The 72,089-nt window shown below is 42.8% G+C and overlaps 3 protein-coding genes and 4 long non-coding RNA genes across 11 annotated transcripts; 6 read left to right on the forward strand and 1 right to left on the reverse strand.

The window, feature by feature from the left end:
- Positions 1–9,647: 9,647 nt before the first annotated feature.
- Positions 9,648–11,076, forward strand: LOC127354385 (uncharacterized). Its single transcript, XR_007881535.1, has 3 exons — positions 9,648–9,817; positions 10,427–10,483; positions 10,582–11,076. It is a non-coding gene; the product is annotated as an uncharacterized LOC127354385 (long non-coding RNA).
- Positions 11,077–12,191: 1,115 nt separating this feature from the next.
- Positions 12,192–15,515, forward strand: LOC127354976 (GATA zinc finger domain-containing protein 14-like). The gene is made up of 3 exons (XM_051385386.1): positions 12,192–12,232; positions 13,990–14,436; positions 14,509–15,515. Exons 1-3 carry the CDS (start codon positions 12,192–12,194, stop codon positions 14,741–14,743), a joined length of 723 nt encoding a protein of 240 aa, XP_051241346.1. The 3' UTR covers positions 14,744–15,515.
- A 3,151-nt stretch (positions 15,516–18,666) lies between these two features.
- Positions 18,667–36,531, forward strand: LOC127354977 (putative uncharacterized protein DDB_G0282133). Its single transcript, XM_051385388.1, has 7 exons — positions 18,667–18,671; positions 18,778–18,834; positions 18,915–20,890; positions 29,904–32,819; positions 33,504–34,286; positions 34,380–35,297; positions 35,391–36,531. Exons 1-7 carry the CDS (start codon positions 18,667–18,669, stop codon positions 36,377–36,379), a joined length of 7,644 nt encoding a protein of 2,547 aa, XP_051241348.1. The 3' UTR covers positions 36,380–36,531.
- Positions 26,279–27,603, forward strand: LOC127354386 (uncharacterized). Its single transcript, XR_007881536.1, has 3 exons — positions 26,279–26,691; positions 27,306–27,362; positions 27,461–27,603. It is a non-coding gene; the product is annotated as an uncharacterized LOC127354386 (long non-coding RNA).
- A 2,967-nt stretch (positions 36,532–39,498) lies between the features above and the next one.
- LOC127354982 (GATA zinc finger domain-containing protein 14-like) lies at positions 39,499–43,017 on the forward strand. Its single transcript, XM_051385393.1, has 3 exons — positions 39,499–39,557; positions 40,318–41,253; positions 42,981–43,017. The coding sequence occupies exons 2-3, from the start codon at positions 40,592–40,594 to the stop codon at positions 43,015–43,017; spliced, it is 699 nt and encodes a 232-aa protein (XP_051241353.1). The 5' UTR covers positions 39,499–39,557; positions 40,318–40,591.
- A 15,567-nt stretch (positions 43,018–58,584) lies between these two features.
- On the reverse strand, positions 58,585–63,922 carry LOC127355383 (uncharacterized). 5 transcript variants are annotated; one of them, XR_007881741.1, is made up of 8 exons: positions 63,363–63,922; positions 62,572–62,735; positions 62,452–62,492; positions 62,289–62,379; positions 62,154–62,195; positions 61,915–62,083; positions 60,124–61,834; positions 58,585–59,876 (listed from the first exon to the last, which is right to left on the reverse strand). It is a non-coding gene; the product is annotated as an uncharacterized LOC127355383 (long non-coding RNA). The 5 variants fall into 5 exon arrangements; XR_007881738.1 differs by having other exon boundaries at positions 58,585–61,834; positions 63,363–63,894; XR_007881742.1 differs by lacking the exon at positions 62,572–62,735 and having other exon boundaries at positions 58,585–61,834; positions 63,321–63,893.
- A 7,476-nt stretch (positions 63,923–71,398) lies between these two features.
- Positions 71,399–71,923, forward strand: LOC127355382 (uncharacterized). The gene is made up of 3 exons (XR_007881737.1): positions 71,399–71,500; positions 71,655–71,751; positions 71,875–71,923. It is a non-coding gene; the product is annotated as an uncharacterized LOC127355382 (long non-coding RNA).
- The last annotated feature ends 166 nt before the right edge of the window (positions 71,924–72,089 follow it).

The raw sequence follows: 72,089 nt of genomic DNA on the forward strand, positions 1-72,089 counted from the left end.
TCATGTTCCTGGATGATTTTTATCATTAACCTGGATTTACTCCAGGGCTGTATCCCAGTCCCAATTCTGCCCTTGTCAGATGAGGGTCAGTGCAGTATAGGAAGATGGTGGAATTTTCCTTCTTGCACTAGATTCACAAATTTGAAGTGTTTTCACACTGGTGTAATCCCTAATGTAAGAGAATCAATATTGTTTCGCTCTGTGGCAGAGGGGTCAAAATAGGTGGTTTTTCACTTTCATAATGGGGGACTATGGAGAAAAAGTAGACTGTTTGGACCATTTGTTTTACTCTCAGCACTGGAATCACTTTGCCAAGGTGATAAAGAGGGCAAATGGACCTAAATGGACCCTAGAAATGTGGCTACACAAGCAGATACCGGACTCCAGCATCATCATTCCCGTGTTGTCGCCATCACTTTCTATGTTCCTCACAGTGGTCTTCATCATCACCATCACTGTTTACATTTATGATCCAATCCAATCCAATCCAACTTTATTTGTTAAGCACTTTAAAACAACCAAAGTTGACCAAAGTGCTGTACAGGAGAATAAATAAGATATCATAAATAAAAGACATAACAGCTCACATGAGGCGCAAAATTACATATAAAATAAAACAATAAAATGAAAAGACATAAAACATGAGTAAAAATAATAGCCAACGGGCGATGGAGGACCCACTAACCCCCACATACAGTGCATTACAGTAATCCAGCCGAGTAGTAACAAAGGCGTGGATTACTGTCTCAAAGTGCTGCCTTGATAGAATTGGCTTTATTTTGGCCACCTGCCTCAAATGGAAAAAGCTTGATTTGACAACAGCCTTGATCTGACTGTCAAACTTAAGCTCAGGGTCCACTGTAACCCCTAGGTTTGTGATGCTAGGATTAATATACTGGGCCAAGGAACCCAGATCTACGGGGGGGTCCCAGTGGTGCCACCTAAAACCATCACTTCAAGACTTCTTGTCTTCTTAATGCAAATGTTCTGTCCATTTTAGCCCTAATTGTATCTCTGTTGTTGCACTTCTTGACATCTGAAAGGAGTTCAACCCTCATCTTCTCCATGGACTGGGCACATTCTCCAAAATAAAATCTGTAATGAATTATAACTATGGTAACTATAAGAGCAAATACAACGTCCTGGTCTCACCACAAAAACTTGAGCCCACGATCCATCAGCTGACTCCAGGTGACATGCGGACTTGAGAAAAAAATAATCTACGCATTACAAAACTGTATTTCAATCAACATACATTAGATGTACACTCACCGGCAATTTTATTTAGGTACACTGCATAAACTAGCATAAACCATTGTAAAATATCAAATAATTAATGTGATAATTGCCTTCTCTGATGAGAACAGAGACTAACCATGTTCCATGTTCATACACTGGGCTGACTGTGCAAAGCCAACAGCTTGTATCCCAAAAAAAGATAAGTTTCCATTATGTACGTTAAGCAGTGGCAGGCCATCGCTACGTGATTATTGCTACCACTGCTTCAGACAGAGCAGACACCAGTTAATGTGTCCTTTTTTGTTTGAATTTCCTCTCCTTCTGCTCATGGTCTTTCCTCTCCTTCTGCTCATGGTCTCATTACACAGTGTTTTGGGGGGGGGTCGCTAGCTTAATGCCGTTGATGACATTAGCAGAGGCTGCTCGATGGCCAAATCTCACTAATGCTACGGTCACAGTGCAGTTAACACACAATGTAACAGGTTGGCAAACTAATTCAAACAAAAACAGACTAAGGAGCACCGCAAAGTTAAGTTGAATGTAACATGAACGGCTCCCACTCAAAAAACGAATTCAAATGAAACATGGTGATAAAATAGCGCGAGCAAATAAGCTCACGGCACTTATTTAACGTTAACGTTACGTAGTGACTCTCAAGACATTAAACTACATTTGGCTGAAATTTTGACAATATTTAATTAGAAAATCCAGACTTACCGACGAATAGTGGCGTGGTGTACCGTACCGCGAGCCCTAGGATGTGACGGTTGACTTCTTCTATCAACAATGTAAAGCGCACAAGACGGGATTGCGTGCGATATCACGATAATTAACATTGCTACTTTATTGACACACTTCATCCCAACACGATCTGAACAAATTCATGTACCCTCTCTGCATATTATGTAGTTTCTACACTATATAGTTACGTTTAACTTTAAAACACAAGACAATTGTGTTAAATACACCCAAGATGCTTACACAAAATCCAAGAGTTGGCCAGTCTCCTTTTTCAGTGCACTTAATTCACTGAAGTAATAACTTCACTTAACTTAATAACTATTTATTTGATATAACATATGATCTTCTTGAGGGTGTGGCTCAGTACAAGATCAAATTGCTTTTTGGATATCTCACGAAACATTTGCTTATCTAGGATTTATAATAGATAATATATTTATGATTATGGATTTTTAGAACGAAAAAAAAAAACGAAAAACGTTCTAGTAATGGCATTGGTTTGAATTCTATACAAACTTTGTGCCTTGTGAAAAACATCCCACTGTTGTTTGGTGACATCATTCCTCCAGGAAACAGAACTGGAATTTGTTAATGCTGTTACTTAAAATAATTAACATATTTTTTTCACCTTCTGTCACTCAAGGTATGACAATATATTTAAAGCATTTGATTGTTGACCATCACAAACTATTCAAGCACTTGTATCCACATAGGAGCTTGATACTTAAGCATCATTTTATGATCCACTACCTATCTCTTATAAGGTAAAATTGGCCCATATTACATATGACAAACTTTTTGAAGGGCAGGGGCGGAAAGAAAAAAAAGAGCACATATAGCGCGTCCTCACCACTGTACACTGTTAGCCCGGATTTCATATCTAATCAAACAATCAAGTACAATGTAATCAATCAATTTAAGTTTGATTGCATTACTATCAAATGTAAGTACATTCTACTAATTAGAAGTAGAATATATTTATATTTGATAGCAATATAATGTGTGAATAACTTTTAAGTTTAATGGGCTGGAATTCATAAGTTTTGGTCACCATGCCTCTTTATTTCCCGTCACAACAGAATTTGAATCTTGATGATTAGTGCTGCATTCATTTGTATTGGAAGTTTTGGCATTCCTGAGTTGGGAAGTAATTTTTCCGACTTTGTGGGAAATAATGTGGGAACAACATGGATGCTACAAAACAGATGTGTTGTATTTTAATATTTTTCAGAGTGTTAAAAAGACACAGCATACCAGTGGAGATTCACGTTATCAAACGTGCTGAGACGGTTTGAAGCTTTATTTTGTCCCAGACTTGTTGCTGCAGTAACCTACATTCCCTAAAACCACAAAAATAGTAACTTGTTATCAGGGTTTGTGCTATAGTCACTCGACATGGACAGCAATTAACTTAAATATTGTATTACATGTTACATCTAAGCAATATGTATAGGTTATATTAATTTGAAGTTTAAAATAATTTTTCCGATTTTTCTGGCAGCACTTGAATGCAGCATTTCCGTTACTTCTCCCGCATTTGTGTTCACCTGTTGCATCCTGGTTAGCCTATGGAGTCCATGTGTACTGCGACAGGACGACTTTGATTTCAAGTTAAATCAACTTGGAGGTTAGTGCATTGGGCTTTAATTTTTAAGTGGAATAAATGAGCAAATACATTTATATTACAAATCATTCTAAGTTAAATCAACTGGAGGTTAGTGCATTGAACTTAAAATAACAATTTCAATACTCGTGTTTTTAAGTTAAATTCACTCAAGTTTTTCATCAAACATTACTTGATTTTTTTAAGGCAACCGGTTTCCTCAATTTTTTTCAACTTATCCGGGTTTACAGTATAGAGGGCACTTTAGACATGTTTTATATGTTATACAAATGGCACATTATATAGCCTTAAAACAGACTAACTAGACAGACTACTCAGGTTAGTTTGCTGTTAGGCTCAGCATCCACGAGAACTGTGTGGATTTCAACGTTGGACTGTGAAGAACACACAGTGACATGGATGTATGCAGGAAATAAATCCCTAGGGAGTCTGGGGGTCTCCCCCCAGAACATTTTCAGTTAAGTAGATGCCATTTCCTGTATTCTAGTGCATTTTAACACCATATTAGCACCAGATAATCCAAACTGCTTCTGTGAGATATAGTTCTGGCTCAATATAGATCAACAAAGGGCCCAACATAAATAGCCTTCTCAATAGCATTAGCCTACTAACAAGACTTTCTGTCCTTAACTTGCAAGCTGAAGTTTAAAAGGCATTTTCAAGAAAGCATTTATAAAAATGATCCCAGATGCTTACCCCGGCGGGGAGTCAACTTAAACCTGGCGGAAACCCTGATATGCAATGCTAACCCAACTTTTAACTTTACTTGTTAGCTTTGAAAAGCTATTCCCAAAAGACGTGGTGACATAGCTCCTCCTTAAAAATGCAATAGGCATCTCTACCTAATAATAGAAGTTAGAAGAGGGCAGTTGAGTGTTTTTTCCACCCAAGAGGGCAATTTAGTGTATTTTGCCAACCAGGAGGGCACTTTAGCATGCGTTTTTGCCTCCCAATAGGACACTTTAGCACGCGTTTTGGCTCACAAGAGGGCACTTGAGGGCAGTTTAGCACACGTTTTTGCTCCCAAGAGGACACTTTAGCACGTGTTTTGGCTCCCAGGAGGGCACTTTAGCATGCATTTTGGCTCCCAAGAGGGCACTTTAGCACACGTTTTGGCCGTTTTAACACGCGTTTTTCAACACATCACTGATATGAGGTATATACTGTATATTCTTTCCTTTAATACAATTTTAACATCTTTTTAGTGTAGATTTGACCCTTTAGGGAGTTACATTACCCAAATAGTAAAACCTTTAACTCAGAGCAGTGTTATTTGTCTTATCTCTTAGTGTTACTGTAACTCTGTTTCGGGAGTTAAAGAAGGAACTCTGGCATAGTGTTAAATGTTTAACATTTGTAAGTGTTAATTTAACTCTGGAGAGTGCTCTGGGTTTTGCGCTGCCATCAACGTGGTGTGGCCAACTCAGCATAGAGGTGCTCCTCGCACATCCCCCCCCTACGCTCAGTCCCCACATTTAGAGCAGACTAGTTGTAACAAAGGTAAAAATGCAAATGTAGCAAAGTAAAAAGTAGATTACTGCCTCAAAAAATATACTTGAGTAAAGTACAGTTTACTTTTAGTACTCAACCTGGACTAAAATGATTAAATAAAATCTGTACAGTATTGGAATATATAAACACTATAAATAATTGTCAAAGGAACATTAATAACAAGCAGTATGGCAGCAATACATATAAACTAACCTAAACAAGAAGAAGGGAATGACTGTATGCAGGACTTTAATGGTACTGGGAAATAGTGGCAGAGTAAGACCTCTTACTTTCTCCTTCTTACAGACCAGCTACCTATCTGACAACAATCTGCCATCAACTTAAGTATGTTGCTCTCTCTCTTTGAGCCTTCCATTACAGCGGACGATGACGTGAACGAACTCACAGACGAGCAGATACAGGTTAACTGCACCAGTTAACCAACAAGCAGCAGAAAGTTCCCAAGTTGTGAGGGTGTATAAGCAGCTGTTGTGTGCTGCGTGGGCACACTGATGCTGATCAGGTTTACTCTGTTGCTATTGAAATTAAATGTTTCAATACTCTGTAGTATAATTGTAGTTTGGTCGATGCTATAAAAGTACTGAAGTTCGGTACCCATCTCTACATGAAGAGTACTAATTTCTTGAAAAAAAAAACTACTATTTTACCCCTCTGCGTTAATTGAAATCCATTACTAACCACTGCTGCAAATCATACAGTGTTTAAATACAAGCAGAACTTGAAAGACTTGACTAAACAATCCCATCTGAACTATTTACTTTTTTTTTTTTACTTCCCTTACAACCCATCAGAGAAGTCCCAAATGTGCTATAAGTGAAATTAGCAGAGCTGCTGAGCTCAGATGTCAACAGATCCATCTTCATGAGCACTAAGCAAATTGGTCAAAGTGTCAGGCTACTTTCTTATTAATTAGTCAATAGGGGTAGCTGTTTTATGTGGAATCAAAAATGTTGATTTTGTCATGTGTAGCCACCTCTTGATTCTACAGCAGATTTTGTGTTTCCACCTCTAACAGAAAAAACATCCATTGGATTTTCCTTAACACAGAGACTATGGTTGTTTGTCATTAGTGCGTTAATACTGAATATGTATCATATAAACAATACATAATGGTATATATCATCATATATGACATATCATGTAAAAATAATAATAATATATGATGATGACTTTCTGTGCGCTGTTGCCCTTTTTATTCTTTTACCTCTGCCCCTGGTGCTGTGCCCATAAATGCTCAGCCCACATGGGTGGACCTGTATAAGACACCAAATAATACAGCTGGAGTAGTGAAACTGACAACACAAGAACAGTTGCAAGTAATGCACTTCTTGTATTAGATTGCAACCAAATAACTTTGTTTTCTGTCCCAGAATCAGAACCAATTTTGTTGGCCAAGTTTAAGCATAAAGACATTTTAACTCCATGTTTTAATGCAAATTTGTTTATATAACACATTTCATCTCCAAAGGCAACCCAAAGTGCTTTATACAGTATGCAGGCAAAAACACATGACAACTTTTTTCAATATGGATGCTGCACATCATCACATCAGTTAGATTCTCTACAGTTTAATCCTTCAGTTCATTTTACAGAAACTATCAACACCAAAGTATCGTGTGATCAAATGAATGATTTGTAATTGATATATCAATCGATATCTTAGTTTTTAAGTAATACTCATACTGGTTTAAATTAACAATTTGATAGTATTTCTGCCTGTCTCATATAGAAGGCCTGTTCCAAATAAATGCAGGTTAAGTTAAGTTACTGAAGCAAATAAATGCCCGGGCTATTCACTCAAGTCTTACGGTAGTCAAAAGAAGAACAACAAAGCTGAACCAAGATGAACATAAAGTAAGTATTTTATAGGTGAAATACATATATATATTCAAAGTACAGTGTCATTCTTCTGAATTTACAGTGGATTTTATTGTACTGTGTATCAGTACAGTATGTTCCAATACATACGAGTACGTACAAAGGAACAAGATGTGAAGTCAAGAAATAAAGGGGGTACCTGGCAGGGTTTTTTTTAAACTATTGGGTACATATAACATTATTGAGAATTACAATGTGACAATTACTGGGCAACAATCTGGTGTTTGGGAAAAAATTAAAGAGAAGTTATCATTTTTAACTACCAGGTAACTATTCTAATATCACCAGGTACATGAGTGTGACCATCCATGAGGGCTGCACACAGGTCATAAACAAACATTGGGCTCTATCTTGCACTCAGCGCAATTGACTTTGTACACTGGCGCTTGTATAATTCCTATTTTGCACTCGACGCACATTGGAATTTTCCCTCCACCGACGCACGTCCTTAAATTAGGGAATGAACTTGCGCTCCGGAGGGCGGTTCAGCGAAAAGAGGAGGCGTGTTCCAGCGCAAACGTTCCCTGGTGCTATTTTGCTGTTTCAGAAAACAGTTCCGCCACAGACCAGGAAAAACCTAGTCTAAAGTCAGTGGCGCTTATTCAGATGCTATTTTAAGGGTGCAGACTTGAGGAGATGCACCTGAGAGGCAATAGCAACATCGCCACCCGGTCAAGACGGGCATTAATACTGTGCCGCATCCCGGACAGCTCCCGCTCCAGCATGTCAAACCCGGTTAGCTGCAGGAATGGGTGGTCCTCCGGCGTGTAGCGGGTCTGGATCCTCTGCACCTTGGTGTTTGCGCTGCTCCCTCCTCAGCTGGCCCTTGCGCACTGCTCGGCCCGTGCGCACTGCTCCCGAGGCCAGGGTCTTCTTCCTGCAAGCTGCGTTACATTGTTTTGATTTATTGTATGGCTGTGTTACATTTAGTTCATGTCAATAATGTCACTTCTTGGTCTTTTACAGCCCTGACGAGAATGTCGGTCTCGTCGGCAGTGAACCGCTCCTGGCGTGCGCCTGGCCAATCCGCCGTTATAATAGCAATACGCCATGGAACAAGCGCGCCTGCTTTTAAAGGGAATGTGAGATGACGCTCTGATTGGTTTATTGCACGTTACGCCCAAACCACACCTATGACTAATGTAGCTACTTCAGACCAACCCATTTTAGATTTGCGCTGGGCGCAAGAGTCATTTATCCCGCCGGCATAATGGCAACAGCGCCCGAGATCCGCCCACAAAGCTACTTGCGTTTTGCGTTTGATACTTGTGCTTCAGATCGGCAAGATAGGGCCCATTAAGTGTTTGCTTGTGAAGTGAGAGGCAGCTGAGAATGTCTTGTTTTTCAATGATCAAATATTAATCATGCTTTAGGAGAAGATTTAAAAGAAATGAAATATGTTGACAGGGAACATTTTGCAGACGCATTCATCTAAACATTTCTTTGTTTCTGTTTTAATTTTAGGCATCAGGCCAGATGCAGTCAATTTCAGAGTTTAGAAGTGCATATTAGAGCTTTGATCCGGCACAAAATATCAGGCCCAACCCAACCTAACCCCAAAAGATTCTGTGCAGGTCGGAACCAAGCCCAAACCACAGAAGCAGTTTTGTGCCAGAGCCCAACCCAGACCAAGTTTCATTGTTAATAAAATGTTGAATATATACATTTTTTTAATCAATTACTGTCCAAGCCTTACCTGCAAACCTGAAGTGCAGAGGGTGCTGACGCAGCATCTGGAAGGCCTCACAAAGTCTCAAAGAAACAGGGTGGAAGGTGTGAATTTTTTCTTCTGTGACATGTAAAAGGTAAATGGGCAGCACTTGTATACCGTGTTTCTAGTCACACTCAAAGCGCGAATACACACTAACCACCCTGTTTGTTGTTTCAAGTGTTATTTGATAAAAACAAGGATAATAAAAACAATTCAAGTTTAAACTGCTGTGTTAATTTTGTTAAAAGTCAAAATAAACCAAAGCCATTCCACATTTGTACAAAATAGCACCTGGCACTCACAGAACACACATGTAAGTTGTTGACAACTAAAATTAGTTTCTCTCTGTACCATTATTTTATAAAAAATGTATTTGTACTATGTCGTACCAGCCGACCAAGCTGCCTCAGCATGTTCAAACCAAACAATGCCCAAACACAAAGTGTATTTTTGACAAACAGTGAAGGAGTATCAACAGAAAAGACAAATAAAGCCTTGAGATGAATGAGGTGTTAAAGTTAGAGGCTTGTAGGAACTCAAAATGCACATGATGCAAAGTTCAATTTATTTCAGTCTGGTACAATTCAGGCCAAAATCAAAGCCATCACAACTTAGAAACTCTAGTTGCTGTCTTTAGAGTTAATACATTCTCTTCTAAAGCTACAGTTCTTCCAGTCCTTAACACTTAAAATAAAACATGAGCTACAGAATGACAAAAAAGCTTGGGGCATCTTATCAGGAATATAACATGTTAACAATGACATCACAAATAACCCCCACCCCCCAAAAAATTGTCCATCCAACGTCATATCTAATAATAATGTTACTCAACCAGTTTCTTTCCTCACTACATAACTTATTAACATGATAAAAGAAGGATGAATAAAAGGGTGGCCACACCTAATTCACATTACTCACAAATATTGTTTACGTCTTTGTTCTGAGCCTGATGTCATTCAACCTGCTTTGTGTGAATATATAAGCTGCTGTCTGTTCAGTGGAGGACATCAACTAGCAAACAGAAAAAGGATACTGAACAGGTGGAATTAGAGAGCATCACTTCAGCAACTTCAATCACTGCAGTGAAGGCAAGTCAACATCGGATAAAATCTGTAAGTATTGATATGATTAAAATTTGTTTCAATCAAGGCAGTTTGTCTTTTCTGTCTATCTTCAATTACATTGTAACTATTGAATCATACATTTGATCTTTATCATTGGTATGACAGTTACTTTATGTTAACAGTTTTCTCTGTGATCCTTTTAAAACATTTTCTGGAAGAAAATAGAAACAAGACTGATTGTTTAATTATGATGTGTAACTATAGCTAATATTCTTTGGTAAATTGACACTTGTTTTTTACTTAAAAGTTTCACTGAGTCTTATTCCCAAAACCATGTAGATGTTGATGGTAAAACAATGATAACCTTAATTTGTCGAAATTAACATTTATTTTTTCTCCAAATAAATAGTAGCAGCTTGCATACATATTTCAGCTAACAAAGTATTTTTGTGTTAAATATAAAGTGGATAGTTTAATGAAAGTAAGAAAATTATTTTCAGGATATAGTGTCACATTATATACAGTTTGGTTATTCTGTGATTCACAATGAGGTCTGTAAAGATGCATAAGTATAAGAAAACCGTCATATCTGAAAGCAAACACTGTTCTGTTGTTACCGTCTAAACTGAACTGAAAACTGATTCTATTTTTGAACAGCCAAGCACCTTCCAACAATGATGATGAAGATCTTTATCGTCCTTCTCCTGTTTGTTGGTGAGTTTAAGTAATTAATTGCAACAAAAACATTTTATGTTAATTTGTTTAAAGTATGAGATCATAATCTTACTGACTAGCTGCTCCAACGACAACAGCTGCCCCAACGACAACCACAGGTGCTACAACGACAACCGCAGTTGCTCCAACAACCAACACAGCTGCCCCAACGACAACAGCTGCCGCAACGACAACCATAGCTGCCGCAACGACAACCATAGCTGCCCCAACGACAACCACGGCTGCTCCGACTACAACAGCTGCCCCAACGGCAACCACAGCTGCTGCAACGTCAACCACAGTTGCCCCAACAACAACCACAGCTGCCCCAACAACAACCACGGCTGCTCCAACTACAACAGCTGCCCCAATGACAACCACAGCTGCCCCAACAACCACCACAGCTGCTCAAACGTCAACAGCTGCCCCAACGACAACTACAGCTGCTCCAATGTCAACCACAGTTGCTGCAACGACAATCGCAGTTGCTCCAACTACAACCACAGCTGCCCAAACGACAACCACAGCTGCCCCAACAACAACCACGGCTGCTCCAACTACAACAGCTGCTCCAACAACAACCACAGCTGCCCCACCACACTACCAGCAGCTGCCCAAACGACAACCACAGCTGCACCAACACCCACCACAGCTGCTCCAACTACAACCACAGTTGCCCCAACAACAACCACGGCTGCTCCAACTACAACAGCTGCCCCAATGACAACCACAGCTGCTCACTTCAACAGCTGCCCAACCACCACAGCTGCTAACAGACTTACAACAGCTGCCCCAAACGACAACCACAGCTGCTGCAACAACTACAACAGCTGCCCCAACAACAACCACAGCTGCTCCTGTCAACCAAGTTGCTACAACAGCTGCTCCAACGACAACCACAGCTGCCCCAACAACAACCACGGCTGCTCCAACTACAACAGCTGCTCCAACAACAACCACAGCTGCCCCAACTACAAACAGCTGCTCAAACTACAACGCTGATGACAACCACAGCTGCACCAACACCCACCACAGCTGCTCCAACTACAACCACAGTTGCCCCAACGACAACCACGGCTGCTCCAACTACAACAGCTGCCCTACACGACAACCACGGCTGGTGCAACAACAACCACCACAGCCGCTCCAACTACAACAGCTGCCACAACGACAACTACAGCTGCTGCAACTTCAACCACAGCTGCCCCAACGACAACTACAGCTGCTCCAACGTCAACCACAGTTGCTCCAACAACAGCCACAGCTGCCCCAACAACAACCACGGCTGCTCCAACTACAACAGCTGCCCCAACGACAACCACAGCTGCCCCAACAACCACAACAGCTTCTCCAACTACAACAGCTGCCCCAATGACAACCACAGCTGCCCCAACAACCACCACAGCTGCTCAAACTTCAACAGCTGCCCCAATGACAACCACAGCTGCCCCAACAACCACCCCAGCTGCTTCAACTACAAAAGCTGCTGCAACGACAACCACAGTTGCTCTAACAACTACCACAGCTGCCCTGACAACTACAACTGCTGCAACGACAACCACAGTTACTCCAACAACAACCACAGCTGCCCCAACAACCACTACAGCTGCTGCAATGACAACCACAGTTGTTCCAGCAACTACCGCAGCTGCCCCAACGACAACTACACTTGCTCCAACAACAACCACAGCTGTCCCAACAACAAGAGATGCCCCGACAACAACAGCTGCTCCAACGTCCACCAAAGCTGTCCTAACCACAACAGTTGCCAAAACGACAACCACCATTGGTCCAACAACCACAGTGGCCCCAGGAGCAACAACCACAGCTGCCCCAGGAGCAGCAACTACACAGGCTCCAGCAGCAACTACGACAGTGACCCCAGGAGCAACAACCACAGCTGCCCCAGGAGCAACAGCCACACAGGCCCCAGTAGCAACTACCACAGTAACCCCAGGAGAAACAACCACAGTAGCTCAAGGAACAACAACTGCTGCCCTAGGAGCAACAACCACAGCTGCCCCAGGAGCAACAGCCACACAGGCCCCAGTAGCAACTACCACAGTAACCCCAGGAGAAACAACCACAGTAGCTCAAGGAACAACAACTGCTGCCCTAGGAGCAACAACCACAGCTGCCCCAGGAGCAACTACCACACAGGCCCAAGTAGCAACAACCACAGTAAACCCAGGAGCAGCAACCACAGTAGCTCAAGGAACAACCACTGCTGCCCTAGGAGCAACAACCACAGCTGCGCCAGGAGCAACAACCACAGTAGCTCAAGGAACAACCACTGCTGCCCTAGGAGCAACAACCACAGCTGCCCAGGGCCAGGAGCAACCACCACACAGGCCCCAGTAGCAACCACCACAATAACCGCAGGAGCAACAACCACAGTAGCTCAAGGAACAACCACTGCTGCCCTAGGAGCAACAACCACAGTTGCCCCAGGAGCAACTACCACACAGGCCCAAGTAGCAACTACTACAGTTACCCCAGGAGCAAAACACCACAGCTGCCCCAGGAGCAACCACCACACAGGCCCCAGTAGCAACCACCACAGTAACTGCAGGAGCAACAACCACAGTAGCTCAAGGAACAACCACTGCTGCCCTAGGAGCAACAACCACAGTTGCCCCAGGAGCAACTACCACACAGGCCCAAGTAGCAACTACTACAGTTACCCCAGGAGCAACAACCACAGCTGCCCCAGGAGCAACCACCACACAGGCCCCAGTAGCAACCACCACAATAACCGCAGGAGCAACAACCACAGTAGCTCAAGGAACAACCACTGCTGCCCTAGGAGCAACAACCACAGTTGCCCCAGGAGCAACTACCACACAGGCCCAAGTAGCAACTACTACAGTTACCCCAGGAGCAACAACCACAGCTGCCCCAGGAGCAACCACCACACAGGCCCCAGTAGCAACCACCACAGTAACTGCAGGAGCAACAACCACAGTAGCTCAAGGAACAACCACTGCTGCCCTAGGAGCAACAACCACAGTTGCCCCAGGAGCAACTACCACACAGGCCCAAGTAGCAACTACTACAGTTACCCCAGGAGCAACAACCATAGCTGCCCCAGGAGCAACCACCACACAGGCCCCAGTAGCAACCACCACAGTAACTGCAGGAGCAACAACCACAGTAGCTCAAGGAACAACAACTGCTGCCCTAGAAACAACAACCACAACTGCCCTAGGAGCAACTACCACACAGGCCCAAGTAGCAACTACCACAGTAACCCCAGGAGCAACAACCACAGTAGCTCAAGGAACAACAACTGCTGCCCTAGGAGCAACAACCACAGCTGCCCCAGGAGCAACTACCACACAGGCCCAAGTAGCAACAACCACAGTAAACCCAGGAGCAACAACCACAGCTGCCCCAGGAGCAACAGCCACAGAGGCCCCAGGAGCAACCACCACAGTAACCCCAGGAGCAACAACCACAGTAGCTCAAGGAAACAACAACTGCTGCCCTAGGAGCAACAACCACAGCTGCCCCAGGAGCAACCACCACAGTAACCGCAGGAGCAACAACCACAGCTGCCCCAGTAGCAACCACCACAGTAACCGCAGGAGCAACAACCACAGTAGCTCAAGGAACAACCACTGCTGCCCTAGGAGCAACAACCACAGTTGCCCCAGGAGCAACTACCACACAGGCCCAAGTAGCAACTACCACAGTAACCCCAGGAGCAACAACCACAGCTGCCCCAGGAGCAACCACCACACAGGCCCCAGTAACAACCACCACAGTAACCGCAGGAGCAACAACCACAGTAGCTCAAGGAACAACAACTGCTGCCCTAGGAGCAACAACCACAGCTGCCCCAGGAGCAACTACCACACAGGCCCAAGTAGCAACTACCACAGTAACCCCAGGAGCAACAACGACAGTAGCCCAAGGAACAACAACTGCTGCCCTAGGAGCAACAACCACAGCTGCCCCAGAAGCAACAGCCACACAGGCCCCAGTAGCAACAACCACAGCTGCCCCAGGAGCAACAGTCACACAGGCCCCAGTAGCAACTACCACAGTAACCCCAGGAGCAACAACTACAGTAGCTCAAGGAACAGCAACCACAGTAGCCCCAGGAGCAACCACCACAGCTGCCCCAGGAGCAACAGTCACACAGGCCCCGGTAGCAACTACCACAGTAACCCCAGGAGCAACAACTACAGTAGCTCAAGGAACAGCAACCACAGTAGCCCCAGGAGCAACAGCCACAGTAGACCCAGGAGCAACTAGCACAGCTGCCCCACAAACAACTACCACATCTTCCCCAGGGATAACCACTACAACAACAACAGTAGTGGATGAAACAGTAGTAGTAGCTACAGCAGTTCCACCAGCAGCCTCAGCCCCAGAGCCAACAACTGCTGCCTCCTCTGCAGTCACGAATAAAACCAGTTTGCTTTTAGTCATAGCAGTTTTTACAGCAATTCTTTGCAATTAAGAACTGGACACGGACAATGGTCTAATTTCCACAGCATTTAGCCCCTATCCATAGGCTTACTATGTATTATTTATGAAGAAACTCAAGGATTTGTTTAATTTTTTCATTATTTATTGTGACTTCACCTGTGCTTTTAAATATGTGTCATGTTTGAACATACTTTATCTGTGACTTTTTCCAAATACAAAACCAATTTCATGAGAACAGATCTAATGTAAAGTACATGTTTTACACCAATTAAGTGTACTGACAAACATATATGCATATTTGTTTGACCTAACACAAGCTTAGACACACAACTTTTACTAACTGCTTGACACTGACAGAGAACCATATGAACCACATACAGTGAGCAGGCACAATATAAAAGCTCTTACATCTAATGTAATCAAGGAGAGATTTAATATCCATAGTCGAGTTATTTTGTATTTGATTGCATTACACTGTAAGGAACATTGTCTAGCATTCTGTGGTGATTGCTCTGTAGTGTACATTTGTATATATATATATATATATGTTAAAATGCAATATTTAATGTATTAAAGTGTAAAATGCAAATAACAAGTGTATTTTGTTTTTTCTTTTTATTTATTTATTCACATTTGTTTCTGCTAGGATTGTGTGGTAAACCCATGGTGTATAATAATAATTTTAATTCAACAGACAAGTGTAAGTAGCAATGACTCCTAAATTATACCAAAAACATCACACAAGGTAACCTTTAAGCATTTTAAATAGTACTATACCACTAACAATTAAACTGCTGTCAAGGCTAGGGTAGTGCAGTGTGACTATTCATAAAGCTGTTAATAATATATCAGGATAAATATCTAAGTCTTCATTGACATTACAATATGAGGCAAGTCTGGCAATTTCTCATGAACTGCTGGTCTTGAATAAAAAGTTGTGATAATAAAGTTATTGTTAATTAGTTCTGTATCACATTTCCTAACAAAACTATACAGGGCTTGAAAAGGAATAGGCAAACGTTAAGAATAAAACCGAATGCAAACAGTGCAAAAATGCGATTCTGACAGATGATATATTCAAAGATAAAATTTAAGATTGTTTTATTTTTTACTTATATTATTCTATTACTTTTTCTCAAGGGTCACCAGCAAGTTGATGTGCTGGTGACCTGGGCAAGATGACGACCAAGACTCATTGATGCACGTGAGGAGTGAAGGCTGCCCCGTGTGGTCTGATCCAACCGACGAGCTACTGTAACTCAAACTGCTGAAACAGTTCTGATAGAAAGAGGTCAGAACACACAGTGCAGAGCAGTCTGTTGGTATGGGACCACCAGGGTGCCCAGGTGCTCACAATGTTATGGCTGATCGGTATATGTTTTACTATGCTCTTTTAAACTGTTGTTTTTATTTTGAACTGTGCTGTTTTAACTTTGAATTGTGTTGTTTTATCTTTGAACTGTCTTGCTTGTAACTACTCCGTACAACACCTTGAATCTACCTTTGTGCATTATGTGCTTTATAAATAAAAATGCTTTGCCTTGCCAGTACATACATGTACATACAAAGGAAGAATATGGGAAGTTAAGAAATGATGGGGTAACTGGGTAGTAATTTAAACTGTAAGTATTTTTTTTGTAATAGATACATATTCTGTTATTAACAATCTGGTGTTTGGGGGAAATTTAAAGAGAACTTACAATACATGCGATATAAGTATTTTTAACTACCCAGTAATTTTGAGTATATTTTATTGCTAATTCTCTTACAATTTTGAATGTAGGTCTTCAGTATTTCTATGAAACGAAATATGTTGACAGGGAACATTTTGCAGACGCATTCATCTAAACATTTCTTTGTTTCTGTTTTAATTTTAGGCATCAGGCCAGATGCAGTCAATTTCAGAGTTTAGAAGTGCATATTAGAGCTTTGATCCGGCAAAAAATATCAGTCCCAACCCAACCTAACCCCCAAAAGATTCTGTGCAGGTCGGAACCAAGCCCAAACCACGGAAGCAGTTTTGTGCCAGAGCCCAACCCAGACCAAGTTTCAATGTTAATAAAATGTTGAATATATACATTTTTTTAATCAATTACTGTCCAAGCCTTACCTGCAAACCTGAAGTGCAGAGGGTGCTGACGCAGCATCTGGAAGGCCTCACAAAGTCTCAAAGAAACAGGGTGGAAGGTGTGAATTTTTTCTTCTGTGACATGTAAAAGGTAAATGGGCAGCACTTGTATACCGTGTTTCTAGTCACACTCAAAGCGCGAATACACACTAACCACCCTGTTTGTTGTTTCAAGTGTTATTTGATAAAAACAAGGATAATAAAAACAATTCAAGTTTAAACTGCTGTGTTAATTTTGTTAAAAGTCAAAATAAACCAAAGCCATTCCACATTTGTACAAAATAGCACCTGGCAGTCACAGAACACACATGTAAGTTGTTGACAACTAAAATTAGTTTCTCTCTGTACCATTATTTTATAAAAAATGTATTTGTACTATGTCGTACCAGCCGACCAAGCTGCCTCAGCATGTTCAAACCAAACAATGCCCAAACACAAAGTGTATTTTTGACAAACAGTGAAGGAGTATCAACAGAAAAGACAAATAAAGCCTTGAGATGAATGAGGTGTTAAAGTTAGAGGCTTGTAGGAACTCAAAATGCACATGATGCAAAGTTCAATTTATTTCAGTCTGGTACAATTCAGGCCAAAATCAAAGCCATCACAACTTAGAAACTCTAGTTGCTGTCTTTAGAGTTAATACATTCTCTTCTAAAGCTACAGTACTTCCAGTCCTTAACACTTAGGCTTAAAATAAAACATGAGCTGCAGAATGACAAAAAAGCTTGGGGCATCTTATCAGGAATATAACATGTTAACAATGACATCACAAATAACCCCCACCCCCCAAAAAATCGTCCATCCAACGTCATATCTAATAATAATGTTACTCAACCAGTTTATTTCCTCACTACATAACTTATTAACAGAATAAAAGAAGGATGAATAAAAGGGTGGCCACACCTAATTCACATTACTCACAAATATTGTTTACGTCTTTGTTCTGAGCCTGATGTCATTCAACGTGCTTTGTGTGAATATATAAGCTGCTGTCTGTTCAGTGGAGGACATCAACTAGCAAACAGAAAAAGGATACTGAACAGGTGGAATTAGAGAGCATCACTTCAGCAACTTCAATCACTGCAGTGAAGGCAAGTCAACATCGGATAAAATCTGTAAGTATTGATATGATTAATATTTGTTCAGTGTCAATCAAGGCAGTTTGTCTTTTCTGTCTATCTTCAATTACATTGTAACTATTGAATCATACATTTGATCTTTATCATTGGTATGACAGTTACTTTATGTTAACAGTTTTCTCTGTGATCCTTTTAAAACATTTTCTGGAAGAAAATAGAAACAAGACTGATTGTTTAATTATGATGTGTAACTATAGCTAATATTCTTTGGTAAATTGACACTTGTTTTTTACTTAAAAGTTTCACTGAGTCTTATTCCCAAAACCATGTAGATGTTGATGGTAAAACAATGATAACCTTAATTTGTCGAAATTAACATTTATTTTTTCTCCAAATAAATAGTAGCAGCTTGCATACATATTTCAGCTAACAAAGTATTTTTGTGTTAAATATAAAGTGGATAGTTTAATGAAAGTAAGAAAATTATTTTCAGGATATAGTGTCACATTATATACAGTTTGGTTATTCTGTGATTCACAATGAGGTCTGTAAAGATAAGTAAGTATAAGAAAACCGTCATATCTGAAAGCAAACACTGTTCTGTTGTTACCGTCTAAACTGAACTGAAAACTGATTCTATTTTTGAACAGCCAAGCACCTTCCAACAATGATGATGAAGATCTTTATCGTCCTTCTCCTGTTTGTTGGTGAGTTTAAGTAATTAATTGCAACAAAAACATTTTATGTTAATTTGTTTAAAGTATGAGATCATAATCTTACTGACTAGCTGCTCCAACGACAACAGCTGCCCCAACGACAACCACAGGTGCTACAACGACAACCGCAGTTGCTCCAACAACCAACACAGCTGCCCCAACGACAACAGCTGCCGCAACGACAACCATAGCTGCCCCAACGACAACCACGGCTGCTCCGACTACAACAGCTGCCCCAACGGCAACCACAGCTGCTGCAACGTCAACCACAGTTGCCCCAACAACAACCACAGCTGCCCCAACAACAACCACGGCTGCTCCAACTACAACAGCTGCCCCAATGACAACCACAGCTGCCCCAACAACCACCACAGCTGCTCAAACTTCAACAGCTGCCCCAACGACAACTACAGCTGCTCCAATGTCAACCACAGTTGCTGCAACGACAATCGCAGTTGCCCCAACAACAACCACGGCTGCTCCAACTACAACAGCTGCCCCAATGACAACCACAGCTGCCCCAACAACCACCACAGCTGCTCAGACTTCAACAGCTGCCCAAACGACAACTACAGCTGCTGCAACGACAACCACAGTTGCTCTAACAACTACAACAGCTGCCCCAACAACAACCACAGCCGCTCCAACTACAACAGCTGCCCCAACGACAACTACAGCTGCTCCAATGTCAACCACAGTTGCTGCAACGACAATCGCAGTTGCTCCAACAACAACCACAGCTGCCCCAACAACAACCATGGCTGCTCCAACTACAACAGCTGCCCCAATGACAACCACAGCTGCACCAACACCCACCACAGCTGCTCCAACTACAACAGCTGCCCCAACGACAACCACAGCTGCCCCAACAACCACCACAGCTGCTCAAACTACAACAGCTGCCCAAACGACAACCACAGCTGCCCCAACAACAACCACGGCTGCTCCAACTACAACAGCTGCTCCAACAACAACCACAGCTGCCCCAACTACAACAGCTGCCCCAACGACAACCACAGCTGCACCAACACCCACCACAGCTGCTCCAACTACAACCACAGTTGCCCCAACGACAACCACGGCTGCTCCAACTACAACAGCTGCCCTAACGACAACCACGGCTGGTGCAACAACAACCACTACAGCCGCTCCAACTACAACAGCTGCCACAACGACAACTACAGCTGCTGCAACTTCAACCACAGCTGCCCCAACGACAACTACAGCTGCTCCAACGTCAACCACAGTTGCTCCAACAACAGCCACAGCTGCCCCAACAACAACCACGGCTGCTCCAACTACAACAGCTGCCCCAACGACAACCACAGCTGCCCCAACAACCACAACAGCTTCTCCAACTACAACAGCTGCCCCAATGACAACCACAGCTGCCCCAACAACCACCACAGCTGCTCAAACTTCAACAGCTGCCCCAATGACAACCACAGCTGCCCCAACAACCACCCCAGCTGCTTCAACTACAAAAGCTGCTGCAACGACAACCACAGTTGCTCTAACAACTACCACAGCTGCCCTGACAACTACAACTGCTGCAACGACAACCACAGTTGCTCCAACAACAACCACAGCTGCCCCAACAACCACTACAGCTGCTGCAATGACAACCACAGTTGTTCCAGCAACTACCGCAGCTGCCCCAACGACAACTACACTTGCTCCAACAACAACCACAGCTGTCCCAACAACAAGAGATGCCCCGACAACAACAGCTGCTCCAACGTCCACCAAAGCTGTCCTAACCACAACAGTTGCCAAAACGACAACCACCATTGGTCCAACAACCACAGTGGCCCCAGGAGCAACAACCACAGCTGCCCCAGGAGCAGCAACTACACAGGCTCCAGCAGCAACTACGACAGTGACCCCAGGAGCAACAACCACAGCTGCCCCAGGAGCAACAGCCACACAGGCCCCAGTAGCAACTACCACAGTAACCCCAGGAGAAACAACCACAGTAGCTCAAGGAACAACAACTGCTGCCCTAGGAGCAACAACCACAGCTGCCCCAGGAGCAACTACCACACAGGCCCAAGTAGCAACAACCACAGTAAACCCAGGAGCAGCAACCACAGTAGCTCAAGGAACAACCACTGCTGCCCTAGGAGCAACAACCACAGCTGCGCCAGGAGCAACAACCACAGCTGCGCCAGGAGCAACCACCACACAGGCCCCAGTAGCAACCACCACAATAACCGCAGGAGCAACAACCACAGTAGCTCAAGGAACAACCACTGCTGCCCTAGGAGCAACAACCACAGTTGCCCCAGGAGCAACTACCACACAGGCCCAAGTAGCAACTACTACAGTTACCCCAGGAGCAACAACCACAGCTGCCCCAGGAACAACCACCACACAGGCCCCAGTAGCAACCACCACAATAACCGCAGGAGCAACAACCACAGTAGCTCAAGGAACAACCACTGCTGCCCTAGGAGCAACAACCACAGTTGCCCCAGGAGCAACTACCACACAGGCCCAAGTAGCAACTACTACAGTTACCCCAGGAGCAACAACCACAGCTGCCCCAGGAGCAACCACCACACAGGCCCCAGTAGCAACCACCACAGTAACTGCAGGAGCAACAACCACAGTAGCTCAAGGAACAACCACTGCTGCCCTAGGAGCAACAACCACAGTTGCCCCAGGAGCAACTACCACACAGGCCCAAGTAGCAACTACTACAGTTACCCCAGGAGCAACAACCATAGCTGCCCCAGGAGCAACCACCACACAGGCCCCAGTAGCAACCACCACAGTAACTGCAGGAGCAACAACCACAGTAGCTCAAGGAACAACAACTGCTGCCCTAGAAACAACAACCACAACTGCCCTAGGAGCAACTACCACACAGGCCCAAGTAGCAACTACCACAGTAACCCCAGGAGCAACAACCACAGTAGCTCAAGGAACAACAACTGCTGCCCTAGGAGCAACAACCACAGCTGCCCCAGGAGCAACTACCACACAGGCCCAAGTAGCAACAACCACAGTAAACCCAGGAGCAACAACCACAGCTGCCCCAGGAGCAACAGCCACAGAGGCCCCAGGAGCAACCACCACAGTAACCCCAGGAGCAACAACCACAGTAGCTCAAGGAACAACAACTGCTGCCCTAGGAGCAACAACCACAGCTGCCCCAGGAGCAACCACCACAGTAACCGCAGGAGCAACAACCACAGCTGCCCCAGTAGCAACCACCACAGTAACCGCAGGAGCAACAACCACAGTAGCTCAAGGAACAACCACTGCTGCCCTAGGAGCAACAACCACAGTTGCCCCAGGAGCAACTACCACACAGGCCCAAGTAGCAACTACCACAGTAACCCCAGGAGCAACAACCACAGCTGCCCCAGGAGCAACCACCACACAGGCCCCAGTAGCAACCACCACAGTAGCTCAAGGAACAACAACTGCTGCCCTAGAAGCAACAACCACAGCTGCCCCAGGAGCAACTACCACACAGGCCCAAGTAGCAACTACCACAGTAACCCCAGGAGCAACAACGACAGTAGCCCAAGGAACAACAACTGCTGCCCTAGGAGCAACAACCACAGCTGCCCCAGAAGCAACAGCCACACAGGCCCCAGTAGCAACAACCACAGCTGCCCCAGGAGCAACAGTCACACAGGCCCCAGTAGCAACAACCACAGTAACCCCAGGAGCAACAACTACAGTAGCTCAAGGAACAGCAACCACAGTAGCCCCAGGAGCAACAACCACAGCTGCCCCAGGAGCAACAGTCACCACAGGCCCCGGTAGCAACTACCACAGTAACCCCAGGAGCAACAACTACAGTAGCTCAAGGAACAGCAACCACAGTAGCCCCAGGAGCAACAGCCACAGTAGACCCAGGAGCAACTACACAGTAACCCCAGGAGCAACAACCACAGCTGCCCCAGTAACAACCACCACAGTAACCGCAGGAGCAACAACCACAGTAGCTCAAGGAACAACAACTGCTGCCCTAGGAGCAACAACCACAGCTGCCCCAGGAGCAACTACCACACAGGCCCAAGTAGCAACTACCACAGTAACCCCAGGAGCAACAACGACAGTAGCCCAAGGAACAACAACTGCTGCCCTAGGAGCAACAACCACAGCTGCCCCAGAAGCAACAGCCACACAGGCCCCAGTAGCAACAACCACAGCTGCCCCAGGAGCAACAGTCACACAGGCCCCAGTAGCAACTACCACAGTAACCCCAGGAGCAACAACTACAGTAGCTCAAGGAACAGCAACCACAGTAGCCCCAGGAGCAACAACCACAGCTGCCCCAGGAGCAACAGTCACACAGGCCCCGGTAGCAACTACCACAGTAACCCCAGGAGCAACAACTACAGTAGCTCAAGGAACAGCAACCACAGTAGCCCCAGGAGCAACAGCCACAGTAGACCCAGGAGCAACTAGCACAGCTGCCCCACAAACAACTACCACATCTTCCCCAGGGATAACCACTACAACAACAACAGTAGTGGATGAAACAGTAGTAGTAGCTACAGCAGTTCCACCAGCAGCCTCAGCCCCAGAGCCAACAACTGCTGCCTCCTCTGCAGTCACGAATAAAACCAGTTTGCTTTTAGTCATAGCAGTTTTTACAGCAATTCTTTGCAATTGAGAACTGGACACGGACAATGGTCTAATTTCCACAGCATTTAGCCCCTATCCATAGGCTTACTATGTATTATTTATGAAGAAACTCAAGGATTTGTTTAATTTTTTCATTATTTATTGTGACTTCACCTGTGCTTTTAAATATGTGTCATGTTTGAACATACTTTATCTGTGACTTTTTCCAAATACAAAACCAATTTCATGAGAACAGATCTAATGTAAAGTACATGTTTTACACCAATTAAGTGTACTGACAAACATATATGCATATTTGTTTGACCTAACACAAGCTTAGACACACAACTTTTACTAACTGCTTGACACTGACAGAGAACCATATGAACAACATACAGTGAGCAGGCACAATATAAAAGCTCTTACATCTAATGTAATCAAGGAGAGATTTAATATCCATAGTCGAGTTATTTTGTATTTGATTGCATTACACTGTAAGGAACATTGTCTAGCATTCTGTGGTGATTGCTCTGTAGTGTACATTTGTATATATATATATATATATATGTTAAAATGCAATATTTAATGTATTAAAGTGTAAAATGCAAATAACAAGTGTATTTTGTTTTTTCTTTTTATTTATTTATTCACATTTGTTTCTGCTAGGATTGTGTGGTAAACCCATGGTGTATAATAATAGTTTTAATTCAACAGACAAGTGTAAGTAGCAATGACTCCTAAATTATACCAAAAACATCACACAAGGTAACCTTTAAGCATTTTAAATAGTACTATACCACTAACAATTAAACTGCTGTCAAGGCTAGGGTAGTGCAGTGTGACTATTCATAAAGCTGTTAATAATATATCAGGATAAATATCTAAGTCTTCATTGACATTACAATATGAGGCAAGTCTGGCAATTTCTCATGAACTGCTGGTCTTGAATAAAAAGTTGTGATAATAAAGTTATTGTTAATTAGTTCTGTATCACATTTCCTAACAAAACTATACAGGGCTTGAAAAGGAATAGGCAAACGTTAAGAATAAAACCGAATGCAAACAGTGCAAAAATGCGATTCTGACAGATGATATATTCAAAGATAAAATTTAAGATTGTTTTATTTTTTACTTATATTATTCTATTACTTTTTCTCAAGGGTCACCAGCAAGTTGATGTGCTGGTGATCTGGGCAAGATGACGACCAAGACTCATTGATGCACGTGAGGAGTGAAGGCTGCCCCGTGTGGTCTGATCCAACCGACGAGCTACTGTAACTCAAACTGCTGAAACAGTTCTGATAGAAAGAGGTCAGAACACACAGTGCAGAGCAGTCTGTTGGTATGGGACCACCAGGGTGCCCAGGTGCTCACAATGTTATGGCTGATCGGTATATGTTTTACTATGCTCTTTTAAACTGTTGTTTTTATTTTGAACTGTGCTGTTTTAACTTTGAATTGTGTTGTTTTATCTTTGAACTGTCTTGCTTGTAACTACTCCGTACAACACCTTGAATCTACCTTTGTGCATTATGTGCTTTATAAATAAAAATGCTTTGCCTTGCCAGTACATACATGTACATACAAAGGAAGAATATGGGAAGTTAAGAAATGATGGGGTAACTGGGTAGTAATTTAAACTGTAAGTATTTTTTTGTAATAGATACATATTCTGTTATTAACAATCTGGTGTTTGGGGGAAATTTAAAGAGAACTTACAATACATGCGATATAAGTATTTTTAACTACCCAGTAATTTTGAGTATATTTTATTGCTAATTCTCTTACAATTTTGAATGTAGGTCTTCAGTATTTCTATGAAACGAAATATGTTGACAGGGAACATTTTGCAGACGCATTCATCTAAACATTTCTTTGTTTCTGTTTTAATTTTAGGCATCAGGCCAGATGCAGTCAATTTCAGAGTTTAGAAGTGCATATTAGAGCTTTGATCCGGCAAAAAATATCAGTCCCAACCCAACCTAACCCCCAAAAGATTCTGTGCAGGTCGGAACCAAGCCCAAACCACGGAAGCAGTTTTGTGCCAGAGCCCAACCCAGACCAAGTTTCAATGTTAATAAAATGTTGAATATATACATTTTTTTAATCAATTACTGTCCAAGCCTTACCTGCAAACCTGAAGTGCAGAGGGTGCTGACGCAGCATCTGGAAGGCCTCACAAAGTCTCAAAGAAACAGGGTGGAAGGTGTGAATTTTTTCTTCTGTGACATGTAAAAGGTAAATGGGCAGCACTTGTATACCGTGTTTCTAGTCACACTCAAAGCGCGAATACACACTAACCACCCTGTTTGTTGTTTCAAGTGTTATTTGATAAAAACAAGGATAATAAAAACAATTCAAGTTTAAACTGCTGTGTTAATTTTGTTAAAAGTCAAAATAAACCAAAGCCATTCCACATTTGTACAAAATAGCACCTGGCACTCACAGAACACACATGTAAGTTGTTGACAACTAAAATTAGTTTCTCTCTGTACCATTATTTTATAAAAAATGTATTTGTACTATGTCGTACCAGCCGACCAAGCTGCCTCAGCATGTTCAAACCAAACAATGCCCAAACACAAGGGTGTTTTTGACAAACAGTGAAGGAGTATCAACAGAAAAGACAAATAAAGCCTTGAGATGAATGAGGTGTTAAAGTTAGAGGCTTGTAGGAACTCAAAATGCACATGATGCAAAGTTCAATTTATTTCAGTCTGGTACAATTCAGGCCAAAATCAAAGCCATCACAACTTAGAAACTCTAGTTGCTGTCTTTAGAGTTAATACATTCTCTTCTAAAGCTACAGTTCTTCCAGTCCTTAACACTTAGGCTTAAAATAAAACATGAGCTACAGAATGACAAAAAAGCTTGGGGCATCTTATCAGGAATATAACATGTTAACAATGACATCACAAATAACCCCCACCCCCCAAAAAATCGTCCATCCAACGTCATATCTAATAATAATGTTACTCAACCAGTTTATTTCCTCACTACATAACTTATTAACAGAATAAAAGAAGGATGAATAAAAGGGTGGCCACACCTAATTCACATTACTCACAAATATTGTTTACGTCTTTGTTCTGAGCCTGATGTCATTCAACGTGCTTTGTGTGAATATATAAGCTGCTGTCTGTTCAGTGGAGGACATCAACTAGCAAACAGAAAAAGGATACTGAACAGGTGGAATTAGAGAGCATCACTTCAGCAACTTCAATCACTGCAGTGAAGGCAAGTCAACATCGGATAAAATCTGTAAGTATTGATATGATTAATATTTGTTCAGTGTCAATCAAGGCAGTTTGTCTTTTCTGTCTATCTTCAATTACATTGTAACTATTGAATCATACATTTGATCTTTATCATTGGTATGACAGTTACTTTATGTTAACAGTTTTCTCTGTGATCCTTTTAAAACATTTTCTGGAAGAAAATAGAAACAAGACTGATTGTTTAATTATGATGTGTAACTATAGCTAATATTCTTTGGTAAATTGACACTTGTTTTTTACTTAAAAGTTTCACTGAGTCTTATTCCCAAAACCATGTAGATGTTGATGGTAAAACAATGATAACCTTAATTTGTCGAAATTAACATTTATTTTTTCTCCAAATAAATAGTAGCAGCTTGCATACATATTTCAGCTAACAAAGTATTTTTGTGTTAAATATAAAGTGGATAGTTTAATGAAAGTAAGAAAATTCTTTTCAGGATATAGTGTCACATTATATACAGTTTGGTTATTCTGTGATTCACAATGAGGTCTGTAAAGATGCGTAAGTATAAGAAAACCGTCATATCTGAAAGCAAACACTGTTCTGTTGTTACCGTCTAAACTGAACTGAAAACTGATTCTATTTTTGAACAGCCAAGCACCTTCCAACAATGATGATGAAGATCTTTATCGTCCTTCTCCTGTTTGTTGGTGAGTTTCAGTAATTAATTGCAACAAAAACATTTTATGTTAATAAGTTTAAAGTATGAGATCATAATCTTACTGACTAGCTGCTCCAACGACAACAGCTGCCCTAACGACAACCACAGGTGCTACAACGACAACCGCAGATGCTCCAACAACCACCACAGCTGCTCCAACTGCAACAGCTGCCCCGAAGACAACCACAGCTGCCCCAACAACCACCACAGCTGCCCCAGGAGCAACAGCCACACAGGCGACAGTAGCAACTACCACAGTAACCCCAGGACCAACAACCACAGCTGCCCCAGGAGCAACTACCACACAGGCCAAAGTAGCAACAACCACAGTAAACCCAGGAGCAACAACCACAGCTGCCCCAGGAGCAACAGCCACAGAGGCCCCAGGAGCAACCACCACAGTAACCCCAGGAGCAACAACCAATGTAGCTCAAGGAACAACAACTGCTGCCCTAGGAGCAACAACCACAGCTGCCCCAGGAGCAACCACCACAGTAACCGCAGGAGCAACAACCACAGCTGCCCCAGTAGCAACCACCACAGTAACCGCAGGAGAAACCACCACAGTAACCGCAGGAGCAACAACCACAGTAACCGCAGGAGCAACAACCACAGTAGCTCAAGGAACAACCACTGCTGCCCTAGGAGCAACAACCACAGCTGCCGCAGGAGCAACTACTACACAGGCCCTAGTAGCAACTACCACAGTAACCCCAGGAGCAACAACCACAGCTGCCCAAGGAGCAACTACCACAGCTGCCGCAGGAGCAACAACCACACAGGCCCAAGTAGCAACAACCACAGCTGCCCCAGGAGCAACTACAACACAGGCCCCAGTAGCCACTACCACATTAACCCCAGGAGCAAAACCACATCTGCCCCAGGAGCAACAGCCACACAGGCCCCAGCAGCAACTACCACAGTGACCCCAGGAGCAACAACCACAGCTGCCCCAGGAGCAACTACCACACAGGCCCCGTAGCAACTACCAAAGTAACCCCAGGAGCAACAACCACAGTAGCTCAAGGAACAGCAACTGCTGCCCTAGGAGCAACAACCACAGCTGCCCAAGGAGAAACTACAACAGCTGCTGCAGGAGCAACAACCACACAGGCCCCAGGAGCAACTACCACAGTGACCCCAGGAGCAACAACCACAGCTGCCCCAGGAGCAACAGCCACAGCTGCCGCAGGAGCAACAACCACACAGGCCCCAGGAGCAACGCCAAAGTAACCCTAGGAGCAACAACCACACAGGCCCCGTAGCAACTACCAAAGTAACCCCAGGAGCAACAACCACAGTAGCTCAAGGAACAGCAACTGCTGCCCTAGGAGCAACAACCACAGCTGCCCAAGGAGAAACTACAACAGCTGCTGCAGGAGCAACAACCACACAGGCCCCAGGAGCAACTATCACAGTGACCCCAGGAGGAACAACCACAGCTGCCCCAGGAGCAACAGCCACAGCGCCGCAGGAGCAACAACCACAAAGGCCCCAGGAGCAACGCCAAAGTAACCCTAGGAGCAACAACCACAGCTGCCCAGGAGCAACTACCACAGCTGTCGCAGGAGAAACAACCACACAGGCCCCAGGAGCAACTACCACAGTGACCCCAGGAGCAACAACCACAGCTGCCCCAGGAGCAACAGCCACACAGGCCCCAGTAGCAACTACCACAGTTACCCCAGGAGCAAAAACCACAGCTGCCGCAGGAGCAACAACCACCCAGGCCCCAGTAGCAACAACCACAGCTGCCCCAGGAGCAACAACCACAGTAACCCCAGGAGCAACAACCACACAGGCCCACGTAGCAACTACCAAAGTAACCCCAGGAGCAACAACCACAGTAGCTCAAGGAACAACAACTGCTGCCCTAGGACCAACAACCACAGCTGCCCCAGGAGCAACAACCACAGTAGCTCAAGGAACAACAACTGCTGCCCTAGGAGCAACAACCACAGCTGCCCCAGTAGCAACTACCACAATAACCCCAGGACCAACAACCACAGTAGCTCAAGGAACAACAACTGCCGCCCTAGGAGCAACAACCATCGCTTCCCCGGGAGCAACTACCACACAGGCCCCAGTAGCAACTACCACAGTGACCCCAGGAGCAACAACCACAGCTGCCCAAGGAGCAACAGCCACACAGGCGACAGTAGCAACTACCACAGTAACCCCAGGACCAACACCCACAGTAGCTCAAGGAACAACAACTGCCGCCCTAACAGCAACAACCACAGCTTCCCCAGGAGCAACTACCACACAGGCCCAAGTAGCAACTACCACAGTAACCCCAGGAGCAACAAGCACAGCTGCCCCAGGAGAAACAGCCACACAGGCCCCAGTAGCAACTACCACAGTGACCCCAGGAGCAACAACCACAGCTGCCCAAGGAGCAACAGCCACACAGGCGACAGTAGCAACTACCACAGTAACCCCAGGACCAACAAACACAGTAGCTCAAGGAACAACAACTGCCGCCCTAGGAGCAACAACCACAGCTTCCCCAGGAGCAACTACGACACAGGCCCAAGTAGCAACTACCACAGTAACCCCAGGAGAAACAACCACAGCTGCCCCAGGAGCAACTACCACACAGGCCTCAGGAGCCACTACCACATTAACCCCAGGAGCAACAACCACAGCTGCCCCAGGAGCAACAGCCACACAGGCCCCAGCAGCAACAACCACACAGGCCCCAGGAGCAACCGCCACAGTAACCCCAGGAGCAACAACCACAGCTGCCCCAGGAGCAACTACCTCAGTAACCCCAGGAGTAACAACCACAGCTGCCCCAGGAAAAACAACCACCCAGGCCCCAGTAGCAACAACCACAGCTGCCCCAGGAGCAACAACCACAGTAACCCCAGGAGCAACAACCACACAGGCCCCCGTAGCAACTACCAAAGTAACCCCAGGAGCAACAACCACAGTAGCTCAAGTAACAACAACTGCTGCCCTAGGACCAACAACCACAGCTGCCCCAGGAGCAACAACCACAGTAGCTCAAGGAACAACAACTGCTGCCCTAGGAGCAACAACCACAGCTGCCCCAGGAGCAACCACCACAGTAACCGCAGGAGCAACAACCACAGCTGCCCCAGTAGCAACCACCACAGTAACCGCAGGAGAAACCACCACAGTAACCGCAGGAGCAACAACCACAGTAACCGCAGGAGCAACAACCACAGTAGCTCAAGGAACAACCACTGCTGCCCTAGGAGCAACAACCACAGCTGCCGCAGGAGCAACTACTACACAGGCCCTAGTAGCAACTACCACAGTAACCCCAGGAGCAACAACCACAGCTGCCCAAGGAGCAACTACCACAGCTGCCGCAGGAGCAACAACCACACAGGCCCAAGTAGCAACAACCACAGCTGCCCCAGGAGCAACTACCACACAGGCCCCAGTAGCCACTACCACATTAACCCCAGGAGCAACAACCACATCTGCCCCAGGAGCAACAGCCACACAGGCCCCAGCAGCAACTACCACAGTGACCCCAGGAGCAACAACCACAGCTGCCCCAGGAGCAACTACCACACAGGCCCCCGTAGCAACTACCAAAGTAACCCCAGGAGCAACAACCACAGTAGCTCAAGGAACAGCAACTGCTGCCCTAGGAGCAACAACCACAGCTGCCCAAGGAGAAACTACAACAGCTGCTGCAGGAGCAACAACCACACAGGCCCCAGGAGCAACTACCACAGTGACCCCAGGAGCAACAACCACAGCTGCCCCAGGAGCAACAGCCACAGCTGCCGCAGGAGCAACAACCACACAGGCCCCAGGAGCAACCGCCAAAGTAACCCTAGGAGCAACAACCACACAGGCCCCCGTAGCAACTACCAAAGTAACCCCAGGAGCAACAACCACAGTAGCTCAAGGAACAGCAACTGCTGCCCTAGGAGCAACAACCACAGCTGCCCAAGGAGAAACTACAACAGCTGCTGCAGGAGCAACAACCACACAGGCCCCAGGAGCAACTACCACAGTGACCCCAGGAGGAACAACCACAGCTGCCCCAGGAGCAACAGCCACAGCTGCCGCAGGAGCAACAACCACACAGGCCCCAGGAGCAACCGCCAAAGTAACCCTAGGAGCAACAACCACAGCTGCCCAAGGAGCAACTACCACAGCTGCCGCAGGAGAAACAACCACACAGGCCCCAGGAGCAACTACCACAGTGACCCCAGGAGCAACAACCACAGCTGCCCCAGTAGCAACCACCACAGTAACTGCAGGAGCAACAACCACAGTAGCTCAAGGAACAACAACTGCTGCCCTAGGAGCAACAACCACAGCTGCCCCAGGAGCAACTACCACAGTAACCCCAGGAGTAACAACCACAGCTGCCCCAGGAAAAACAACCACAGCTGCCGCAGGAGCAACAACCACACAGGCCCCAGCAGCAACTACCACAGTGACCCCAGGAGTAACGACCACAGTAGCTCAAGGAACAACAACTGCTGCCCTAGGAGCAACAACCACCGCTTCCCCGGGAGAAACTACCACACAGGCCCAAGAAGCAACTACCACAGTAACCCCAGGATCAACAACCACAGCTGCCCCAGGAGCAACAACCACACAGGCCCCAGTAGCAACTACCACAGTAACCCCAGGAGCAACAACCACAGCAGCCCCAGGAACAACTACCACAGTAGCTCAAGGAACAACAACTGCTGCCCTAGGAGCAACAACCACAGCTGCCCCAGTAGCAACTACCACAGTAACCCCAGGACCAACAACCACAGTAGCTCAAGGAACAACAACTGCCGCCCTAGGAGCAACAACCACCGCTTCCCCGGGAGCAACTACCACACAGGCCCCAGTAGCAACTACCACAGTGACCCCAGGAGCAACAACCACAGCTGCCCAAGGAGCAACAGCCACACAGGCGACAGTAGCAACTACCACAGTAACCCCAGGAGCAACAACCACAGCAGCCCCAGGAACAACTACCACAGTAGCTCAAGGAACAACAACTGCTGCCCTAGGAGCAACAACCACCGCTTCCCCGGGAGCAACTACCACACAGGCCCCAGTAGCAACTACCACAGTGACCCCAGGAGTAACAACCACAGCTGCCCCAGGAAAAACAACCACAGCTGCCGCAGGAGCAACAACCACACAGGCCCCAGCAGCAACTACCACAGTGACCCCAGGAGTAACGACCACAGTAGCTCAAGGAACAACAATTGCTGCCCTAGGAGCAACAACCACCGCTTCCCCGGGAGAAACTACCACACAGGCCCAAGAAGCAACTACCACAGTAACCCCAGGATCAACAACCACAGCTGCCCCAGGAGCAACAACCACACAGGCCCCAGTAGCAACTACCACAGTAACCCCAGGAGCAACAACCACAGCAGCCCCAGGAACAACTACCACAGTAGCTCAAGGAACAACAACAGCTGCCGCAGGAGCAACAACCACACAGGCCCCAGCAGCATCTACCACAGTGACCCCAGGAGTAACGACCACAGTAGCTCAAGGAACAACAACTGCTGCCCTAGGAGCAACAACCACCGCTTCCCCGGGAGAAACTACCACACAGGCCCAAGAAGCAACTACCACAGTAACCCCAGGATCAACAACCAGAGCTGCCCCAGGAGCAACAACCACACAGGCCCCAGTAGCAACTACCACAGTAACCCCAGGAGCAACAACCACAGCAGCCCCAGGAACAACTACCACAGTAGCTCAAGGAACAACAACAGCTGCCGCAGGAGCAACAACCACACAGGCCCCAGCAGCAACTACCACAGTGACCCCAGGAGTAACGACCACAGTAGCTCAAGGAACAACAACTGCTGCCCTAGGAGCAACAACCACCGCTTCCCCGGGAGAAACTACCACACAGGCCCAAGAAGCAACTACCACAGTAACCCCAGGATCAACAACCACAGCTGCCCCAGGAGCAACAACCACACAGGCCCCAGTAGCAACTACCACAGTAACCCCAGGACCAACAACCACAGTAGCTCAAGGAACAACAACTGCCGCCCTAGGAGCAACAACCACCGCTTCCCCGGGAGCAACTACCACACAGGCCCCAGGAGTAACAACCACAGCTGCCCCAGGAAAAACAACCACAGCTGCCGCAGGAGCAACAACCACACAGGCCCCAGCAGCAACTACCACAGTGACCCCAGGAGTAACGACCACAGTAGCTCAAGGAACAACAACTGCTGCCCTAGGAGCAACAACCACCGCTTCCCCAGGAGCAACTACCACACAGGCCCAAGTAGCAACTACCACAGTGACCCCAGGAGCAACAACCACAGCTGCCCAAGGAGCAACAGCCACACAGGCGACAGTAGCAACTACCACAGTAACCCCAGGACCAACAACCACAGTAGCTCAAGGAACAACAACTGCCGCCCTAGGAGCAACAACCACAGCTTCCCCAGGAGCAACTACCACACAGGTCCAAGAAGCAACTACCACAGTAACCCCAGGAGCGACAACCACAGCTGCCCCAGGAGCAACTACCACACAGGCCTCAGGAGCCACTACCACATTAACCCCAGGAGCAACAACCACAGCTGCCCCAGGAGCAACAGCCACACAGGCCCCAGTAGCAACTACCACAGTAACCTCAGGAGCAATGACCACTGTAGCTCAAGGAACAACAACTGCTGCCCTAGGAGCAACTACCACACAGGCCCCAGTAGCCACTACCACATTAACCCCAGGAGCAACAACCACAGCTGCCCCAGGAGCAAATACCACACAGGCCCTGGTAGCAACTACCACAGTAACCCCAGGAGCAACAACCACAGCTGCCCCAGGAAAAACAACCACAGCTGCCGCAGGAGCAACAACTACACAGGCCCCAGGAGCAACAACCACAGCAGCCCCAGGAACAACTACCACAGCTGCCGCAGGAGCAACAACCACACAGGCCCCAGTAGCAACTACCACAGTGACCCCAGGAGCAACAACCACAGTAGCTCAAGGAACAACAACTGCTGCCCTAGGAACAACTAACACACAGGCCCCAGTAGCAACAACCACAGTAGCTCAAGGAACAACAACTACTGCCCTAGGAGCAACTACCACAGCTGCCACAGGAACAACTACCACACAGGCCCCAGTAGCAACTACCAAAGTAACGCCAGGAGCAACAACCACAGCTGCCCAAGGAGCAACTACCACAGCTGCCGCAGGAGCAACAACCACACAGGCCCCAGTAGCAACAACCACAGCTGTCGCAGGAGCAACAACCACACAGGCCCCAGGAGCAACTACCACAGTGACCCCAGGAGCAACAACCACAGCTGCCCCAGGAACAACTACCACAGCTGCCGCAGGAGCAACAACCACACAGGCCCCAGTAGCAACTACCACAGTGGCCCCAGGAGCAACAACCACAGTAGCTCAAGGAACAACAACTGCTGCCCTAGGACCAACAACCACAGCTGCCCCAGGAGCAACAACCACAGTAGCTCAAGGAACAACAACTGCTGCCCTAGGAGCAACAACCACAGCTGCCCCAGTAGCAACTACCACAGTAACCCCAGGACCTACCACTGTAGCTCAAGGAACAACAACTGCTGCCCTAGGAGCAACTACCACACAGGCCTCAGGAGCCACTACCACAGTAGCTCAAGGAACAACAACTACTGCCCTAGGAGCAACTACCACAGCTGCCACAGGAACAACTACCACACAGGCCCCAGTAGCAACTACCAAAGTAACGCCAGGAGCAACAACCACAGCTGCCCAAGGAGCAACTACCACAGCTGCCGCAGGAGCAACAACCACACAGGCCCCAGTAGCAACAACCACAGCTGTCGCAGGAGCAACAACCACACAGGCCCCAGGAGCAACTACCACAGTGACCCCAGGAGCAACAACCACAGCTGCCCCAGGAACAACTACCACAGCTGCCGCAGGAGCAACAACCACACAGGCCCCAGTAGCAACTACCACAGTGGCCCCAGGAGCAACAACCACAGTAGCTCAAGGAACAACAACTGCTGCCCTAGGAACAACTAACACACAGGCCCCAGTAGCAACAACCACAGTAGCTCAAGGAACAACAACTACTGCCCTAGGAGCAACAACCACAGCTGCCACAGGAACAACTACCACACAGGCCCCAGTAGCAACTACCAAAGTAACGCCAGGAGCAACAACCACAGCTGCCCAAGGAGCAACTACCACAGCTGCCGCAGGAGCAACAACCACACAGGCCCCAGTAGCAACAACCACAGCTGTCGCAGGAGCAACAACCACACAGGCCCCAGGAGCAACTACCACAGTGACCCCAGGAGCAACAACCACAGCTGCCCCAGGAGCAACAGCCACAGCTGCCGCAGGAGCAACAACCACACAGGCCCCAGGAGCAACTACCAAAGTAACCCTCGGAGCAACAACCACAGCTGCCCAAGGAGCAACTACCACAGCTGCCGCAGGAGCAACAACCACACAGGCCCCAGGAGCAACTACCACAGTGACCCCAGGAGCAACTACCACAGCTGCCACAGGAACAACTACCACACAGGCCCCAGTAGCAACTACCAAAGTAACCCCAGGAGCAACAACCACAATAGCTCAAGGAACAACAACTGCTGCCCTAGGAGCAACAACCACAGCTGCCCAAGGAGCAACTACCACAGCTGCCCCAGGAGCAACTACCACACAGGCCCCAGTAGCAACTACCAAAGTAACCCCAGGAGCAACAACCACAGTAGCTCAAGGAACAGCAACTACTGCCCTAGGAGCAACAACCACAGCTGCCCAAGGAGAAACTACCAAACAGGCCCCAGGAGCAACTACCACAGTGACCCCAGGAGCAACAACCACAGCTGCCCCAGGAGCAACAGCCACAGCTGCCGCAGGAGCAACAACCACACAGGCCCCAGGAGCAACCGCCAAAGTAACCCTAGGAGCAACAACCTCCCAAGGAGAAACTACCACAGCTGCCGCAGGAGCAACAACCACACAGGCCCCAGGAGCAACAACCACACAGGCCCCAGGAGCAACCGCTAAAGTAACCCTAGGAGCAACAACCACAGTTGCCCCAGGAGCAACTACCACAGTGACCCCAGGAGCAACAACCACAGCTGCCCCAGGAGCAACAGCCACACAGGCCCCAGTAGCAACTACCACAGTTACCCCAGGAGCAAAAACCACAGCTGCCGCAGGAGCAACAACCACACAGGCCCCAGGAGCAACAACCACAGCTGCCCCAGGAGCAGCAACCACACAGGCCCCAGTAGCAATTACCACAGTAACCCCAGGAGCAACAACCACAGTAGCTCAAGGAACAACAACTGCTGCCCTAGGAGCAACAACCACAGCTGCCCCAGGAGCAACAACCACACAGGCCCAAGTAGCAACTACCACAGTAACCCCAGGAGCAACAACGACAGTAGCCCAAGGAACAACAACTGCTGCCCTAGGAGCAACAACCACAGCTGCCCCAGAAGCAACAGCCACACAGGCCCCAGTAGCAACAACCACAGCTGCCCCAGGAGCAAACTACCACACAGGCCCAAGTAGCAACTACCACAGTAACCCCAGGAGCAACAACCACAGCTGCCCCAGGAGCAACTACCACACAGGCCCCAGTAGCAACTACCACAGTATCCCCAGGAGCAACAACCACAGCTGCCCCAGGAGCAACAGCCACACAGGCCCCAATAGCAACTACCACAGTAGCCCCAGGAGCAACAATCACAGTAGGCCCAGGAGCAACTAGCACAGCTGCCCCAGGAACAACTACCACAGCTTCCCCAGGGATAACCACTACCACAACAACAGTAGTGGATGAAACAGTAGTAGTAGCTACAGCAGTTCCACCAGCAGCCTCAGCCCCAGAGCCAACAACTGCTGCCTCCTCTGCAGTCACGAATAAAACCAGTTTACTTTTAGTCATAGCAGTTTTTACAGCAATTCTTTGTAATTAAGAACTTGACATGAACAAGGGACTAATTCCTACAGCCTTTAGCCCCTATCCATAGGCTTACTATGTTGTTCATTACTTATTTGACTTCACCTGTTCTTTTAAATATGTCTTATGTTTGAACATACTTTATCTGTGACTCTTATTTTTTCAAAATACAAAACTAATTTCATGAGAACAGATAAAGTACATATTGCACACCAATTAAGTGTACTGACAAACATATATACATATATATGCATATTTTTTTGACATAACACAAGCTTAGACACACAACTTTTACTAACTGCTTGACACTGACAGAGAACCATATGAACCACATACAGTGAGCAGGCACAATATAAAAGCTCTTACATCTAATGTAATCAAGGAGAGATTTAATATCCATAGTCGAGTTATTTTGTATTTGATTGCATTACACTGTAAGGAACATTGTCTAGCATTCTGTGGTGATTGCTCTGTAGTGTACATTTGTATATATATATGTTAAAATGCAATATTTAATGTATTAAAGTGTAAAATGCAAATAACAAGTGTATTTTGTTTTTTCTTTTTCTTTTATTATTTATTTATTCACATTTGTTTCTGTTAGGATTGTGTAGTAAACCCATGGTGTATAATAATTTTAATTCAACAGACAAGTGTAAGTAGCAATGACTCCTAAATTTTACCAAAAACATCACACAAAGTGACCTGTAAGCATTTTAAATAGTACTATACCACTAACAATTAAACTGCTGTCAAGGCTAGGGTAGTGCAGTGTGACTATTCATAAAGCTGTTAATAATATATCAGGATAAATATCTAAGTCTTCATTGACATTACAATATGAGGCAAGGTTGGCAATTTCTCATGAACTGCTGGTTGTGATAATAAAGTTATTGTTAATTAGTTCTGTATCACATTTCTTTGAAAAGGAATAGGCAAACGTTAAGAATAAAACCAAATACAAACAGTGCAAAAATCCGATTCTGACAGATGATATATTCTAAGATAAAATGTAAGATTTTTTAATTTTTATTTATATTATTCTATTACTTTTTCTCAAGGGTCACCAGCAAGTTGACATATTTTGAGTTTATTGCAGTTTTGCAAAGATAAAACGTGATATTGCACATTTATCATGAAGTCCAAGCAAAAGTGAAGTCCCCCCCATCACACCAGGGTTAACCAGAAGATATGTGTGCCACTTGAATTAATTGAAGAGCTGAACAGACGTACTTTGTTCCCCGTTTTCTTCAACCATGTCATGATTCATTTTCATCTCCTTGTTCATACTAGCCCATCTCCGGTATTTTTTGACAAGCCTTGTTTGATTTGGCAAGAATCAACAAATATTTGTTGGAACAGGCATCAGCTAGGTTATGCAACAGATGATTGACAAGTGCTCTGCTTTCTTCCAGAAGATGTAAATCAAACATTCAGCAGCGGTTATGGAAACATTGTCCACATTCATTGAATCTGTAGTGCAAAGTCAGTCTTCAACTCTACTGTGTGCTCAGTGGCCATAAACATCACCAAACATCACCGAAAACATTGTTACATTCCCTACTGCTGCACTGATTTAACATTGTGCTTCTTTTATTTACTTACATTCAATGACAAACTTTGCACTCGCATCAAGGACCTCTACCAAGGTAATCCATTAGTTCATGAAGGAGATTAGGCAGCACTCATCTGAGGTGCGTTAAAGATTTGTTAGTTTCAGTGTGTGTAAATCTTGTGTTTTTCAGCTTGTTACTTTTTCCCGGAACACCCAGTGTAATTCAGACCAAATCAAAGCCATGACAACCTTAAAACTCTGGTTCCTCTAGACTTAAAGGACCCAGATGTAGGATTTAGTGGCATCTAGCGGTGAGGTTGCAAATTGTACCCAACTGAATACAACTCCCCCTTCTAAGCCTGTAGGAGAAACACTGAAAGGCCCGATCTAGAGCCAACATTTGGTTTGTCCATTCTGGGCTACTGCAGAAACATGGAGGTTCAACATGGTGGACTGTCAGCCAACCAGTGTTTTTGTTCCCGACATAATATATCAACAAAATAAAAGAAGGATGAATAAGCTATTAAAAGGGTGACCACACCTTACACACATTACTCATACAAATTATTTATATCTTTGGTCTGAGCCTAATGTCATTCAACCTGCTTTGTGCAAATATATATAATACTGTAACAGCAAAGGATACTGAACAGGTGGAATCAGAGAGCATCACAACTTCAGTCACTGCAGTGAAGGCAAGTCAACATTAGACAAAATCTGTAAGTATTTCAATGATTAATATTTGTTCAGTTTCAATCAATGCAAGTTGTCTATCTTCAATTATACTTGAATTATACATTTGATCTTTATCAAGCGTGTGACTTTAAATGAACATCGTCAATTAGTTTTTTTCTGGAAGAAAACAGACACATTTTGAAAACTGTTTCTCATTTTTTAATTATTGTGTGTGACTACAGCTTAAGATATTTGGTTATTAGACTTTACAGTTTATTTGACTTATATTATTCCCAAAATAATGTAGATGTTGAAAAACATCACAAAACAATGATGACCCTTATTTGTCTGACCTAATATTAATTTTTTCTTGAAAGAAATGGGAGTAGTTTTCCTTTATATTACAGCTAACAAAGTAATATTGTCTTAAACACGCAGTGGATAATGAAATAAAACAAATACAATTATTGTCAGGATAAACTGTAAGTCTTACATTGTATACAGTTTGGTTATTCTGTGATTGACAATAAGGTCTGTTAGTTTAGATTAGTAAATAGTAAAAAACTGATGTGTCATATGATTGTTCTTTTGTTACTGTTGAAACTGAATCTAACAAAAAAATATTGTGTTGTCAAAACCCAAGCACCATTGAACAATTATGACAAAGATCTATTTTATCCTTCTCCTGTTTATTGGTGAGTCTGAGTAAATAATTCCCACTAAAATATGCTTATGCTTAGTGACTTGGTTTGAAATCTGACTTCAAAATCTGAGTGTTATACTTATCCAACCTGATCCATCCAGCCTCAGGCAATGGACAGGGCAATCAATCAACAACTACAATGGCTCCAACAAACACAACAGCTGTCCCGACAACAACCACAGTGGCTCCAATGACAACTGCAGCGGCTCCGACAACAACCACAGCTGCTACAACAGCAACAGCTGCCGTGACAACAATCACAGCTTCTCCAGCAACCAGCACAGTAGCTCAAACAACCACAGCTGCTGCTCCAACAACCACCACAGTAGCTCAAACAACAACCACAGTCGCTCTAACAACCACCAAAGTAGCTCAATGAACAACCACAATGGCTCCAACGACCACCACAGTACCTCCAACAACAACCACAGCTGCTCGAACAGCAACAGCTGCCCCATCAATAACCAAAGCTTCTACAACAGCAGCTGCCCTGACAACAACTACAGCTTCTCCAACAACAAACACAGCTGCTACAACAACGACAGCTGGCCCGACAATAACCACAGCTGCTCCAACAACAACCGCTGCCCAGACAACAACCACAGTGTCTCCAACAACAACCACATATGCTCCAACAACCACCACAGTAGCTCAAACAACAACCACAGTGGCTCCAACAACCACCACAGTAGCTCAAACAACCACAATGGCTCCAACAACAACAGCTGCCCCGACAACAACCACAGCTGCTCCAACAACCACAGGTTCTCCAACAAGCAACACAGTAGATCAAACAACCAAACCTACTCCAACAACCCCCACAGTAGCTCCAACAACAACCACAGCTGCTACAACAATGACAGTTGCCCCGACAATAACCAAATCTGCTCCAACAACAAAGGCTGCCCAGACAACAACCACAGCGGCTCCGACAAAAACTGCAGCGGCTCCAACAACAACCACAGTTGCTCCAACAACAATAGCTCCCCCGACAATAACCACAGCTGCTCCAACAGCAACAGCTGCCCTGACAACAAGCACAGCTGCTCCAACAACAACAGAGGGGTATTGCACAAAAGTAGAATAAAGAAATCCAGGATAATTGAGCAAGCGCGGCTTGACCTAGCCTGCTTGGCGTATCATGGCTTAATTGGTTGCACGTTTGCTGAGCCAGGATTAAAAGGCGCGGCTATGTTAAGCCAGGTGTAGACAGTGGGGATAAGTGCGTGTTCACGGCATACTGAAATAGACCTCGCGATCGCTCACAGAATCACAGATGGGAACATGGATAAGAGTTGTGCTTCATATTTCACGGCCGCTGAAAAACAGCTCCTGATGGAGTTCTATGAAGAGGTGAAAGATATAAGAAAAAAAGGCAATATCAATGCCAAAGTTAAAGAAAGAGAGAAAGCCTGGCAGACAATAGCGGACCGGCTTAATGCTTAAGTAGTCCAAAACTGCACAATGAATAAACAGTGCTCCACTGGAACTGTCATAATTAGGCTACAATTAAAGGACTAAAGGAGTTACTGTAAGTCCACTAATCAACTGTTGTACACTTTGCTTTAAATGTGGCAAGTAGTGGTGCATGTTACTTAAACGTAGAGTATGATTAAGTGCAAACAATTCATAAAGAACAAACTTGTCTGGCCATAAAAAGACCTGGCAGCAAGTTACATTAAAAATATTTAAAAAGTTAAATACAAGAACATTTTGCAGGCTGGTAAGTGACTTTAAAGTAGATTACAGTGAACAAATGAGGTGAATAGATTAGGTGTCTGCTGACATGTTGAATGTCTGTATGATTGTAGCAGTTAAAAAAAAAGCCCATAGAATTGGCACAGGGGGCGGCCCACCAAGCCAGGATATGTGCTGCGAATGGTTCCTTTATTGAGGTTCTCTGCATCCCCAACAGAACAAAGGAAGCTCCCACTTGCAAAACATCTCAATGTAACACAGACCATCTGTGGTAAATTGAGAGCATGGCTTCCTGCCATCTGGTGCTGTATTTTTGGACCCAGCAGCCTACATAAATATCTCAGTCCATCACCTGAGAATCTGTATCTCTCAATGAGATAGTCATCTCCAACGGCCAATGGGTCTGACCTGTCCCGGAAGACTCTTTCATGCCTAAATGCTCGTCTGAGGATTAGGGCTTCCTCATCCAGTACATCCTCCAAGAAAGGGCAAGCCATTATGAAGAGGGAACAGGTGAATGGGAGTTGGATAGATAGATAGATAGATAGATAGATAGATAGATAGATAGATAGATAGATAGATAGATAGATAGATAGATAGATAGATATTCCTTTATTTGTCCCACAATGAGGAAATTTCAATGTAACAGCAGCAAAGTGGATAGAGACAAAACAGTATAAATGAACAGTAAGAGTAGGGAAATAATAAAAAACACTATGTACTAGATGTATATGTATATATATATATATATATATATATATATATACATACACATATACATATTCTATATTGCCCTTGTCACAGATTTCATTGAAAACACTTTTACAACTTCATCAGCTGTGTTTTGTAATTTCAATTACTGCAATAAAACACATATTTATGAAACCTCTGATGGCATTTTTACAAGCAGTCTTCATTAGCATAGCAATATAAGACTTGTCCTGAGTAATAATACTACCACTTGAATCAATAAAAAAAGACTGTTGCAATTACAAACAGCCAACAGATTTAAATGAAATGACAAATGACAATATGTGACCTGCTCCATCATTTTGTGTCTAAACAGATCTGTCAGCCAACCAGTGTTTCATTTCCCTACATAACATATTATCATAATAAAAAAGGATGTTTAGTTATTCCTCTGCCTCATTTAATGATAGTGGTACATGTATAAAGTGTAGTTTATTCACTGCGCTGGAGGCGGGGCTTAGTGAACTAGAAGTACGGTACCGCACCACAGAATTATCTTTAGCCGCTATAGTTAGCCAGCCCCCAGTAGTCGGTGCAGGCCAACCGAAGGTAGCTTCTGTTAGCCGTCCTCCGGTAGTTCCCGAGCAGCCGGGAAGCCAGGGAGAGTGGGTGACTGGACGGAGGGAGAACAAACCACCGAAGCCCACAGTTCACCACAAACAGATTCACGTTTCCAATACATTTTCCCCACTCAGCGACACACCCGCTGAGGAACCAACTCTGGTAATTGGCAGCTCCATAGTCAGAAACATGAAGTTAGCGAAGCCAGCGACCATAGTTAAGTGTATCCTTTCCTATCTGACCATTATTTAATAACTTTTGAATTCATACTATTAGATTATAAGCCATTAGGCAAAACTTCCTACAGCAGATGTCTATCTGACAGTGCTGTAGCTAAATTTAAGGAGGAGATTCCTTCAGTGTTTAATTCAATGCCATGTCTGAATTTAACAGAGTCCTATAACGACTTTAGTCCCTCTGAAATTGATAATCTTGTCGATAGTGCTACAGGCTCACTACGATCAACATTAGACTCTATCGCTCCTATAAAAAGGAAATTATTAAAACATAGGAGACTAGCACCTTGGTACAACCACCAAACCCGCCAGTTAAAACAAATAGCTAGGAAATCTGAAAGGAAATGGCGCTCTTCCAAATTATCAGAATATCGCTCAAATTGGCAAGATGATCTTAAGATTTATAGAAAGGCCCTCCGTAATGCCAGAGGAGCCTATTACTCAGCACTAATAGAAGAAAATAAGAACAACCCTAGGTTCCTCTTCAGCACTGTAGCCAGGCTGACAGAGAGTCACAGCTCTATCGAGCCACATATCCCCATAAACTTAAGTAGCAATGACTTCATGAGCTTCTTCTATAATAAAATTATTACTATTAGAGAAAAAATTAATCACCAACTGCCATCAACAGTTATCAGTGGCTCTCCAAGTTCAGGGACTTCTGTCAATGTAAACTTAGATGTATATTTAGACTGTTTTTCTGCTATCGATCTTCATCAGTTAACTTCAATCATTTCTTCATCGAAGCCATCAACCTGTCTATTAGACCCGATCCCAACTAGGCTGCTTAAAGAAGTTGTTCCCTTAATTGGCACTTCTTTACTGGATATGATTAATCTTTCTTTATTATCAGGATATGTACCACAGTCCTTTAAAGTAGCTGTAATTAAACCCCTTCTTAAAAAGCCCACTCTTGACCCAGGGGTTTTAGCCAACTATAGACCGATTTCTAACCTCCCCTTCCTCTCTAAGATTCTGGAGAAAGTATTCGCCAAAGAGTTGTGTGACTTTCTACATAACAATAGTTTATTTGAGGATTTTCAGTCAGGATTTAGAGTTCATCATAGCACAGAGACAGCTCTGGTTAAAGTTAATAATGACCTTCTGACTGCTTCTGACAATGGACTTGTCTCTGTACTTGTATTATTAGATCTTAGTGCTGCATTTGACACCATTGACCATGATATTCTTTTACAGAGACTTGAGCATCAAATTGGCATTAAAGGAACTGCCCTAACCTGGTTTAAGTCATACTTATCAGATCGTTCTCAGTTTGTACATGTTAACGATGAATCCTCCATAAATACTAAAGTTAGTCATGGAGTTCCACAAGGTTCTGTACTTGGACCAATACTATTTACTTTATATATGCTCCCTTTAGGCAACATTATTAGGAATCACACCATTAACTTTCACTGTTATGCAGATGATACGCAGTTATATCTATCAATCAAACCCAATGAAATTAATCAATTATCTAAATTACAAACATGTCTTAAGGACATAAAATCCTGGATGACCTGCAATTTTCTGATGTTAAACTCAGAAAAAAACGAAATTCTTGTTCTTGGCCCCAAAAACCTTAGAGACTCATTGTCTAAAGATATAGTCACTCTAGATGGCATTAACTTGGCCTCTAGCACCACTGTCAGGAATCTTGGAGTTATCTTTGATCAGGATTTGTCATTTAACTCCCACATAAAGCAGACCTCTAGGACTGCTTTCTTTCATTTACGTAATATTAGCAAAATTAGACACATACTATCACAGACAGATGCAGAAAAACTAATCCATGCATTTGTTACTTCAAGGCTGGATTACTGCAACCCTTATTATCAGGTTGCCCCAATAAGTCCATTAAAACGCTCCAATTAATTCAGAACGCTGCAGCACGAGTACTGACAGGAACTAGAAAAAGAGATCACATCTCTCCTGTACTAGCTACTCTGCATTGGCTCCCTATAAAATGTAGAATAGAATTTAAAATCCTCCTCCTCACCTATAAAGCTCTTCACGGTCAGGCCCCTTCATATCTTAAAGAGCTCATAGTACCCTATTACCCCACTAGAACACTACGTTCTCTGAATGCTGGGCTACTTGTGGTTCCTATAGTCTCTAAAAGTAGAACAGGAGCCAGAGCCTTCAGTTACCAAGCTCCTCTCCTGTGGAACCAGCTTCCAGTTGTGGTTCGGGAGGCAGACACCCTCACCACATTCAAGAGTAGGCTTAAGACATTCCTCTTTGATAAAGCTTATAGTTAGGGCTGGATCAGGTGAGTCCTGAACCATCCCTTAGTTATGCTGCTATAGGCCTAGACTATCGGGGGATTTCCCATGGTGCACTGAGATACTCTCTTCCTCTCTCTTTCTGCACTCATTCATGTCCCTTTAATGCATGTTACTAACTCCACTTCTTCCCCGGAGTTCTTGTGCTTTCTTGTCTCGCAGGTTCTCATGGATCCTGGTGGAGCCTCCTGCCATGGTCCTGCTTGACTGCCATTGCCAATACTGTTGTTGCTGTGCACCTGTCTGTCTGTCTGTCTCTCGCTCTCTCTCTCTGCCCTCTCTCTCTCTCTCTCTCTCTCTCTCTCTCTCTCTCTCTCTCTCTCGCTCTCTCTCTCACCCCAACTAGTCGAGACAGACGACCACCCACCTAGAGCCGGAGGATCTGTCCTAGGTTTCTGCCTTTTAACAGGCAGTTTTTCCTTGCCCTTGTCGCCAAGTGCTTGCTCATGGTGGTACTGTTGGGTCTCTGTAATTAATGTTAAAGAGTTCGGTCTAGACCTGCTCTATTTGAAAAGTGTCCTGAGATAACTTCTGTTATGAATTGGCGCTATACAAATAAAATTGAATTGAATTGAATTGAATTGAATTGTATCCCTGGGGCCAGAGCGGGCGACATCGAATCCTATTTAAAGCTGCTGGCGAAAGATAAACATAAATATAATGAGATAGTTATTCACGTCGGCGGTAATGACACCCAATCACACCAATCGGAGGTCACCAAAATTAATGTGGAGTCGGTGTGTAATTATGCAAAAACAATGTTGGACTCGGTAGTTTTCTCTGGACCCCTCCCCAATGTGACCAGTGATGACATAGCCGCATGTTGTCATTCCACCGCTGGCTGTCGAGGTGGTGTCCAGCAAACAATGTGGGCTTCATTGATAACTGGAAGCCTTTTTGGGGAAAACCTGGTCTGATTAGGAGAGACGGCATCCATCCCACTTTGGATGGAGTTTATTTCTAAAACCTGACAGTCCAGAGTTAGGACCAGGAAGCAGAGCTGCTGTCTTACACACTTCTCTGCTCTTCCATTAGAACAGTCACCCACCCAAAACCCCATAGAGACTGTGTCTGTCCCCCGACCACCTAAATTATTTAAAGAAATAAAAACAAGAGGAATTAAACATAAAAACCTAATAGAAATTAAAACCGACTCCTCAGTAGCACAAAATAAGAGAATGAAATGTGGGCTGTTAAATATCAGGTCTCTGTCCTCTAAAGCTGTTTTAGTGAATGAGTTAATATCAGATCATGATATTGATTTACTTTGTCTTACTGAGACCTGGTTGTCCCACGAGGAGTATGTTAGCCTAAATGAATCCACCCCCCCCAGTCATATTAATACTCACATTCCTCGAGGCACAGGCCGAGGAGGTGGAGTAGCAGCCATATATGATTCGAGCGTTTTAATGGACCCTAAACCTAAACTAAATTATAATTCATTTGAAAGCCTTGTTCTTAGTCTTTCTCACCCAAACTGGAAAACACTGCAGCCAGTTCTATTTGTTATAGTGTACCGCGCTCCTGGACCGTACTCTGATTTTATATCTGAATTCTCAGAGTTTCTATCAAGTTTAGTCCTTAAATCAGATAAAGTAATTATTGTAGGTGATTTTAATATTCATGTGGATGTTAACAATGACAGCCTTAGTAACGCATTTCTATCATTAATAGACTCAATTGGCTTCTGTCAGAGTGTAAATAAACCAACTCATTGTTTTAATCACACTCTCTACTTCGTTCTATCATATGGCATTGATATTGAAGTCTTCCCACATAATCCTCGATATTGGCGTTTCTGCCGATATCCGATATTCTGATATTGTCCAACTCTCAATTTCCGATACCGATATCACCCGATACCGATATATGCAGGCTTTTTACAAAACTGTTAGGTAACAACATAACATATCTCCTGTTGTGGAATTAACACATTATGCCTCATTTTATTGTGATGCCCCACTGGATGCATACATAAATGCAACATGGATTTCCAAATGTAAACACTGTCTGTGCAAAATAAGAGAACAACTTCAACTTTCATTGTATTAATACTGAAAAGAGCGCTAATGCTAATCGCTAGCTACGCGCTAATCGCTAGCTAAGCTTTAATCGCTAGCTAAGCTTTAATCGCTAGCTAAGCTTTAATCGCTAGCTAAGCGCTAGCTTTGGTTAATGTGTTTGTGTTAATATTAAAATCATTCAGCTTTAAATTGTTTGCTTGTTAGCCACGGTTAGCAACCAACCAGTGTAGCGTAGTTGTTGTTGTTATACGTCATCTAGCGCGCGCCGGTAAACGTCCCATGCTGCGTTCATGCAAGCTCGGAAATGCTGAAGCCTACAGAACAAACATCAGTTATAAAAACCCGATACGGATAATTCCTGATATTAAATTTTTTTGTGACTATCGGCCGATAATCCCTATTTAATAACTTTTGAATTTCTATTATTAGATTATAAGCCATTAGGCAAAACTTCCTACAGCAGATGTCTATCTGACAGTGCTGTAGCTAAATTTAAGGAGGAGACTCCAACAGTGTTAATTCAGTCCTATAATAACTTTAATCCCTGCCAAATTGATAATCTCGTTAATTCAATTCAATTCAATTCAATTTTATTTGTATAGCGCCAATTCATAACAGAAGTTATCTCAGGACACTTTTCAAATAGAGCAGGTCTAGACCGAACTCTTTAACATTAATTACAGAGACCCAACAGTACCACCATGAGCAAGCACTTGGCGACAAGGGCAAGGAAAAACTGCCTGTTAAAAGGCAGAAACCTAGGACAGATCCTCCGGCTCTAGGTGGGTGGTCGTCTGTCTCGACCAGTTGGGGTGTGAGAGAGAGAGAGAGAGAGAGAGAGAGAGCGCGACAGACAGACAGGTGCACAGCAACAACAGTATTGGCAATGGCAGTCAAGCAGGACCATGGCAGGAGGCTCCACCAGGATCCATGAGAACCTGCGAGACGAGAAAGCACAAGAACTCCGGGGAAGAAGTGGAGTTAGTAACATGCATTAAAGGGACATGAATGAGTGCAGAAAGAGAGAGGAAGAGAGTAGCTCAGTGCACCATGGGAAATCCCCCGATAGTCTAGGCCTATAGCAGCATAACTAAGGGATGGTTCAGGACTCACCTGATCCAGCCCTAACTATAAGCTTTATCAAAGAGGAATGTCTTAAGCCTACTCTTGAATGTGGTGAGGGTGTCTGCCTCCCGAACCACACCTGGAAGCTGGTTCCACAGGAGAGGAGCTTGGTAACTGAAGGCTCTGGCTCCTGTTCTACTTTTAGAGACTATAGGAACCACCAGTAGCCCAGCATTCAGAGAACGTAGTGTTCTAGTGGGGTAATAGGGTACTATGAGCTCTTTAAGATATGAAGGGGCCTGACCATGAAGAGCTTTATAGGTGAGGAGGAGGATTTTAAATTCAATTCTACATTTTATAGGGAGCCAATGCAGAGTAGCTAGTACAGGAGAGATGTGATCTCTTTTTCTAGTTCCTGTCAGTACTCGTGCTGCAGCGTTCTGAATTAATTGGAGCGTTTTAATGGACTTATTGGGGCAACCTGATAATAAAGAGTTGCAGTAATCCAGCCTTGAAGTAACAAATGCATGGATTAGTTTTTCTGCATCTGTCTGTGATAGTATGTGTCTAATTTTACTAATATTACGTAAATGAAAGAAGGCAGTCCTAGAGGTCTGCTTTATGTGGGAGTTAAATGACAAATCCTGATCAAAGATAACTCCAAGATTCCTGACAGTGGTGCTAGAGGCCAAGTTAATGCCATCTAGAGTGACTATATCTTTAGACAATGAGTCTCTAAGGTTTTTGGGGCCAAGAACAAGAATTTCGTTTTTTTCTGAGTTTAACATCAGAAAATTGCAGGTCATCCAGGATTTTATGTCCTTAAGACATGTTTGTAATTTAGATAATTGATTAATTTCATTGGGTTTGATTGATAGATATAACTGCGTATCATCTGCATAACAGTGAAAGTTAATGGAGTGATTCCTAATAATGTTGCCTAAAGGGAGCATATATAAAGTAAATAGTATTGGTCCAAGTACAGAACCTTGTGGAACTCCATGACTAACTTTAGTATTTATGGAGGATTCATCGTTAACATGTACAAACTGAGAACGATCTGATAAGTATGACTTAAACCAGGTTAGGGCAGTTCCTTTAATGCCAATTTGATGCTCAAGTCTCTGTAAAAGAATATCATGGTCAATGGTGTCAAATGCAGCACTAAGATCTAATAATACAAGTACAGAGACAAGTCCATTGTCAGAAGCAGTCAGAAGGTCATTATTAACTTTAACCAGAGCTGTCTCTGTGCTATGATGAACTCTAAATCCTGACTGAAAATCCTCAAATAAACTATTGTTATGTAGAAAGTCACACAACTCTTTGGCGAATACTTTCTCCAGAATCTTAGAGAGGAACGGGAGGTTAGAAATCGGTCTATAGTTGGCTAAAACCCCTGGGTCAAGAGTGGACTTTTTAAGAAGGGGTTTAATTACAGCTACTTTAAAGGACTGTGGTACATATCCTGATAATAAAGAAAGATTAATCATATCCAGTAAAGAAGTGCCAATTAAGGGAACAACTTCTTTAAGCAGCCTAGTTGGGATCGGGTCTAACAGACAGGTTGATGGCTTCGATGAAGAAATGATTGAAGTTAACTGATGAAGATCGATAGCAGAAAAACAGTCTAAATATACATCTAAGTTTACATTGACAGAAGTCCCTGAACTTGGAGAGCCACTGATAACTGTTGATGGCAGTTGGTGATTAATTTTTTCTCTAATAGTAATAATTTTATTATAGAAGAAGCTCATGAAGTCATTGCTACTTAAGTTTATGGGGATATGTGGCTTGATAGAGCTGTGACTCTCTGTCAGCCTGGCAACAGTGCTGAAGAGGAACCTAGGGTTGTTCTTATTTTCTTCTATTAGTGCTGAGTAATAGGCTCCTCTGGCATTACGGAGGGCCTTTCTATAAATCTTAAGATCATCTTGCCAATTTGAGCGATATTCTGATAATTTGGAAGAGCGCCATTTCCTTTCAGATTTCCTAGCTATTTGCTTTAACTGGCGGGTTTGGTGGTTATACCAAGGTGCTAGTCTCCTATGTTTTAATAATTTCCTTTTTATAGGAGCGATAGAGTCTAATGTTGATCGTAGTGAGCCTGTAGCACTATCGACAAGATTATCAATTTCAGAGGGACTAAAGTCATTATAGGACTCTGTTAAATTCAGACATGGCATTGAATTAAACACTGAAGGAATCTCCTCCTTAAATTTAGCTACAGCACTGTCAGATAGACATCTGCTGTAGGAAGTTTTGCCTAATGGCTTATAATCTAATAGTGTGAATTCAAAAGTTACTAAATAATGGTCAGATAGGAAAGACTATTAAATGTTCAATATCAATGCCATATGATAAAACAAGGTCAAGAGTGTGATTAAAACAATGAGTTGGTTTATTTACACTCTGACAGAAGCCAATTGAGTCTATTAATGATATAAATGCATTACTAAGGCTGTCATTGTTAACATCCACATGAATATTAAAATCACCTACAATAATTACTTTATCTGATTTAAGGACTAAGCTTGATAGAAACTCTGAAAATTCAGATATAAAATCAGAGTACGGTCCAGGAGCGCGGTACACTATAACAAATAGAACTGGCTGCAGTGTTTTCCAGTTTGGGTGAGAAAGACTAAGAACAAGGCTTTCAAATGAATTATAATTTAGTTTAGGTTTAGGGTCCATTAAAACGCTCGAATCATATATAGCTGCTACTCCACCTCCTCGGCCTGTGCCTCGAGGAATGTGAGTATTAATATGACTGGGGGGTGGATTCATTTAGGCTAACATACTCCTCGTGGGACAACCAGGTCTCAGTAAGACAAAGTAAATCAATATCATAATCTGATATTAATTCATTCACTAAAACAGCTTTAGAGGACAGAGACCTGATATTTAACAGCCCACATTTCATTCTCTTATTTTGTGCTACTGAGGAGTTGGTTTTAATTTTTATTAGATTTTTATGTTGAACTCCTCTTGTTTTTATTTCTTTAAATAGTTTAGGTGGTCGGGGGACAGACACAGTCTCTATGGGGTTTTGGGTGGGTGACTGTTCTAAAGAAAGCGCAGAGAAGTGTGTAAGACAGCAGCTCTGCTTCCTGGTCCTAACTCTGGACTGTCAGGTTTTAGAGATAAACTTCGCCATATTTCTAGATAAGAGAGCCGCTCCATCCAAAGTGGGATGGATGCCGTCTCTCCTAATCAGACCAGGTTTTCCCCAAAAAGGCTTCCAGTTATCAATGAAGCCCACATCGTTTGCTGGACACCACCTCGACAGCCAGCGGTGGAATGACGACATGCGGCTATACATGTCATCACTGGTCACATTGGGGAGGGGTCCAGAGAAAACTACGGTGTCCGACATTGTCTTAGCATAGTTACACACCGACTCCACATTAATCTTAGTGACCTCCGATTGGCGTAAACGGGTGTCGTTACCGCCGACGTGGATAACAATCTTACTGTATTTACGTTTACCTTTAGCCAGCAGTTTTAAATTTGATTCAATGTCGCCCGCTCTGGCCCCAGGGATGCATTTGACTATGGCCGCTGGCTTCGCTAACTTCACGTTTCTGACTATGGAGCTGCCAATAACCAGAGTTGGTTCCTCAGCGGGTGTATCGCTGAGTGGGGAAAATGTATTAGAAACGTGAAGCGGTTGGTGGTGACCTGTGGGCTTCGCCGTTAATAGTGCTGCAGGCTCACTACAATCAATATTAGACTCTATCGCCCCTATAAAGAGGAAAATATTAAAACATAGGAGGCTAGCGCCGTGGTACAACCACCAAACCCGCCAATTAAAGCAAAAAGTGCGGAAATCTGAAAGGAAATGGCGCTCTTCCAAACTATTACAATATCGTTCAATTTGGCAAGATAATCTTAAAACTTATAGAAAGGCCCTCCGTAATGCCAGAGGAGCCTATTACTCAGCACTAATAGAAGAAAATAAGAATAACCCTAGGTTCCTCTTCAGCACTGTAGCCAGGCTGACAGAGAGTCACAGCTCTATTGAGCTACATATCCCCGTAAACTTAAGTAGCAATGACTTTATGAGTTTCTTTTGTGATAAAATTATTACTATTAAAAACAAAATTAACCTGAACAGGTATCGCTATCTCTCAAAGTTCAGGAACTTTAACAAATGTAAAATCAGATATACTGTATATTTAGACTGTTTTTCTGCTATTGATCTGCATCAATTGCAGAATTAACCTGTCTGTTAGACCCCATCCTAACTAGGCTGCTTAAAGAAGTCTTACCCTTAGTTGGCACTTCTTTACTGGACATGATCACTTTTTTTTCCCATTGTCAGGATATGTACCACAGTCCTTTAAAGTAGCTGTAATTAAACGCCTTCTTAAAAAGCCCACTCTTGACCCAGGGGTTTCAGTGAACTATAGACCCATTTCTAACCTCCCCTTGCTCTCTAAAATTCTGGAGAAAGTAGTCACCAAAGAGTTGTGTGACTTTCTACATAGCAACAGCTTATTTGAGGATTTTCAGTCAGGATTTAGAGTTCATCACAGCACAGAGACAGCTCTGGTTAAAGTTAATAATGACCTTTTAATTGCTTTAATTATAAAAATCTTTCCTGTACAGTTTAGATCTTTCTATTTTTATCCTTATCTTTATTTATTTATATTCTTAAAAGTACTTTATTTTTGTGTGATTTTTATGCACCAATGCACAAAGACAAATTCCTTGTATGTGTAAAAATGTACTTGGCAATAAACCCGATTCTGATTCTGATTTCGATAATGGAATTGTCTCTGTACTTGTATTGTTAGATCTTAGTGCTAGTGTTACGATCCAGGGGAAAAGAGGCGCAACAATTAATAATGAACCCAGTGTTAAAGAAAGAGAGAAAAACAGAATTATGTTACACTATTAAAAACTATTTATTTAAACGTTTTAATCATAAATGAGGAGTTCAATATTAACATAAAACAACGTATATGTGACAACAACTATCTATACAAAACACATGAACTAAACAAACCAAACACTAGTCCAACAAATAAATATGAATGCAGCTCTCCCTCCACTGAAGGAGTAACAAAAGTAGCACATGTGCGCAACACACAAACGACGTACAGCACCACACAGCTATCTGGTGGTTTGGCCCACTGGCCTCATCTGTCTGTCTGTCTGTCTGTCTTTGCTTTTAAGCAATCAGAATGATGGCCAAACTAATACATGGTCAGAAGAATCTTTGAGCATTCTGGAAAAACCTCCAAAACTACAGTGAATGTTGTTAAATAACCTCCTGGGATGTAAAAAAGTCTTCTATATATCCTTAGCTCTCAGACTAGAATATAATATTACATGGGAGGCGCAGTCTCTGTTGAAACTGGGATGGGCTCCAGTCTGACCAACCCTGAACAGGATAAACTTGTATTGATAATGGATAGATGGATGAAGCACCATCCTATTCAGTCTCCCATTATTCTGCTAGGTGTGACCAAAAGACTCTGATGAGTCAACAAATCATAGAGGTCAGCTGACTGTTTTGAATCTCCATGGTATTAAAATCAAACATAGCAATATGTCTTTATACCTAAATAGGTAGTTTGTCAGCGTCTTTCCATATAAACCATATTGAATGTTACAGTATTGAGATTGACATGAGCATTAAAGTTTAATCAAGGACAGGGTTAACAAATCATATAAGACACACACGTGTGTGTATATATCAAAATGAGTTTTATTGGTCAAGCATGTACATATAAGGAAATTAGTTTCAAGTTGCTTTCAGTTCCAAAAGGGGTAAAAGTACACACATTCAGTGCTATTGAAGAACATATCCTAAATACTAAATTGAAATGAACTTGCAGCAGCTATTTTTGTACAAAGCTAACTGAAACTCCAAAAAGGAGTTCTTCTCTGTTTCGTCTTTCTCATCGTGTGACTTCTGTTAAGTGTGTTATGTGTCGGTCTTAAGCCGCATAAAAAACATCAAAAACACAATAATTTCCTTCAAAACTAAATGTAAACCTGTTGTTGTATATAAAAAATTTATAAAGTACAGATATTTGTATAGAAATGTAGAGGTAAAAGTAAAATATATAAAAATAAATAATGTCAGAATAAAAATAAAGTACAAAAAATCTGCTTAAGTAGGGTAATAAAGAGCTTGTACTTCATTACTTGTACTTCATTACTGCCCCCTTCTGCTCAGTTCTAAGAACAATTTAGTAGAAGATAGAAAAAGACATGCAGCGACACCTGCAATTGTTTTTCCCCAATTGTTCAATCACCACCAAAACTGTATTACAGTAAATTTTACATACAGTACAGTTCAAAGTCAAAAGACATGACACACTGACGCTGCTTTGTCACACCCCTCAACTTCACTGTCTGTATGAAACGCCTTTTTAACATACACAGGAAAAGATTGTGATTCGGGGTAAATCCAGGATATATTATTTATTTATTTGTTATATATTGTTATGTTGTAATAAAATTTTCAAAAAAACAAAAAGAAAGAAAGAAAAATATCTGGTATCTGCAGCTGTTGCAGGCCTGAAATAACACCGGTAAGGATAAACTGATATAGATAATGGATCAACTGTCAGTTTCCCTTTATTCTGTGAGACCAAAAGCAGAGCCAACATTCCTCTCTTAATACCATTATCACACGGCTGGGTCTCTTTGGCCCCTTTAACACCAAAGTAGCTCTGCTTCTCGAACCAGTTCTGTTCAATAACCTTGGTGCTATCCAGATAACCAGCCTACGTTTCCACCATTTTTAAGTAGAACCTCAGTTATCAGATGTATCATCAACAGAGGGTACTGCACAATGCACAACAACCTGTATAATATTACACGTCCACTTTGGCTCCCAAGGAAAACCTGTTAGTTTTGGTTCCAGCTGAGAACCAACGTTTTGGGTTCGGAACTAATGTATTTTTGGTTGAAATATATAAACGGTTTGGTGCTTGAACCAGAATGGAGCCTGTTGGTGGAAAAGGGGCATCAGAGACCCCAGACAATATATATATATATACGCATATACACATATACATAAATACATATAACATACATACAATATGAATACAACATGGATGAATGAAACAATAGGAAAAGAACAAGTTACCAAAAAAAAGACAAGAATAAGTAAATAAATACATGGAAGGAGATCTATAAAATGTTTGCCTGTAGAGATTTTTAGAGTTTTAAGGAGCCAGCAACTTCAAAATGCAGCCACATCTGAATTTTGATGCTCTTCTATTAGCGTTGTTACAGTGCCGGTGCTTTGGACAGGCCAAGAGGACAAGACTCACATATTACAGCCATAATTCCCCACATTACATTACACATCATGATTCAATAACGTCTTGTTGAATGTGAACAGTATTCAATGAGAGTATTATTTTGGCTTTCACCAGGATGTTAATTATCTCTTCATTACTTTATTCAATACTAAATTACTTCTAATAGATTTTGTGCTGACTCATTAATAGTGACACACTTCTTTCATAATATATATACACTTGTGTGTGTGTGATCTAAATTATTGTTGCCAGCTATGTTAATAGACACACACACAAAAAAAACATTTAAACATATTTTAAGCATTCTTTAAAATGAATAATTAATTACAGCTTTTATTTGCAAGCTGTATTGTAATGTATTACTAGGTGATAATAAAGTTTTACAACTTACTTATAATTTAATTTCAAAATTGTTACATTAAATGTATGTATTAAATGTTAATTCAATGTTTTAATAAACTTGACTTAAACTACTAAGAGTACTAGTGAGAGTTGCATTTATTCTATGAAAGGTGTTGATTGAATGCTCTTGAATATTTTAAACAAATGAACCCTGTGCTAAGTTGTTTTAATATAGTATATGGTCAAAAATGAACCCTCAATGAATGAATGAACCAACTCATTTTATTTTCATGTTTTAAAATCTAGATATGACAGTACATAAAGTAAATACGAGCAGATGTTGATAAGGAAGTGGATCAGAAACATCAGTCACTCACATGTTGTACAATAGTAACAAAGAAAAGTTATGAAACCCAAAGTCACGGTCACTTAATCAAAATGTAAAATGTCATGTCAGAAAAATGCCACGGTGCGTGTTCATGTTGGTTGTATCAGGGGAACAAAAGCAGAGAGACATCACACCTTTATCCATGACGAGAGTTGTCATTACTCATACTCTACGAGCACATATTTGTCCTCAGACTTGTGTCATCTCATGCTTATAAAAAGAGGAACTGGAGTCAGTGAACATCACAACTTCGGTCACTACAAAGGACAACACAAAAGCAGAGAATATAAACCTGTAAGTACTTTTATTGTGTTGTTAATTTTGAGAATTTAGAAATGTTGAAATTATATTTATTTTTGTCTTTTTTAAATATTTTGTGCAGGATTTCTCAGCTTTTCCTGGCCCTTTATCCTATTATTTTCTTATATAATAGTTTATCCTGTTTTATTTATTTCTTTATTTTATTTCTTTATTTGTCCAGTCATATCAGTGTTTTTGTTGTCAGTTTTTAATCGGTTTAATGTCTTAAATGTTACAATTTTGTTACGTGTATTATTATTTAAACCTGTTACTTTGTATGTAAGCCTGGAACTTGCTTCAGCACATGCCATCGTAAAATAATGACAAAACAAAATGTTATCACTTAAGTTTATTTTGTGAACAACTTATTATCAGTTCGTATTCAGTACTGTAGTCTTACAGCTGCTGTACGCTTATTCAGTAAAAGACACATGCACTGAAAACATGAGCAAACAATTTAAATTGCGAGTCTTACCCTCAGCATTTACCCCTATCTGCAAAAATTCTGATTTTCATTTATCTAATGACATTTTTATTTTTCATGCAGCAGAAAAAATAAACTTCAACTGAATCACCATGATTGCAAAGATTTGTGTAATCCTTCTTTTGTTTGTTGGTAAGAGAAACATTCATTCCAAAAAGAGCTTTAAAAAGAGTTTGAAATGTTGGACTAAATGTTAAACTAATCCAACATTTTATACTCAAAACAGCCTTTAGCAACTCACAGACAACAACAGTTCCTCCAGCAACAACCACGGCTGTTCCAGCAGCAACAACAACAGCTGCTCCAGCAACAACTACGGCTGCTCCAGCAACCACGGCCGCTCCAGCAGCAACAACTGCTGCTCCAGCAACAACCACGGCTGCTCCAGCAACAACAACTGCTGCTCCAGCAACAACCACGGCTGCTCCAGCAACAACTGCTGCTCCAGCAACAACTGCTGCTCCAGCAACAACCACGGCTGCTCCAGCAACAACTGCTGCTCCAGCAACAACCACGGCTGCTACAGCAACAACTGCTGCTCCAGCAACAACCGCTGCTCCAGCAACAACCACGGCTGCTCCAGCAACAACTGCTGCTCCAGCAACAACTGCTGCTCCAGCAACAACCACGGCTGCTCCAGCAACAACTGCTGCTCCAGCAACAACCACGGCTGCTCCAGCAACAACCGCTGCTCCAGCAACAACCGCTGCTCCAGCAACAACCACGGCTGCTCCAGCATCAACCACGGCTGCTCCAGCATCAACCACGGCTGCTCCAGCATCAACCACGGCTGCTCCAGCAACAACCACGGCTGCTCCAGCATCAACCACGGCTGCTCCAGCATCAACCACAGCAGCATCCACTACTGCCTCCTCCTCCACTCTCATCAACAAAATCAGTCTCATTTCAGTCGTGGTGGCTGTGATAACACATGTAATTCGCTTTTAAGACTGAAGGTGTTAAATACAGTGTCATGCTGTAAATGAAGTGATAAAAACTGAAGAATTTGTATGAAGATTTTAGATGCTGTCAGTAAGCTAATATTATAATATATTTTATTGTGTGTATGTGGATGTATGATGGCGTATGTAAGCACTGCTGATCTCTGATATGTCAGATTTCACACTTGCCCCTCCTGGAGGTCTCTATAGTTAATCTGTGATGGGAGGACTCTGAAATGTTCTTATTCAGAGAACAGTGAATCAGTTTATCAGTTAATGTCCTCATTTTGTCTGTAATTACATACTTTTTTTAGGAGATTGTTTACAATAAATATTTTGCAGTTAATAAGTTGTCACAAATTACTTTTGCACTATTTATTGAAGACCTTAGTCAGCAAACTTAGTTTTAAATTTTAATTATTTCTTAAATTTATGAGAAAATACAATAAAATTCCTTCCTTAAGTCAAACGCCTTTTGGAACTTTGGTCAATTGTCTTCCTGTAGCCTACTTATGCTGTGTGCTAAGCTAGTCTATGTTGAAAAGACAACAACATTCAAAAAGCATTATCAATCATTAAAAAATAAAACAAACATCTTAAATTAGCCAATGCTATCCACCTAGCTAGTGTAACCCCCTACCTGCACCTGTCACTTTAAGACAGTGCTAAATATCTAATAGGAAAATGAGGGTTGACTTTGATTCTAGATTGGATTAGGAGACTGCTGAGATTTACCTGCCTAATTGTTGAATTAGACCTGCAATATCTACCCCAAATAACACACACGACAACAGACTGACAATTTTAAAGGAAGTATATTGAACCCAGTGAAGATCCTTCACAACACAGTATCTCAAAAAGGTAAGTAAATTAAAGTGAATACTGCATTATAATACTATAGTACCTATATCATCAACTCAAAGTTGGATTCACAATACACAGTTCTTTTAAGTACCTTTGTTGAACCCCAATTGTCCAATCTTAATATTTTGAACCAAAATAAAATAATAAAAAAAACCTCTGAGATCTCAGGTATGAAAAAGGAAATTGTCCCAAAAGTTCAAATGAATAAAAAAAAATGAATAAAAAAATAAAAAGTAAAGGGGAAAAAAATCAGTGCACTCAAAGTCCTACCGCCCTCTTCCACAGTGAATATCCAAAGTGAGTATTGTGATGGGAAAGATATGGAGATGTGGACGTGGATGACCCCTTTTCCGAAGGTGAGTAGCAACCAGGATGGAGATGCATATGGATGACAGCAGAAGATGGTAGAGGAACCGAGGACCCAATCGAAAGACTCTAAAAAAAAAAAAAACAGCCAGGGAATTGTTTACAACTCTAAACAGTTCTACTCCGTCCTACTTGAAGTCGCAGCTCGTCGATCGCCTCTTCTACATCCATGTTCAACTTATCTCTCAGTTTTCAGACTTCTGACTTAGTTTTATCACACACACACACACACACACACACACACACACACACACACACACACACACACACACACAATTAGAGATAAACTGGGGTTTAACTAACCACGGTTACACCAGCTTATCAACATCAATTGTTTGTTCGTGTTTTGCTGTGAAGTAAAACATTAGCCACTACTTAACTAGTCAGCTAACTAGATAGCTAAAGATTGATTTACATAAGCAAGCTAGTTAGTGGGCATTTTGCTGATATTAGGTAACTTAAGATGTGACTTTATGTGCTGCTTTTATCTTTCATCTGCTGTTTGAAGGAGATGGTAAAGCAAATTAAATGCTTTTATTATGCAATCGTGCACTGATTGTTGAAACCTAGATGAACAGTGTTTGACTTTACCCTATTATTATTTTTATGAACTTTATAGGACATGCTTCAACACTACTTAATATCATCAAATTCTAACAAATGTTGACCTTTTTTTTTTTTACTTCCATGCCTTGTGGGATTTTTGACCATTTGAAGTAGCGTGCCCTTATTGTTTGTTCTCAATTTGTTGGGATGCAATACACATTCCTGCCAATGGTTTCATGCTATTGCATTTATCTACAGGTGGCAGCAAAGACAGGAATGAATATGACTGCAAGAACATACACAGCAATACAAATTTGATTTAGATTTACCATAATCGCAAATTTGCCTCAGGAGGCTTTACAAATATTTAAAGCATCAGACACCTCATTATGGGTAAGGAAACACTACCTCCAACACTTCCTCAGGAAGAACCACAAACGAAGGGATCCAAGACTTTTTGGTCTCAATTGTATTGACAGATCAACAGCATCTTCAACAGGAAAGGCCTACCATGTGAAGAGCAGCAGCATCCTCTGCTGGAAGTATGATGTGTTGTGTCTCGTCAAGTGTGTTAATGTGTAGTGTCATGTTCATGTTTAGTGTTTCATGTTTAGTCCTTCCTATTTTATTTTGTACTCACCTTTTCCCTCACATTTCAGACCCTGACTTCCTCCTTTTGTGTGATTTTCCCTCCTTTGTAATTGTCTGCCCTGCCCCCTGATTGTTTTCACCTGTTTTCACTTACACCTGGTATAAATAGTCCTTGTCTCCCTTTGTCAGTTTGTCTTGTTCATTGTGGGAGAAGTATTGTCAAGTGTTCCAGAGTTTTTCACGTTTTGTGTTAAACTTTTTTGATCTCCTCGTGAGCTATTGTTTTGCACTTTTTATCCTCCTGAGGGGTATTGCACAAAACCAGGATAAGGGATTAAGCCGGGATATGTTGGTTATCCTGGCTGAATTTAGCCTCAAGTCGGTTGTATGAAAGCATGTCAAACTTAACCTGGCCAAGTTACTATGGTGATTTATTCTCTGCAGCTAGCCTGCTCGAGACCAGGCTAACAGCCAGGCTAAGATTAATCCTAGTGATTCACCTGTATTTCCACCTTCAGTCCTGTGAGGAATTAATGTGTTTTACAGCATGTCCAAGGTCTTTCTTAGTATGTTGCATCATTTTAATTGTCCTGCATTAAAATATTACATATATATTGTCATTTCTCATTTCATTTAAATCTCATTAATGGCAGACTCGTCAGGGAGCAATAAATTGCAATTTTTTATTTTATTTTTTAATTTAGCCCATCTTTAGTTAATAAAATATCTTAAATGTTACTTTTTGCTGTGTGTGCATTTTGTTTAACATTGGTGGTTATCTTTTCAATTCTACTTCATATTCATGAAGGGAGGGCACCACAGTGTTTTCTAGTTGAATTTTTTTTTTTTTTTATTTGGCAGTCCTCATTTGTCTTGGTTCCTTGGATCCTGGAATAGAGAGAGCAAAAGCAACAAAGATTAAAACACTGTATTGCAGTTATGGTTACTATGTGCACTGAAATACCCACTTCTCTTTCTAGTTTCTGGATTTCCAGGTCCAGTTTCCTGAGTGTCCGGCGTTTAATCTCAAGATCCAGCTCCATTTCTTGGAGCTTTCATTTCTTGAGTTTGATTTTAACGTCTCCCAGCTCTGTCTCTCCAGGTGCTTGCGTATAGTCTCCTGACAGTTTGTGAAGTCTGTAAAAGAAATGTCAATTAGCACAGCAGGATTTGTGCATAATATAGATTTACTTTGGCCAATACTCACAATGTTACCAGGCTACTTAGGAGACTGTGCAGCATCTGGGTCCTGTTACACATATATTTTCTATTAGTACCACATCACTGACTTCATATTCTTTATGGACTAAATAAGCAGGATATTTCCATAAAATTGACATACCTCAAGCCTTCTGGAGTCCAGTGACAGTCTCCTCATCTGCAGAAGTGCATTCTGCAGCTGCAGATGTGCCTTCCCCCTGCCATATACACATCTGTATTGAGAGAACTTGAATTAAGATTTCAAAGGACATACCAAGCCTGTGATTTCAAAACAATGTACTAACCGGATCATCTTCTGGTGGCTCCAAAAGCGTGTTCCCAGACGCTGCAAGGAAATCCAAAGTCAGACAGTATAATATATTAATTTGATTGTGTTCCATGTGCAGTAGAACTGCAATATGTACCTTGTATGAACGGACAGTTTCTGTGGCTGGTACAGAGTCTGTTACTGTCCCTCCCTGGATCCCCCTCCCTTTATTTAAACGGAGTGCCAGCTCCTCCGCTGGGGGGTCATATCCTGGCTTGGTGGGCCGCCCCCTGTGCCAGTTCTATGGGCGTTTTTTAACTGCTACAATCATACAGACATTCAACATGTCAGCAGACACCTAATCTATTCAACTCATTTGTTCACTGTTATCTACTTTAAAGTCACTTACCAGCCTGCAAAATGTTCTTGTATTTAACTTTTTAAATATTTTTAAGGTAACTTTGCATGACAAGTTTCTTCTTTATGAGGCCAGACAAAATAGTTAAAAATGTTCTATTAAATGACACACATTGTGGATAATGGTTGCACTTAATCATACTCTACATTTAAGTAACATGCACCGCTACTTGCCACATTTAAAGCAAAGTGTACAACAGTTGATTAGTGGACTTAAAGTAACTCCTTTAGTCCTTTAATTGGAGCCTAATTATGACAGTTCCAGTGGAGCACTGTTTATTCATTGTACAGTTTTGGACAACATGATGTTTTACAACTAGGTTCGGGAACAAAGACCACCCCCTGCAATCATCTCATTTCCGCTAAAAACTTACTTAAGCACACCTTATCCGTTCACTCCCTCCTTGACTCATTTTCCACATGATCGGCGTCAGACAGGAAACACAAAAACATATACCTCGAACCAGGGAGTACAAGCTCACACTCAACTCTTCAGACAGCAACATGTTTGAAGACGCATGACAAACTCACGAAATCTCCGAGTCCTCTTCCTCGCCTACCATTCCTTCTCGTCAGCCACCGCGGCTATGCTCAACAATCCATGTGCTCTGACACTCCCAGACTTCATCCACCGACAGCTCCAACACCATCGGGCCTTCGCCCCCAACAGGTCCAGGGAAGTTCTCCGGCGCCCGACCGACCTCCCTCCTGCCAGCAGCCTCGGGCGAATCTACCGTGACCCGACTTCCCTCGGCCGTAAACTACGGTGCCTTGCCAGAGGATCGCTCTCTCTCAGCAAAACACACCCTTCCAACGCACCGATAACAAAACGAAAGACCACTCTTCCTCTCCAAGCTTCACCGCCGCTTCCGGGTTTACGGCGTCGCGTCCTTGGCAACGCCGATGACGTCAAGGCGCATCCCACGCCCCAGCCTTTCTCATAAGCCCTCTCAGAGCAACACAGTCTCACTCCCAGAACTCACAAACTAATAACTATTGCCTTGCAGGAAGTAACACTGAGAAGACTCAGTGTTTCCTCCTGCCCCAGGGTTGGATTTGCTCCAGTGATTCTTTGTTTGGCTGTCACAGATACCTGACACCTCAGCGTTACACTTCCTCCTCCACCACATTTCACATGTTGTTTTTTTAACCACAACTTTTATTGAAACACTGTCAATGCACTGTTTAAGTAAAGCTAAAGCTAAAGGTAAAGGTGCCATATAAATAAAAACTTAATTTTACAACAGTTTGAGCATCAAGCGACAATTTTGTGACTTTCGGTGGATAGTGGATAGACATAGCTCAATTGTTACTACATTCAATTCAATTTTATTTGTATAGTGCCAATTCATAACAGAAGTTATCTCAGGACACTTTTCAAATAGAGCAGGTCTAGACCGAACTCCATAAACATTTACAGAGACCCAACATACCACCATGAGCAAGCACTGGGCGACGGGGACAAGGAAAAACTGCCCTTTAAGAGGCAGAAAGCTAGGACAGATCCTTCGACTCCAACTTGGAATTGTCATCATGTGATAACGGACGGTGAAAAAGTAAAAAAAAAAGTGGACAAAAACTGAAATGAAATGAACAAGTAAACTCATCTCCTCACCAAGACATTGAGATGTGATTGAAAGCTTTTGAAGATTTTAAACAAATGAACCCTGTGCTAAGTTGTTTTAATATAGTATATAGTCAAACATGAACCCTCAATCTCAGTAATTTTGACTGACAGCCCCTGTCACTTGTGGTGTCCCCCAAGGATCTATCCTAGGACCCCTGCTCTTTATCTTATACATGCTGCCACTGGGTCGTGTCATCAGCCGACACGGTATCTCCCTCTCCCTCTCCTCTGTCCTGCTCAGTGTGTCAGATGTTCAGTTATTCCTCTGCCTCCTTTAAAGATAATGGTACCTGTATTAAATCTAGTTTATTTACTGCGCTGGAGGCGAGGCTTAGTGAGTTAGAGGAACGGCACCGCACCACAGAGATATCTTTAGCCGCTATAGTTAGCCAGCCCCCAGTAGCCGGTGCGGTCCGACCGAAGGTAGCTTCTGTTAGATCTGTAGATCCCCCGGTAGTTCCCGAGCAGCCGGGAAGACAGGGAGGCTAGGTGACTGAGCGAAGGAAGGCTAAAACGGCGAAGCCCACAGGTCACCACCAACCCCTTCACGTTTCCAATACATTTTCCCCACTCAGCGACACACCCGCTGAGGAAACAACTCTGGTTATTGGCAGCTCCATAGTCAGAAACATGAAGTTAGCGAAGCCAGCGGCCATAGTTAAATGTATCCCTGGTGCCAGAGCGGGCGATATTGAATCAAATTTAAAACTGCTGGCTAAAGATAAACGTAAATACAGTAAGATTGTTATCCACGTCGGCAGTAATGACACCCGTTTACGCCAATCGGAGGTCACTAAGATTAATGTGGAGTCGGTGTGTAATTATGCTAAGACAATGTCAGACTCCGTAGTTTTCTCTGGACCCCTGCCCAATGTGACCAGTGATGACATGTATAGCCGCATGTCGTCATTCCACCGCTGGCTGTCGAGGTGGTGTCCAGAAAACGATGTGGGCTTCATTGATAACTGGAAGCCTTTTTGGGGAAAACCTGGTCTGATTAGGAGAGACGGCATCCATCCCACTTTGGATGGAGCGGCTCTCTTATCTAGAAATAAGTTTATTTCTAAAACCTGACAGTCCAGAGTTGGGACCAGGAAGCAGAGCTGCTGTCTTACACACTTCTCTGCGCTTTCTTTAGAATAGTCACCCACCCAAAACCCCATAGAGACTGTGTCTGTCCCCCGACCACCTAAATTATTTAAAGAAATAAAAACAAGAGGAGTTCAACATAAAAATCGAATAAAAATTAAAACCAACTCCTCAGTAGCACAAAATAAGAGAATTAAATGTGGGCTGTTAAATATCAGGTCTCTGTCCTCTAAAGCTGTTTTAGTGAATAAATTAATATCAGATTATGATATTGATTTACTTTGTCTTACTGAGACCTGGTTGTCCCAGGAGGAGTATGTTAGCCTAAATGAATCCACCCCCCCAGTCATATTAATTCTCACATTCCTCGAGGCACAGGCCGAGGAGGTGGAGTAGCAGCCATATATGATTCGAGCGTTTTAATGGACCCTAAACCTAAACTAAGTTATAATTCATTTGAAAGCCTTGTTCTTAGTCTTTCTCACCCAAACTGGAAAACACTGCAGCCAGTTCTATTTGTTATAGTGTACCGCGCTCCTGGACCGTACTCTGATTTTATATCTGAATTCTCAGAGTTTCTATCAAGTTTAGTCCTTAAATCAGATAAAGTAATTATTGTAGGTGATTTTAATATTCATGTGGATGTTAACAATGACAGCCTTAGTAACGCATTTATATCATTAATAGACTCAATTGGCTTCTGTCAGAGTGTAAATAAACCAACTCATTGTTTTAATCACACTCTTGACCTTGTTCTATCATATGGCATTGATATTGAACATTTAATAGTCTTCCCACATAATCCTTTCCTATCTGACCATTATTTAATAACTTTTGAATTCATCAAACGACGATCAACATTAGACTCTATCGCTCCTATAAAAAGGAAATTATTAAAACATAGGAGACTAGCACCTTGGTATAACCACCAAACACGCCAGTTAAAACAAATAGCTAGGAAATCTGAAAGGAAATGGCGCTCTTCCAAATTATCAGAATATCGCTCAAATTGGCATGATAATCTTAAAACTTATAGAAAGGCCCTCCGTAATGCCAGAGGAGCCTATTACTCAGCACCAATAGAAGAAAATAAGAATAACCCTAGGTTCCTCTTCAGCACTGTAGCCAGGCTGACAGAGAGTCACAGCTCTATTGAGCCACATATCCCCATAAACTTAAGTAGCAATGACTTCATGAGCTTCTTCTTTAATAAAATTATTACTATTAGAGAAAAAATTAATCACCAACTGCCATCAACAGTTATCAGTGGCTCTCCAAGTTCAGGGACTTCTGTCAATGTAAACTTAGACGTATATTTAGACTGTTTTTCTGCTATCGATCTTCATCAGTTAACTTCAATAATTTCTTCATCGAAGCCATCAACCTGTCTGTTAGACCCGATCCCAACTAGGCTGCTTAAAGAAGTTGTTCCCTTAATTGGCACTTCTTTACTGGACATGATTAATCTTTCTTTATTATCAGGATATGTACCACAGTCCTTTAAAGTAGCTGTAATTAAACCCCTTCTTAAAAAGTCCACTCTTGACCGAGGGGTTTTAGCCAACTATAGACCGATTTCTAACCTCCCCTTCCTCTCTAAGATTCTGGAGAAAGTAGTCGCCAAAGAGTTGTGTGAATTTCTACATAATAATAGTTTATTTGAGGATTTTCAGTCAGGATTTAGAGTTCATCATAGCACAGAGACAGCTCTGGGTAAAGTTAATAATGACCTTCTGACTGCTTCTGACAATGGACTTGTCTCTGTACTTGTATTATTAGATGTTAGTGCTGCATTTGACACCATTGACCATAATATTCTTTTAGAGAGACTTGAGCATCAAATTGGCATTAAAGGAACCGCACTAAGCTGGTTTAAGTCATATTTATCAGATCGCTCGCAGTTTGTACATGTTAACGATGAATCTTCAATAAATACTACAGTTAGTCATGGAGTTCCACAAGGTTCTGTACTTGGACCAATACTATTTACTTTATATATGCTCCCTTTAGGCAACATTATTAGGAATCACTCCATTAACTTTCACTGTTATGCAGATAATACGCAGTTATATCTATCAATCAAGCCCAATGAAATTAATCAATTATCTAAATTACAAACATGTCTTAAGGACATAAAATCCTGGATGACCTGCAATTTTCTGATGTTAAACTCAGAAAAAAACGAAATTCTTGTTCTTGGCCCCAAAAACCTTAGAGACTCACTGTCTAAAGATATAGTTACTCTAGATGGCATTAACTTGGCCTCTAGCACCACTGTCAGGAATCTTGGAGTTATCTTTGATCAGGATTTGTCATTTAACTCCCACATAAAGCAGACCTCTAGGACTGCCTTCTTTCATTTACGTAATATTAGAAAAATTAGACACATCCTATCACAGACAGATGCAGAAAAACTAATCCATGCATTTGTTACTTCAAGGCTGGATTACTGCAACTCTTTATTATCAGGTTGCCCCAATAAGTCCATTAAAACGCTCCAATTAATTCAGAACGCTGCAGCACGAGTACTGACAGGAACTAGAAAAAGAGATCACATCTCTCCTGTACTAGCTACTCTGCACTGGCTCCCTGTAAAATGTAGAATAGAATTTAAAATCCTCCTCCTAACCTATAAAGCTCTTCATGGTCAGGCCTCTTCATATCTTAAAGAGCTCATAGTACCCTATTACCCCTCTAGAACACTACGTTCTCTGAATGCTGGGCTACTTGTGGTTCCTATAGTCTCTAAAAGTAGAACAGGAGCCAGAGCCTTCAGTTACCAAGCTCCTCTCCTGTGGAACCAGCTTCCAGTTGTGGTTCGGGAGGCAGACACCCTCACCGCATTCAAGAGTAGGCTTAAGACATTCCTCTTTGATAAAGCTTATAGTTAGGGCTGGATCAGGTGAGTCCTGAACCATCCCTTAGTTATGCTGCTATAGGCCTAGACTATCGGGGGATTTCCCATGGTGCACTGAGCTCCTCCCTTCCTCTCTCTTTCTGCACTCATTCATGTCCCATTAATGCATGTTACTAACTTCACTTCTTCCCCAGAGTTCTTGTGCTTTCTCGTCTTGCAGGTTCTTGTCGATGTTGGACTAAATGTTAAACTAATCCAACATTTTCTACTCAAAACAGCCTTTAGCAATGCACAGACAACAACAGTTCCTCCATCAACAACCACGGCTGCTCCAGCAGCAACAGCCACAGCTGCTCCAGCAACAACCACGGCTGCTCCAGCAACAGCAACGACCGCTCCAGCAACAACAACTGCTGCTCCAGCAACAACCACGACCGCTCCAGCAACAACCACAGCTGCTCCAGCAACAACAACAGCTGCTCCAGCAACAACAACTGCTGCTCCAGCAACAACCACGTCTGCTCCACCAACAACCACAAGTGCTCCAGCAACAACCATAGCTGCTCCAGCAACAACAACGGCTGCTCCAGCAACAACTACGGCTGCTCCAGCAACAACCACAGCAGCATCCACTACTGCCTCCTCCTCCGCCCTCATCAACAAAATCAGTCTCATTTCAGTCGTGGTGGCTGTGATAACACATGTAATTCGCTTTTAAGACTGACAGTGTCATGCTGTAAATGAACCAATAAAAACTGAAGGATTTGTATGAAGATTTTAGATGCTATCAGGAAGCTAGTATTATAATATTATAATGTAATTTATTTTATTGTTTGTGTGTGGATGTATGATGGCGTGTGTAAGCACTGCTGATCTCTGATATGTCAGATATCACACTTGCCCCTACTGGAGGTCTTTATAATTAATCCTAGTGTCTGTGATGGGAGGACTCTGAAATGTTCTTATTCAGAGATCCGCAAATCTGTTTATAAGCTGATGTCTACATTTTGCCTGTAACTGCATTATTATTAAATATGTTACAGTTAATTAGTTGTCACTAATTACTTTTGTACTATTTATTAAATATCTTAGTTAGTGAACTTAGTTTCAAATCTTAATCATTTCAAAAAGAATTTGAGAAAATATAATAAAAGTCCTTCCTTAAGTCCAAGCCTTTCGGAACTTTGGTCAACTTTCTACTTCCCTGTCACTTGTGTTTATCTTGTGAACAACCTATATCAGTTCGTATTCAGTACTTTAGTCTTACAACTGCTGTACGTTCCTTTTGTAATAACATTTAGGAATAAAACTCAACTAACAGTAACCAGCAGTAGTTGAATGCATTTTATTTGTTCTGTTTTCTTTAATGTCTGTTAAGTTATTTTATTTTGTCAATTCAGTAAAAGACACATGCACTGAAAACATGAGCAAACTATTTTAAATTGAGAGTCTTAGCCTCAGCATATACTCCTATCTGCATAATCCAAAGTTTAAAGAGCGTATGCTTGTTCATGTGTTTCTTGACATAGATAATAAAATAACATGTAGGCTATATTGGATGACTTTTTTTTTTTCTATTAACCAAATCTGGCTGGAAAACAGCTGCCGTAAATGGAAAAAAAATTGGGCTAAGCTTCAATGTATGTGTATAAATGTTCATTTATGAAGGGAATAGGTGGGAATGAGTGCAGCCTATGCATGAAAGTGTGATGACATTAGCCTTGCTTTGTAGTTGAAATTGAAATTGTATTTTAAAGCATCCTATGTGTTGGTTATCTTAGTCATATTTGCAACTTGTTTTACCATCTTCCTGGAAAAAGGACTACAATGGAAATATGTTTTTCTTTTTACTTTTTTGTGTTATCTTCAACATATTGCTCTAATTTTTAAAACAAATGGTAACATGGCGCATATTTGTCTTATTTCAAATTGAGTGTCCAGAATATGGCTTTGGGTTTAGTCCAGCTTCAAGCTGACTTTCTGACCTTGTCAGCTGCCCTGGTGCCTGTTGGCGTAAGAGGTACCAAACAGACTAGCACACTGGGTCGCTGTGTTGTGGTTAAACCGAGACATCAGAAAAGCAGGGATGATCATGAGGTTTAATGCACTGCAACGCAGACCCTCATGAAAACAGTTCTCAAAATAGCTTGACATCATGTTCAGAGAAATTACCCTGATACTGGATGAAGTTTGTGGCATTTATTTTGGTGGTTGTAGATTTAACAAGGAGACAAGAGGAGTTGGTGAATGTCAATTTGTCCTTAATGCTGCAGTAGTTAACTTTTATAAAAGTAACTTTTTGTCTCATTTGCTGAAACTATATTTCACTCAACCCTGACAGTAGTACATGAGCCAAATAATCTGTGAAAAAATCTGGTTCCTCTGCCTGTTGCTAGTGCTCCTAATGATATTTGCAAGATTCCACCGGGCCTGACTGAAAACAACCAATCATTGCCGAGAAAAACACTTTACTACTGATGGACAACACTCTACGTAAGCTCATTTCAGGAAAAGATTGAACACAGTGTTAAAATGGAGAAAGAAAGAAAAACAAAACAAAAGAATCGGAATTCATAAATTAGACAGTGTATTCTCTTCCTGCATTGACCAGGAAATGGAATTTCAATTGCTCTTAAAGGACCAATGTGTAAGATTTAGTGGTGTCTGGCAGTGAAGTTGCCAAACTGCCAATGGTCCTATCTATAGCCAGTGTTTGGTTTGGCTGTTCTGGGCTACTCTAGAAACAGTGCTGGTCAATATGGCAGACTTATGTCACTGTTTCCTTATTGGCCCTCATTGGAACACAAACACACTCACGTTTCCACTCCAGTCAATGGTCAAAGTTCAGTCATTCACATGCTGCACGAGCTGTGCTTCAGGTGTATGTATATAAAGAGCAAGACAGCCTCCTCTTCATCACTGCATTACTCACCTGATACCTGAACTTCACCTCACGTTTACCTGAGAGGTAAGGCAGAACATGAAGCTGGAGTTTTTTTGGCTTCAGTCCATGATCAGTTTGATTACAGTTTCCTCCAGGAGCTCACCAGGAGAGCAGGATACACCATCTCCTGGATGGGAGGATTCTACTTCCAGGTTATTAGACCCTCATACATATTTTATAAAAGCCACTATAACAGATGAATCACCATCCTAGATAGGCTGCATCAGCATAAAAATATGAAAATTGTGGACAGAAATCTCCAGTCGAAGTCTGCTGCTTGTTAGACTTGCTGTGTCTTGTGTCCAGGGCTGGAGGTGGGTGGACCAGAGCTCCTTCAGCTACACGTACTGGAGTACAGTGAATTCTGCCAGCAGCTACCCATGCGTCTACCTTAGAGTCGCTGGTAAGAGCACATTGCCATCTGTCACTGCAACTTTGGTTACATTCAGCTAGCTGAACGATGATTAATGATTACAGTTAAAATTTACCTCATGTAGTGTTGATGAATGAACATTTTCTCTTGCAGGGGGCTGGTCCAATCAGGCCTGCAGTACTACATGGCCGTCTATCTGCATGAATTCAATTCAATTCAATTTTATTTGCATAGCGCCAATTCATAACAGAAGTTATCTCAGGACACTTTTCAAATAGAGCAGGTCTAGACCAAACTCTTTAAAACATTATTTACAGAGACCCAACAGTACCACCATGAGCAAGCACTTGGCGACAAGGGCAAGGAAA

Source organism: Dicentrarchus labrax, unplaced genomic scaffold (assembly GCF_905237075.1).
Source record: "Dicentrarchus labrax unplaced genomic scaffold, dlabrax2021, whole genome shotgun sequence".
NCBI lineage: Eukaryota > Metazoa > Chordata > Actinopteri > Moronidae > Dicentrarchus > Dicentrarchus labrax.

Bases quoted from the DNA above. Each gene is read 5' to 3' on its own strand.
- LOC127354977 (XM_051385388.1), top strand. The intron at 34,287-34,379 runs GCCCCAGTAGCA...ACTAACACACAG, and splicing joins CAGGAGCAACAACCACACAG to GCCCCAGTAGCAACAACCAC. The intron at 35,298-35,390 runs GCCCCAGTAGCA...ACTAACACACAG, and splicing joins CAGGAGCAACAACCACACAG to GCCCCAGTAGCAACAACCAC.
- LOC127354982 (XM_051385393.1), top strand. From the start codon at position 40,592: ATGAACAACCACAATGGCTCCAACGACCACCACAGTACCTCCAACAAC. The intron at 41,254-42,980 runs GCACAGCTGCTC...GTGTCTAAACAG, and splicing joins AACAGCTGCCCTGACAACAA to ATCTGTCAGCCAACCAGTGT.
- LOC127354976 (XM_051385386.1), top strand. From the start codon at position 12,192: ATGCCCCGACAACAACAGCTGCTCCAACGTCCACCAAAGCT. The intron at 12,233-13,989 runs GTCCTAACCACA...CAACAACCACAG, and splicing joins CTCCAACGTCCACCAAAGCT to CTGCCCCAGGAGCAACCACC. The intron at 14,437-14,508 runs CTGCCCCAGAAG...CAACAGTCACAC, and splicing joins CCTAGGAGCAACAACCACAG to AGGCCCCAGTAGCAACTACC.